The 72089-nt window shown below is 44.8% G+C and overlaps 2 protein-coding genes across 4 annotated transcripts in view; one reads left to right on the plus strand and one right to left on the minus strand.

Annotated features, from left to right (window-relative positions):
- Nucleotides 1-12976: 12976 nt before the first annotated feature.
- On the plus strand, nucleotides 12977-49853 carry LOC105282535. Of its 3 annotated transcripts, XM_011344562.2 has the most exons (6): nucleotides 12977-15068; nucleotides 15145-15701; nucleotides 17699-17786; nucleotides 25641-25905; nucleotides 37976-38421; nucleotides 45737-49853. In XM_011344562.2, the coding sequence occupies exons 4-6, from the start codon at nucleotides 25758-25760 to the stop codon at nucleotides 45917-45919; spliced, it is 777 nt and encodes a 258-aa protein (XP_011342864.1). In that variant the 5' UTR covers nucleotides 12977-15068; nucleotides 15145-15701; nucleotides 17699-17786; nucleotides 25641-25757; the 3' UTR covers nucleotides 45920-49853. The 3 variants fall into 3 exon arrangements, with proteins under 3 accessions (XP_011342864.1, XP_011342865.1, XP_011342863.1); XM_011344563.3 differs by lacking the exons at nucleotides 12977-15068; nucleotides 15145-15701; nucleotides 17699-17786 and adding an exon at nucleotides 22794-24949; XM_011344561.3 differs by lacking the exons at nucleotides 12977-15068; nucleotides 15145-15701; nucleotides 17699-17786 and having other exon boundaries at nucleotides 22799-25905.
- A 16486-nt stretch (nucleotides 49854-66339) lies between these two features.
- The window catches only part of LOC105282537, a 6864-nt gene continuing 1114 nt past the window's right edge, over nucleotides 66340-72089 (minus strand). Inside the window, exons 1-5 of the mRNA XM_011344565.2 lie at nucleotides 72062-72089; nucleotides 71745-71901; nucleotides 71390-71661; nucleotides 71022-71254; nucleotides 66340-70934 (exon numbers count right to left, since the gene is read on the minus strand). The exon at nucleotides 72062-72089 is cut by the window's right edge and continues 1114 nt beyond it. Coding sequence (XP_011342867.1) covers nucleotides 70612-70934; nucleotides 71022-71254; nucleotides 71390-71661; nucleotides 71745-71901; nucleotides 72062-72089 — 1013 coding nt within the window. The 3' untranslated portion in view covers nucleotides 66340-70611. The remainder of the gene's footprint in view (nucleotides 70935-71021; nucleotides 71255-71389; nucleotides 71662-71744; nucleotides 71902-72061) is intronic.

The raw sequence follows: 72089 nt of genomic DNA on the forward strand, positions 1-72089 counted from the left end.
AATATACTAACGGATACTAACGGTTAGTGCACACGCTATAACGAACGTGATAAACGACACAAAGTTTCTCTGACTTTTATCTTCGAGAGTAAAAGCAATGCAAAACGTCCATGATACACAGGATAGTAAATGTAAATATGCGGTTCTACCGTAGCAACGACGAGCTTAAAAAACGTACCGTCGAGGTAATGCATTCCGATGAATATTCAACATGCGGGATCAATTAATGTGAGAGGTCTGCTAATTTATATCGTATCAGATAGCTTTCTTTTTTATCAGTGCAATTTTCGCTTCTGTTCGTTCGTGTATTCGATTAATCGTTTCCTCACATCCCTCCTCGTCTGGCAACTGTACAATGAAATAAATTATTGAATATATATTAGGTTATTTAGTCAGCATTTTTATTATTACGTTTCTTACAAATTGCTCGACCAATCGACAAGCATGCTCTCTTCTCGATATCCAGATATTCTTAACTCACGTACGGAGATCCCGCACCCTTCCATCCACTTTAGGTTCCCTCCTTCGCAGCACGTCGATCGCAGGTTGTAAAACAGTACATCTGGAACGAGAGTCGAAGTAACGGATCGCTGTCCGTAGGCATTAGGTTTAAGTGTCCGAGTGGCGCCGCGTCCGCTCCTAGACGCGCTTGCCTTTCGTCGGAGAGATCGCCGTCCCGGATCACCACGGTACACCCGTGATCTTTGACTGTGTGATCCGCGCCACGTAGGGGACATTGTCACACGGAAAAGCCGTGGAGGCGGCTGCCGGATTAACGTCACTCCGACTTGGGTAGCCGATGCCAAGAAGTGGCGAAAGGTTACCCGTTGATAGATGAACGTGATCGGAGGTTTCTCAATTTATTTATGGCCACATAAATAATGATGGACGCGTACGCTCGTAAATAATAGTGACATAACCCGCCGTGAATTTCTTATCTCGAGGTACTTTGTGTTGATCCTATAAATTACGGAATCCAATTCTGTTACTATAAAATGAACAGTGTTCGAGACTCGCGTAATCGCGTAATCTAATAGAAAGTATCTCCTTGTCGATCCGCCTATTTTATCGGAGATTTATCGGAGATTTGGTATCATAAGAATTATGCGAATTTATTTTTCATATCGTATAACTTTTGACTTCAAACGAATTTAATATTAATACTTCGATCATAAAGATTACAATAATATTCATCTACTAATTTGTTCAAATCTGCTGATTCATTGGGACTTTTCACGTAGCTAAGAAAATAAACGTTCATTGAATATTTACATGCGTGGTTCTCCTTTTATCCCGAAAATATTTTTCGACGCTCGCGTCGTTATATCTAAATCAGGTAGTATTCGTTGCGTGAAAAAATAGTGAGGGTTTGCATACGCGCGCGTCATTAGACGCGGCGCATTACGTTTTGTTCTGCGTTTAATTTTGGCAGTTTTCGTCGCGCTCGCTAACAAGCATCGCCGGCGCCGAGCTGTGCGCCACAGCGGCGGCGTGTAATTAACAGCACTAATTTTAATTGCTATGCAACAAAGAGCGGATGAGCGTCGGATTCCCACGGGACTCCCATGAGCGCTCCGTTGATGAACGATAATTTCGGCAGAGTCCCTTTCGTCCTCTCTTCTCTCTCTCTCTCTCTCTTCCTCATCTCCTATCTCCCTTTCTACTCATTTTTACCACTCGACGGTTATTCGATTCGATTCCTCATGCTACATCCCTCTCCACGAAAGACGCGATTTAATTCTCGTGCATGCACGAATTGAGAAAAGGTGGGGCTCGTTCGGGGCGGAACCAGATTGCAATTCGGCTGTTGCAGTTTCTCGCATGAGGAGACACGGTGCAGACACGATGCACAACTCCCCCGTTGCGTGCCCGCTTAATGGCATTTGCGTATCTCATTGGCGGATAAAGTACGTTTAAGTTTCACTGCATCACGACTGCATTGTAAGTACCGATAAGCGGGAACGTCAGCTTGTCGAAGGGAGTTGTGGCTCGGAATTATTTAACGATCAACACGCTAGGACCGGCTCCGCGAAATAAAAAATTCCGGAAAATGTTCGATAGGATCACCGACAACGATGAAACGGGGTAAATGCGGTGGCCTTCGGGAACGCACGGTCTGGATAATCACATCGGACACTGATCGGTGGCCAGACAGGTGAGCCAGCGATGAAAATCCCATCAGGACGGTAGTCATGAATAAAAAATTTGTATCGGGCTATCAGGGCATCTGGTTGACCAGACAGCCCGCATTAAGGCTGATATCCAGAAACACTCTGCGAGATTGTTATGCTACCCCGGTCCACCCTCCGCGCCGCTCTAACGCCCACAAATTCGATGGTCCGGGTAAACTACCCCTTATTGCCACGCTGATCGACTCTGACGAGAGGGGTAATCGAGCCCGTTTTTTATCCGTCATTTTTCCTTCCGTCAAAGCAAACATAGTAAAAGCGATCGATTCCGCGTCATGCAATCCGTTTATACGGTTTTACCTTTATACAGTTCGTTTTCGAGCGCATATTCTTTCAGGTAACAATGTATCCTTCATGCGAGTTTTATATAAAATATTACGTAACGTTTTTCAGGATGTATAATGAATTTAATTCCGAGTTTGATTATATCTTCCTTTGCGAGGCGCAACGCGCATCACGTGCACGTTTAACGGATACAAATGACGTGCCAAACGAATATAATCGTATTAGGTCGTCGTGCGAGCAGTTTCCTCCCGCTGTTCCTGCGGATCTGACTCTATCTAGCTTCGTTTTTATCCGTCGGATTTTAATCTCGTAATGTCAAAGCCGTGCTTTGGATATCGGGGATCATTAGTCAAACTGTCATACCGATATTAATAGTCCGCAAGTATCGAAGTATCCACTCCATGGAAATGCATTTCATTTATTTCCTGCCCCGCTAGAGTGACATTGTTGAATGACTTCGGCCTCTTTTCCCGATTTTTCTCCCGGCGTTGTCGGGTATCCGTCTTACGCCATGCTTTCGCCTCTAAAGAGTGCTTGAGAATGGTGAATTTGCACCTTTCCGCGATACGGGATTGCTTTATAGACCATTACGGCGATGAAAATGTGGAGATCGAATCAGAATCGTGTGCTGAGTTGTCACTATGTAAGGCAGGCAATGTTATATAACACGAAATATGTAATCTTTATTATTATAATTTTATGAAGAATATTATATAAAAACTAAAAGACCATAATATCACTCAAGTGTCGCGGTTTATATCTGTATTTTCCTCCCGTATCACTGTCGTTTTAACGTTACGTGAATGTTAAAAGTAATGTACGGTCGTCGCACAAAATTGGTTATTTATTACCGTTCCAGATATATCATTTGGGACGTAAAAGAGACCGTGAACGCGATTCATTACTAGAAAATGCACCGGTAATCGCCATGACTCATAACTCGCGCCGGTTGACGTGCGCCAAGCAATCCAAGGAACATATATCGCAGCGGTCCCCGTAAAAATGTCCACGCTGCTATTCTGTCATCGTGACCACGGGCACTTTCTAATGCCGCTTGATAAGATCTTATCTCATTATTTCACCTATTGCCGCCCGCTACCAGGATCCGCGATCGTACAAAGGAGCGCCGTCGAGACAAGGTAGCCACAGCTGCAAAGTCGAAGTTCGAAGTCGCGCTACTGGAATTCACGGCGAGGCAGTTCGATAAAATCCGACAGGTTTACACGCGTCCTTGAGCCTGATTAAATTCCGAGGTGATTCGCCTCGGCATCGTACGGTTTCGACTGAGAAGGTATTCAAAATCACTCGAGCGCAGGTTTCAACCGGAGAAATAATCTCGGAATAAATCTCGACTAACCGTAGCAACAAGGTGGAACGAAACTCTCGCAACACTGGTAATGCAGCGAGATGCTGTCGCGCGACAGGAGACGCGTTTTGCATCTAGCGGAAAGCTCTGCCCCGCAATGCAGCTGGCGCATCGTCAACTGCGCGGTTTGCGGATCGCGCGAGCATCGCGCCGACTTCCCGTATCGCGGTATCGCCAGGGACACAGCGGCCGTTGTACACGGAATAATTAGCAACATCGTGCAAGGTGTACAGGGGATCTAACAAGGTTAGCTAGTCTGGCTGGCGTGGGGGCCTTACGCGCGAGAAGGCTCCTACGGATCGCGTCGTTGGGGCTCCTCCGAAGGGGCCCAACGGTCGGATGACTCATCAAGGCCCGGGACATAACGATGCTCATGGCGACGATGATGATGGTGGTGGCGGCAGCCGGAGGAGACCCCTACCCACCAAGCTACCCCTCAACAGTAATATAACGTAACGTGCGCCCGTACACGTGTACGCGAGCGCGTTCTTAGTCATCGAGTCATCCGGAACTACACGCGGATCTTCGTTTTTTCCTTGCTCCCCCTCGTCGCCTTACGGCCCTCCACCACCTGATACATGCACGTGTAAAATAGGCGACTAGAGGCACTGATGTCTAGGTCAACGTACCGCGTGAATTTACTGCCGATCGCGTGAGTCATCGTTGCGAGCCGGCGTCAACGACGGACGTTGCACGACGTCCCTGACGCGAAACGGACGCAGTGTGTGGGCATCTAGGAATACCGCCGCGTTTGGCGGGCCGGTCTTCGTGGAATGCGCGGTATTTTGGGTCGACGAACTTCGACATTTGTCGCGCCGGCGTTGCATACGAATACATTAACCCGGCTCCGGCTCCGGGAGACTAATTTTTATGGACTTGGGGATCGAGAAGTATCGCCGTCGTCACCGGACCGGATGCACTGTATCTCGCAACGAGAGTTTCACGATAGATATCGATCGACGGACGAGGCGATAATATGTTGATTAAGGATGAACTGAATAATTAATTTTGCTCGACAGAAAGAACGCGTATGCTTACTCTTCTAAATTAAAATGTTATTTCCGCATCTTAATATTTCAGAAAAATATTTCAGAAAAGAATCACCGCGCGAATCTCGATCCATTAAAATCTCGATGAGAACGCGCGAGCCAAAGAAATACCAGGAAAATTTATTCGAGCGGTCTCGTCATTAAGCCGTGCACGAAAAACACCGTAACTTCCGGGGAGCTCCTCGGCGGTGCGAGGATCGCCGTCGGTTTTCCAGATTGCAATAACAGAACGCTTTTGTTTTGCACTTCGCCGACAATGCGTTCTGCCAGCCGAGCCGGCCACTTGCGGCGTAGCTGCCGGGCAATGATACATGTGCAAGTGGAACACCGCTGCTAATTGGTTAATCGTGTCCATCAGTGCGCCGGAGAGAAAGATAGGGAGGCCGCGGAAAGCCGAAGGCGGTGGCCGGGATCGCGCTCGAATGTCGAGGATCATTTTTTGCCCTCTCTTAGCCAGACTGCACCGGAGTAAGCAGTAAACCAAACCGAAAGTACCATTCCGCGAAGCCGGATCACGAGCGAGACCGTCCGCGCGTGAGCGGACAACACGAATTGATAATGTCATCTACGACGGCGGAAAATTGATTCTAGAATCGACCGCCCACCTGTCTGTCCGCTCATTCCTTCTGCTTTATTATTTATCTCTCAGCATTATTTCATAAAGTTGAATTTTTCCATGATCTCGTATCGTAAGGATAAGGATAGACGTTACAAATCAAGAATCAGACGTTACAAATTTCTTCTCACATAAATAGTACGTACACTATAAGAGATTAGATTAGAAATACATATGTCTGTCGCAACGTTCGATTCTTCTGTTTCTTCGCCTCGGCAGCACATTTACCGTCTCGCCTGAAAACCAGTAGTCTCTGATTCATTTGGCGAAAGCATGCTCGAGCTTCGGCGTAAGAGGAGAGGGACAAATTGCACAACAAGACATTGCCCTCTCAGTGGAGGACGGTTCCTAAACGTGACGCATAACGTGACGCGGATGAAAGCAGAAGCAGGTGACACAATTCTGCGAATGAATCGTGCGCTATTTCTGGCTAAAATCGTAGCTACGTGCGTCCATAAGAATGCAATCTCGCGGTGCGATAAGATAATCGCGAATAGCTACATCGCGCGATCGGATTAACGTTATCTATGAACATACCGTGAGGGAACTCTCGTGCTATTGATCTATATTTCGGGAAATTTACAAAACACAAATAGACTTATCTCCGTTTTTTCTCTTTCTCTCCTCCTTTTTGTTTGTTGCAAGGAATAGATTTCGAAATGGAATTGAAGAACTGGTCCAGTATTTACCGAAATAACGCAACGTCGTAAAATAATATTGACTATCATGCGAAAGCTTGATGAATCACGTACTATTTTTAGATACGGAATCTGATAAGCGAGATTTACGTTGCATAGGTGACGGCACATTGTGACCTGCACTGATACATTTCCAACTCGTGATATCTCGCATATGATTTAATAAGGGAACTCGAATAACATCAACATCCGACCAAGCATTACTACGACGCGATTCTCTACCACCCTTATCTTTGTCCAACAGGGTCCTAAGATCTGTCTTGCACTTGTTTGCTCGTGATAACGCTCCTTCGTCAGTGTCCCGCAGCTAGAAAATTTACCTCGCGGTGATTGCATTTTTTTTTCTAGTCGAACGGACCACTGAAACAGCGAGATAACGAGTGCACATAGCCCCACGGGCGAACGATGCACGTACGCGCACGTACGCGTTCGTATTTGCGGATCCCGCGGGGGTGGAAAAAATCCGGGTACCTCTCTCTAATTATTCATCATCGTGTCCGAGAGGAAAGAAAAAACGAAAATTGGCGAGTCCGCTCGTTTCCTCTCGACTAATACTTTCATCCAAAGAGGATTCCGCCGGTCGGCTGCCGTGGCCCCGGTTTGGATTAACGAGGACCCTATGCGCTCTCTTCTTTATTTCCTTTCGGCCAGAAATATGTTTTTCCAACTCGGCGGAGTAAAGCGTGCGGCAAAAGAGCCTGAATTCAAACGTGTCGCAGGAAGCTCGAATTCGTTGAGTCGGAACGAGTTTCAATCTCCGTATTTAAACACGAAGAGATAGTCGAGATACGTTCGATATTTAAAGATTTTTTACGATGCTTTTTGTATAAATTTGACCATTGATAAATATTATTATGCAGCTAACACCATAGTACTTTTTGGGGGTACCGAGCGTAAAGTTACGCCCGTGTTCGTGACCAGAAGTACGGTAGGATAAATCAGTCATGTTAAAAGAGTTTGGGAGAATAAATTCGCAAAGTGTCATTGACTTCGCTGTGCGAGCATAAAGATATAATGAGGCGAAGTGAAAAGGAAGGAAGCGATGATTGATGTGGTATCACTGCCCCATAATTTCGGTCTAAGGGCTCCCTTCTCACGAATAATAACAACTTCCGAGAATTTTGCATCACAATTGCCAAATATAAATGATGAATATGGTAATTGGCGAATCTTCTTGGTTAACGTTACGATACTTCAGATTGAATAAACGGTGAATAAACTGTATTTCCTAACCACAATTTTTTAAAAACATTTCATTTCAATAATACAATTTAATACAATTTAAATGATATCTTCGCAATGTTAATGACGATGTTTTTTATTATGACAATATATAAATTATATAATGTTATACATTTGCTGCACAGATATTTAATTTTATATTCTGCAAAACCAATTTACGAAACCAAGATGTTTGGGAAGAAACGCCTCTAAGAAAAGAGAACTATCTAAATAGCTAAACGACAGGTATACACAGATCATTGGATGCAGTTACTGGAATCGAATCAAAGAAAACCAAGATTTTTGGGAAGTAACGCCTCTAAGAAAAGAGAACTATCCAAATAGTTAAACGACAGGTATACACAGATCATTGGATGCAGTTACTGGAATCGAATCAAAGGAAACCAAGAGTTTTGGAAAGTAACGCCTCTAAGAAAAGAGAACTATCCAAATAGTTAAACGACAGGTATACACAGATTATTGGATGCAGTTACTGGAATCGAATCAAAGGAAACCAAGAGTTTTGGAAAGTAACGCCTCTAAGAAAAGAGAACTATCCAAATAGTTAAACGACAGGTATACACAGATCATTGGATGCAGTTACTGGAATCGAATCAAAGGAGCACTAGGGAACAAGAGAGATGAGGTTGATGGGAAGGGATGGAAGTAAGAGGAAAAGGAAAGCGAGGATCGTAGCTTTACTAACCCATAATTTCCGAAAGAACTGCCTCCGGGCCCACGGCCGGTGGGGAACCGGTAGACGATTCTGTGGATGCGCGTTTATGCCTCGCCTGCCCTCCGCGCCCCCGCGCATCTCGAGGTCAAGGAACGTCTCTTATTTGGGCCCCACTATTGAGCTCGGCCGCGAAAAGGCGACCGTGCATAGCTTTCCCCATATTCCTCGGTTGCATCGCGAACTTAGAATAATTCATCATTACTTTTTGGCTTCCCGTAATAATCCCGCGTAACGCCCACCGATTACGCGCGCGTTGACCATCGCCGCCGGCGATTTCCCATACGGCAACACCATAGGGCTCTTCTCGCTCTCGTCCAACCCACCCCCGTCTCGCTCCCTCGCATCGCGTTCCGCTCTTTCCTCCCTGCCGTTCACTATCCACCGTTTCTCTTTCTTCCACCAGGCCAGACATTGCTCTCGCATTTATTAAAATGCACCGTGTAGAAGGCGCACCGGAGCATCCCTATTCGTGGCTCCCATAACAAAATTACTGTGATTAGCCTCTCCCACCCACGCTAACCACCGCTCTAGCTTGTGCCCTAATTCTATCCTCACGACGATCCGCAGAAAACGCACGCGTTTCGCTGTTCTTCTCTTTGCCCGTCTTTTGCACCGCGATCCAAGGTTGTTGCTGCCCGTGCCAGCCACCCTTCGTAATTATTTTTTCCGTGAACCGTGTCGTTTGGCAGCCCGAGACGATTTAACGGCATAATTTCTAGTTCCTCGTACTGATTTATTCTGACGTTGTTGAGAATCTATCATTTTATGGGGATTTTAATCTGCCTGCATCGTAACCTTAAACGACTCTCTCTTCTGTCTTTATGTCGAATTCTCTAGGACTCTTTTGGGCCGAGCCAGCAAGGGTTTTACGGTCGATAAAAAAAAACCAGTTGCCCACTACAACGTGCTTCTACAAAAGCGTATCGTTTCCATTCCATCAGATCCGCCTATCGATATTATTCCGATATACTGAATGTCTATTGTTTACTATACTCTATAATTACGTGACTCGAATAACCCGTTTAACGCTAATGTAACTTTCTTCCAGTGAACGTTTTTTCATTCTTATTATTTGTATAGGTGTATTCTATAGGCTTGAACATGTGCGATTAGATAAATAACTGGGATTGCATAAAGAACAATTAATCTTTTGCGTACAATTTAATCTTATTGTGTAAAACATCCAGTATTTTTTATACTCAATTTTATGAAAATAAAAATACGATCTAAAATTCATGTTTTTATTATAAATCGAATACATGAATCATCGTAACCGATGCTACAAACATTGTCAAAGTGATCTTCGCGTTTAGCGCATATTTATTCGAATTGCACTTTACATTATTGAGAAGTCGTTATCCATCATTCTAAACCGATGGCACCTAAAGGACACCTGTTTGAAAGCATCCTTTCGGTCCCAGCAGAGAACCGAAAGTACAATAGATTTGGCATTACTGCCGATATCAGCTTTCCCGAAAGTGCTTTTCCATGCGGGAACATCACCTGCCGATTTATTTGATCAATTCTTTCGTTTTGCCAGCGAACTCGGTGCATCGAAGCAGAATTTTTCCGATGCGCAGTAGAGATCCATCGATATATATCCGGGGTTTCGCCGTACGGGCGAATCCTCGAAACTCTCAGAAAACCTTACCCAATTCCAAGAACTCGACGTGGAGGAGTGTGAGGGAAGACTTCTTTTTTTGTCCTCTCCTCACAAGGAGATCCCATAAAGATAGGGCTCCGTCGACGAGCGGGACCAGTTTCGGGGGCCTCACGCCATTTATTACGTGACGCACTGCGGATCTTTTCAAAAAAACAGCCTAACGAAAATAGACGGTGGAAAGAAACCAGGGAATGAGAAAAAGAAGGAGGAGAGAGAAAAAGAGAAAGAGAGAGGAAAACAAGTAAACAGACTGGACAGACAGAGAATCACAGTAGAATCCGCCATTCGAAGAGATTCTCGAAAGGATTCATCTTTTGTGTTTTGGGAACTGTATGTATTCGCACAGTGCACCACAATCTGCGACTGCTGCTGGCTTTTCTGCTTCTAAGAACTCCCATTTTTGCACTGTTCAGTACTGGGTCACGTTTACCACGCGAAGTGTGGGTCGAGGGGACAAAAAGGTTTGACAGAGCAAATCCACTTCGGATCATCCGTCAGCAAGACCCGAAACTGCGTAGTATCGGTCAAAGATTATTATGAAACCTGCTACATTCACAAAAGGACGACCTAAGAAATCCCTCTGCCATGCGATAAAGAGTCGGGTCGAAGGACATGCGTTTTCTGTTTTTCCGAATTTTTAAAAGGATTCGAATGAAATAGAATTCTCGGTAAACAACTTAAATTCATTGTTTACTGGAAATAATTTTTAGGTTTTTAGGTATTTTTTTAATTTTTATACAATACAATTTCATATACATTTATATATATATTGTTTTGTTTTTTTCACGAAATTGTAAGAGAACTTAAACATAAAATTTATACAGTTAGATAATAAGGATGAGTAAATTACAAATTTGTTACAATACCGCTGAAACTGGTTTTGAAAGGGTGCGGCAATGATAAGCGGCAACTTTGGATGTAACTGTTCTCTCAAATTTCCTCGATATCGCGTGGCTATGTTTTTATGAGATCCCTGGAGAAAATCTGAGGTACCATGGAAACTGGTGTGTGTAGAGACAGGTAGCGGAGGTGATAGACGTAAAAACGAAGGGGGAAGAGGAAACCCAAGCTGGCTGGACCTGTTGGGACTTGTCCTGACTTGCAGGTGCATTGCCAGCTTAGGTTTAGGGCAGTAGAAGAAAATAATATACGACAGGAAGCAGGAATAGGGCAAGGAAAAGGACAAAGACAGAGATGGGCGCGTCTTTTACGCAGTTGAAAATCACTTTTGCGTCGTCGAGATGGCCTCCTGTCGAGCTCGTCAACCCAAGCATAGGCATTTTGCATCGCAAGTGGCTGCTTGTCATCGACGACCCATGTCGCGCATTCGCATTTTGTAGACGTATTTTTTCCGATTTCGCAAAAAATAAGAGTGTGAGAGGCAAGATTCCATCGTGAATTATGCATGAGAGCGATCTAATCGGACGACTCTGACCATTTTTAAATACCGGTGTGTATTTGAAAATATTTGTTGCGGCGTTGGAACGGGTACGCGTGTATACATAAAAAGCACAATTTCGAAATCAGGCTCGAGGCCCGGTAGAAAATAAAAAGCGAGAACTCGAAACGTGCGCTCACGACGGAGACGGCAACGGCGGTGGTAATAAGAATATTAAGGCTGGCCTTAAAGAGGTGAAAAAAAACTCTTACCGTCCGTCTGGCGTCTGTCTGTCTGGCGACTGTCTGACTGCTCGCTCGTCCGCTCGTCTTACGATCTAATCTATTATTGTTATCAACTTACACTCAACATTTTCCGATGTAATTAGTGGAACTGTAGGTGGGACAGCAGAGACTTTGACAAGTTGTCATTTCTCCCTCGCATCGGGGATTTACTTCAGTTAAAATTGTCTTTCTACGATCGTAACAAAAGTGACACGTGCGTTTTCGAGTATGTATATAATAAAGGAAATAAAGTGTGTATATAATATCCGAATAATTAATGTTGTAAAATTGGACTTTTCTAGACAGAACTAAATGAACGTTCAAGTGGAGAATGTAGAAGAGCGCCTCTCAAAAGATAAATTTTCATAAATGCTACATGATGTCGCCATAATACGTCCCGCGCGAGAGTGTGCTATTGTAATCCGTAAAGCGCGCTTCCGCAGATTTACGAGAGTGTCCGAGTTTGTAGGCTTTGTATTCTCGCAGTCAGATAGCATCGCGCGCGTTTAATAAATCGTATGCACTTCCATGTCGACCATAATGTGTGACGAATGAGTAAGTTTCGTGGTTCCGTTTAAGCGCGACGTCAGGCACTGTCACTTTTCGGCCCTCTTTATTTCCCATGTTCTGGGAAGAGATCGGCCGGATCTCTCGCGGCACGTGAAATATATCGAGGAGCATTTATAACCCGCTCGAAGCCGGCCGTTGTTGGCGCGTTATCGGGCAAAAATATCGGCCGGCCCCGTGCGTAACCTCGCGCATCCTGCATGAAAAATCGCCTTTCCGTTTCCTGGCGCGTTTCCTCTCGAAATGTGCCGTCGCTCGGTCGCCTCACGTCCCATCGCTTCGTGCGAAATTAACGAGATCGCGCGCCGCACGAAAATGCAAGTCGGCAGATCCGTGCCGCGATTAGAAGCGCCTCATTACCGAATTATGCGGCGGCCGACTTCCTGCCTACGAGCATCTCTTAATTACGCCGCGCACAGGCTAAAACGTCCGCCGGATCGCAGGTATCCGAAAAAAGAGAAATAATTCAGGTCAGAGACCTTGCGTTTCAGCGAACGCGTGGAACACGTGTTAAACGATCAGAGATGCCAGATTCCGGCCGCTGCAAAGTGTCGGAAATTTGAAGAAATAACGCGCTGGTAGCATGCGATAGCATGAGTTGGAAAGATGGGAATGGTCTGGCGACACACACAATCGTATCGTGTCTACGTGCGCACACCGATACGACAGATAGATTGTGTGCATCTCAAGATCCACTTCATCCCCTACCATTCTACCAGCGGCCGGAATATGGCATCTTTGAATAAAAAATCTGATTGCATTAGTTAGAAATCTGGTAGGTTCAACCAGTCTGTTGGAAAATGGACGAATCAGAATTCTTTTAGGAATTATCCGATTATAGTACAGTCTATCAAACGTTCTAGTTATAAAATATCCAGTCCTAATATCGTGATAACTAGAAATTCTGCTTGGTTTAACCAAAATGCATTCTGTCATATACGTCTTGTTGGTATAATCAAAACATTTTTCTCAGTGTGAGTAGACCATAGTATAACTAGTATGGGCACTCTCTGTCGGCCCTTCGATCTTTCCGTTCTTGATCACGTGGTATTTCTGCCATATTTTTGGACTAGATCCAGCTTGATTCGTCACAGCGTATCACCACTGTCACTAATTTCACACTACTACACATATAACAATTGTCTCATTGGTAGTTCCCAGAAAATGCTGATGATTCTTTTAATTCCCAAAAAGAAGCGATTAACGCAAAGCCAAACAAATGACAGTGTCCATATTAGTTATGGTTAGATTGAAGTTGATGCTGAAAGCGACAAAGGGACGAAGCGGAACTTGACGGGACAAAGCCTGCGAATTGCAGGTAGCAATCCGGAGAATCGAGGTGCCAAAATGCGTAATTTCCCTTTTGGCAGTAAGTGGACAACATATTCGTACAGGGGAAATTTCTTTGAAAGTCTTTATTTTTAGAAAATAAACTTTAATTAACAATTCATTAACAGCGAATGCAATACATGCTATATCTCTCAATAGTCTTATAACAAAAAGAATAAGGACTTTTTTAAAGAAATCTCCTCTGTACGAATACTTTTTCTACTCACTGTAAATATTCATGACGCATGACGTTCCGGTATCACAGGAGCAAAATATCGCAATATTTCTCGAGCACATCGCATAAGCATGACGTCACACCGGTCCGCTTTATAAGCGTGCACGCATAATGCATTGCGCAATATCGCATCTCAAAACCGCAGCTGTGATTTGCATCGGCGTCTGGCTGATACGTCGCAAAAATTTGATCCGCTGCATCGCATGATTCAACGCGAAAGCGAGCGATTCCCAAGGAGTAATTAGAGTCTCTCCGACTTGATAGTTGACCTTGACAGCTTAACATCCCGGGAGACAAAGGATCCATGCAAACGGAATCCGCAAGCTCGCCACGTCTCCTTCCCGTCCTCGATCGCGTGACTAGCCGAAGCTAGCGCACTCATAATAAAATTACGATGCACACACGAGAGTGCACAGTAAGAGAGCGCGATGTCGTCTTCGTTAATTCGTTTCTCCGCGTGAGTCATCACGCAGGTCCGTTTCCTCCCGCCGCGAGACGGCCGGTGAACTTGATTCGTTGTAACTTCCTGCCGCCAACAGGGACGAAAAGGGCCCGTGCTTTGGGCCGTAAGGACTTGTCGGGCCGACCGGTTGCTAAGCCGAACCAGTTCTTTTGAAAAATCACGTGATTCATCTGCCGCGCATTCTGAGCAATCTACCTGATCTTTCGCGGAATCCGCCCCGATATGCCTTTCGCCTGCGATGAGTCAATGATCACACACAGCGTTTTTGTACACAAACAATCGCTGCAGCGCTTGCACACGTCGCTCTTTCTCTGCGGCGCATTTCCTCTCGGATGATCTAGGAATCGATAGGCGATCGATAGATCGCCCAATGGCACGATCTATCGATTCCACAGATTCACGGATGCATGTATCATGTTCATGGCGAAAGCGCTTTGCATCGCGCTTGTTGCGCCGCAATGTTGCTTCGAACGTGGAAGGATACTCTCACCTACCAGTGTTATCTTATCATCGATTCTACGCCGATACACGCGCGCGTAGCACGCACATTCCTATCCCGCCGATGGCGGACTCCGAAACTACTGCGTAACTCAAATCATTCTGGACTCCTGATTTGAGTCAATAAAATGTGGATTTTATTCGGGACATTGACGATAATGCTTTTCAGGACAAACACTTGAGACGGTGTTTACGATTCCTAACGCGAGACAAACGGGTTGGCGTGCTGTCGCGCGATTGGTAATTTTCGAAAAGCACCGTTTGCCTTATGACCGGTATAAATAGGCAAGCGATGAAAACAGAACAGACAGACACGGACATAACAACAGAGAGGTAGAGACGGAGAACCGAAGTGCGGAAACGTGTAGTGTAGCGAATAATCTGCGATTTCCCGACGCGTATATTTAGTCGAATTGTATTAGTTATATTAAATATATTAAAAGTGACCGCAGTGTTTCGTGCCGGATTCGCTTTATCTAGTGGACCATCTTGTGAGTTAGAAAGAGAATTTCTCTCCTACAAAAATAAACAATAAAATAAAATAATTTATTATTTACACTATTACAGATCACCAAGTTATAGTTGGATTGAAATTCTCTCATTTGATGCGATTACACCATCGTATCTCCCTCTCCTCGTGCCATTTCTTTCCCTCCCGCCTGGGAGGGCTTCTTCGCTAGAGAGATGGCAAAAAGCGTATTTTTTCCATACGAAAAATGGAAGGAGCACGATAAACATATTCTACATTATAGACGTTATCGGTCAGAGATGACATGACTCATTGTCTGTTCTCTACCAATGGCGGAAAGGAACAGGTAGCAGCATTCGCCTGGCCAATCCGGCTACTTGCAAGCACAAATGATGAGTCGCATTGGTGGAGGACAAGTAGAGGCGTGTGCCCCTCTTTTGTATTCTGCTCCCCCGTCTCTCCGTCGATAAGCCTTTTTAGGCAGAGCGCAAGAGGCCGAGAGTATCAATTTGACAATTAGCTTCATCGAGAACACGTCAGTCCTGATTTCGTCTGCCTTACCTCTTAGTATTCGAAGACGTAGACTGAAGACCCGAGGACCAAGTGACAAGACCAGAAGTCTATCTCGGTTGCATAACGCTTGCTGTTCGCATTGGTGAGTGGCTCTAATCTCATTGTCAGATCGAAAGTTAATCTCGAGTATATCAGAAAATCCGATAGATTCGCTAGGAACGAGATGTTGAGAAAGGTTATTTCGATTTAATCATTAACGTGTTGACGTATTAGATACGCAACTTAATTCGGTATTTCTTTTTAAGAAATTTAAAGAAATTAAGCGTTTATTTACTTTCTTCTTTTCGTGAGAAGATTCGTTATTAACTCGCGATAAACAGAGATAAGTATTAGAAAATGAAAGTATTAGAAATATTAAATATTTCGAACATTGATATGTTTATTATTAGTTTGGGTAATTATGTACTTTAACGGACCTAGCCCCAATGACCTTGACCTTGACATATGTTGTCAAGGTCACCCTCCTGAGTGACCTTGAAGAGGTTTTAGCCATCGCTCGTTGTTTATTAAAAAGTTATTAACAAAAGAAGTTTAATAATTTTGCACGAATTTTCAGCTGTCCACGCGAAGCAAGGACTTGAGTTTGACATATATTACAAAGGTCACCTTCCTGAATAACCCGCACTAGGTTTCACCCTTCGCTCGTTGTTTGTTAAAAAGTTATTAACAAAAATGTTTAATGAATAAAGCATAATTTTACGATACCATATACGTTTACGAAAGAGTATATTTGATGGAATTTTAGCTTTAAATCAGAAATAGGTTTAGGTTAGGTTATATTTTCCGAAAGTGGAGCCCCGGACACATACGCTCGTTTTCAGCCCGCTTCGCGGGAGGGGCTTTGCCCCTCCCCCCGCCGGAATCCGTGGCGTGTACGAGGTGATCAAAATCTGCACGGTGAAATCTGTTACACTGACCCCGGCGAGGGGGGGGGGGAGGGGCTTTGCCCTCCCGCGAAGCGGGCTGAAAACGAGCGTATGTGTCCGGGGCTCCAGTTTCGGAAAATATAACCTAACCAGGTTAGGTTAGGTTAGGTTAAGTTAAAGTAGAAAATACTTTGTATTTAACTGTTTGTGCTTTTGGTTAAAGTGAAGAATACTTTGTACTTATATTAAAAGAAACTATTCTATATATTAACAATCCACTGCTTTAAATGACTTTCCTTTCTTCGTTCATATACATATTCGTCGTTTATATCTTTCAATATTCAATATTCTTTCAAAATAACTACTATATTTTCGAAATTTCTTTTGTTAATAACTTTTTCATAAACAACGATCGACGACTAAAACCTAGTGCGGGTTATTCGGGAAGGTAACCTTTGTAATATATGTCAGTATCATGTTCTTGCTTCACGTGGACAGCTACAAATTCGTGCGAAATCATTAAACTTTCTTTGTTTATAACTTTTTAACAAACAACGAGCGACGGCTAAAACCTCTTCAAGGTCACTCAGGAGGGTGACCTTGACAACATATGTCAAGGTCAAGGTCATCGGGGCTGGGTCCGTTAAAGTACATAATTACCTTAGTTTGTAATAAAGACTCAATTTCTTCAAAAAAAAACACCGAATTATTTTGCATATTTATTAATATCTTTATGTACAAACCGGACAACAACAAAATCGGAGAGATCGAGAGTGAACAAGAGAGTGCACGAATGGAAACAAAGAAATGAAAGAACGGATAAAATTAAAACCGAAATTAAAACCGAATAATAATATAATCTATTGCATTTGTTTCGCAATAAATAGAATCCTTACAAGGAGAATCGATATAAAAGTTAACGTATACAAAAACCGCAACTTAATCCATTCTATGATAGCGCATCGCTTTCAATGTCATTTCGTAAAATTGCGTCATTCTATCGAGCTCCGTCTCGTAGCCGTGACCGAGACGAGTTATAAAAGATCATTGTAACAGTGCGGTTGTGTCTTGTCCAGACGACGAAGTAATTAACGCGAGTAATTGTAAATTGAGCTCAACTGCCATCAAAATTACGACTCTTGATATCTCGAAAGCACGGCTTTGTCAAACGTGTCCTATTTTTCTGTTTTCGGATCGTGGCTTCGAACTTTAGACGTTCCTCGCTGTCAAGGTGAAACTTCAACCAAACCATCACCACCTTATCGCGGTCACGAAAAACAGCGTCAAACGAAAAACAGCAGGTAAGCGACCTTACCACACATATGTTGAGACTCCGTCTAGGACATCTTCCAAAAAAACATTTTACGTCACAGACAACGTCAGGACTTTGCGTCTGTCAAATCGTCGCGCCTCCTTCCGAAAAGTGTCGTGAATAAATGACGCAATTTACGGTACGCGAAAGAAATCGAAGATATTAGGCGTTGCATCAACTGCGTGTTGCCGTCGGAATACATCGGAAATGTATATGTATGTCGAGGTGCGCATTGATAACGTAGAAGATCGCGGTTAATATTCGTGTTATCTTGAAATTAGTTGATGATGATACGGTCTCGATGTGGCTGAACTGCACTCGTCTCTATTGGATCTTGATGATAGCTGGCGGCAAATACTTATCCTCAAGTGCGTGTACGTACCTGCATATTATGCCCTCGCAGCCGGGAACGCATATCCGTGCACCTGCGAGTACTTAGTCAATTATTGTCAGTTCATTCATTTGCGAGCTCTTTCTTGTTTGCCGGATTACTCGCGCAAATATTTTAGCAGTTTGTATGCAATATTAAGCGTCCTCCGTCGTGTGTGCAGCAGCACAATATTTAACATTATGGACGTCAGTCAATAACAGATTTGCGTGCATCAAGACTTGCCGTCGTGCGTAAAATTGAAACGGCATCAGCAGCGAGAGAAAAAGTCAAATTGTCTCAAAACGTTTATTAAACTCGACGCCGTCGTATGCATAAAAACATCGCCGGATGATCGAACCGCGATAAAAACGAATTTTGCGCCGAGATTTTGTCCGCGAGCGTAACTACGTTCGATATTTATCGTGACGGTTCACGGCTCCGGTGCCTCTTAAAAAACCGCAAGAACGCGGCAGACAAGAAACCTTGCGGCTAAAGAGCGACGATTTCGTTACCACATCCGCAAACACCCTCGCGAAGTCTCCATTTCCGGCCTTAACGATGATCCATCATTTGCGTGCGACTATCGTTCGTTGATACGTATACTTGTAACAGAGAGAAGTTTCTTAGTCTACCTTTCTTTAAAAAAAATAACTTTTGATCCGACGGGTAATTTAAATAATTTCGCATCGTGTTCGTTTTACGCTGCTTTCCATGTTCCTTATATTTGCTACTGACATATTTACGATGTCGAGAGATTTGGTGAAAATTACCGTTCGCAGCTAAATCGATCGATATCAACAGTAAACTCGAGTTTACTGCGGTGCTTTCATTTCATTTCAAGGTGGAAACGCCAGTTTTGCTCGGTTCGGCGGTTTTAATAATGACACGATAATTACACGTGTCGGAGTGCCGAGCGAATGGAGTAATTTCGTACGTGTCTTCCGCAGTTTGATCGTTTCGCGAAACTAATACGCTTCCTTGACACTGGCACACTCGCTTATCGTGGAAATCGCCATGATACGTAACGCGTCAACGTGTCCGAGGCTTTCGTGACTGACATTACGGAACGTTCTCGGAATCAACTTTTCTCTCACTCCGGCGCGGAAAGTTAGTTGGTGTCTACGTAGGTGACGATTTAAAGTCACAGAATTGCAGATATTAGACCGTACACCGTGTGTACTCTATAATATACTTTGTATATATTTGCATTACTCGTATGAACGGGAGTTACGTAGGTATACACCGAGTGCGTGCATTCAAGATGTTTGCTTACGCCTTTTATCGCGGTCTCTCTTTCTCTCTCTCTCTCTGCTCTATCTATCTCCCTTTTTCTCTCTCTCTGTCTCCCGAGTGAGAGTTATCAGCGATAACGAGGAGTGTACTGTTTGTTGAGCATCGCTATGCAATATAAACGCATTTGGCTGAAGACTCCGAATTCCAAGTCCTTTGTGTGTCTTTACTTCTAGGAAATTCATTTGTCTTTTTTTTATTTAAAATTATTAATAGTTTCCTCCTTCGATTATCAAACTAAGTATTTAATAAGTTGTATAAATAGCGATGATGAATTATATTTAAGACGCAAACGGATACCACGGGCGATTAAAAGCAGAAGATACGTGCCCGCGATTTTCCGGCTCCGTTTTCAGTTTCCCATTATCATTTCGACCGTTATCTCATCAGCCACGTGTATAGTACGAGGCCGTAGAGTATTTACAAAATACGTGTTATACCGTGTATACTCACAACCGAGCATACGAGCACCTAATATTTGCGGAAAACGAGCGTGCGAAATCTGGTTCGATGAACTGCCGCCGGAAGGGTGAACGCACCAATGACCCGATAAAAACGATAAGAAATGCAATTCGTAACATCAACCTGATAAGTTGAGTCATCTTTCGAACGTGATTCTCTCATGTTGTGTGCTTTTCGTCACGTTATTTCCCACGTAGTTTTATGCCGAGGAAGATAAGATTGAGTACGCATAATTTATATATTATTTACGAGGCGAGTTTGTTTATTCGTACAAAAGAAACGTATAAAATAACGAAAAACATGCAGTTGTAATTTTTCTGCCGCGCGTGATGCAGCAGCAGAAACAAGACTCATCCTCTTGTGTCGGTCATCATTATGAGGGCCGTTTAATAACGCCGCTCTTGCCGTTAACCCCGTAAACGACGGCAACAACGTGTCCGTAAATATGCTAGGCGGGACATGAAACCCGTTCGAACATGTTCACGGTGGACGCGTGTCGCGCGACGAGCGATAACGCTCTTTCCCGCCGCGATAATTGCCCCGATAATGAAGGCGCTTCGTTAATCGCGAGGCCTTTTAAACTTTGGACCTTTCTTCCTCGGAGCGTTTTCATATTAACCGGACAGGTATGCACCGTGAATCGGCCGCGTGAGTCATTCCCCGGATAGCATCTTCCCTGGACTCGATTTGAGCAAATCAACCGTCGTTCGTACGTCCAACGAAAATACACAAACGAGCCTTCCGACTGTGGAATAAATTTCATCAGATTGCATTATCGGATACAGATTAATGTGAGGGATTAGCAGTCGTTAGAGCGCGATTAAAATTCGAATTGGAATTTGGCCGCTTGAATATCCGCGTGTCTCCCTGCCGGGACCTTTGAATATGTATTAAACCGGGCTTTCAACACTAGCTCGCGTGGAACGAGAACGTCTCGGCGTTAGAATTCCGCGGAAGCCGGATTTCCATTCCGTCAGACGAATGAAGATATAGTGCGCTTTGCTTAGTTGCGAGCGCGGCACGAGTCAGATGCGCGTTATAATTTATTATCGCGGTACGCTCGTACGCCAAAACGGGACTTGGAGCGAGAAGGCCTTCGCGCGCGCATGCACGCGCGATACGCGCATCCGTCTTTCATCGCGAATTATTTTTGCGCGATTAAATTCTATCGCGAAGGGCCGCGGATGTTGCTCGTCCTACAGCGTCATCCCGTTCGAGGGATCGGGCGTACGCGCGCGTACACTCGAGACAAAGTGGCACAGGTTCCCGGACCGATGACCAGCATCCGCCCACGCGACCGCGGTGGTCGTTCTAAAAATATACAGCCCGGTCCGCGCGTACGGTGCTACCGGTTTTAAATCTCGGCCCCTACCGGTCGTGGTAACCGGCGTTGCACGGCGCGATACTTTCCGTCGAAATAAAACGACGGGACGGGGTTGCGGAGGACCTGGCGGTTGGAAAGGGTTGCCCAGCGTTTCCAGCCCGCTAAACTCGAGGATTGTTGGCATCGATCATCGTGTAAGCGAGAACTGATCCGACAAGACGATAAATCCGAGTGCAATGGAACTTTTATCAATGAAAATTGATAAGAACGCACGCGTGCGAAAATTGAGCGAGATATCTTATATATCGAGAGTCTTTCTGTGTAACAACTTGATGAGAGATTACGCGACTGAATATCGCTGATCTCACTATGTAACATCGAAAAATATTTTTGCTTAGATACGTGAATGAAACTGATTATCGAAAATTTGATAAAAAGCGACTTGTCGCGACATGTATTGAAGAGAATAATCGTTAGAACGCTGCGAACGATCTTGAATCTTATTGTCTGATACAATAGACAGCATCTTTATTACCTTTTATATTAATTACGCATAATTATTTCAATGAAATATATATTTTGAATTATCGGTTTGCAACAAAATATTAATATTAATATTACTACTGCACATACACGGGTTTTAGCTATGACGTAATAACTCAATCTTATCTACTGAAATACTTGAAACTCTTTACACATGTTGTGTAACATTCCATAATTCCAATCCTATTCTTTCTATTCTCTCAAACAACACTCTTTTTAGTCCGAATAAAATAATTTCACATGCACATCAGCCACACGAGAGTATCAAAACATCCTCCAAAGTTCTCGCGATCAAGCTCAACTCCGTTAAGCGAATCAACTTCCCGTATAATGACGGTACAATCAACTCGTTTCCCCGCTCGAGTCGCCTGTTTCACTTTCACGTACATTAGGACAATTGGTTTCGGGGAAGCGGCGCCTCTCGCGTAACGAGCGGTTCCCGTAAGACGCGAGGATGCGCCAGGCGGATCGATCCCGTCCGGGGAAATTAGAACGAGCTGCAAGTTCTCCGCTCCGAGGGAGCCAAGAACCGAAAGTTTCCGCGCGCGATGGGACTCGCCTCGCCGCGGCGCGGTGCACTTGACTCCGCGCCATATCTCGATCGCACGATCGACCGATATAAGCGTCGATTCGCCGATATCGGCACGCCATTCCGACGACGAACGGGCCACGGGTACGCATCTCTCAGCACATCGACTCCGGTTTCCACGGTCTATAGTGGTAATGTCATCTCTCTGTAACGTCACCCCCGATGCGCGCCGAGATTCACCTGGCCTTTAACTCCCGCATCTGATATATCCAATGACAGCGTCTCTCCCTGCGCACCGCACTCCTGACATTAATCCGTCCTCGTTCTCTCTGTCGCTCGTACTCCTCTCGCTTTCCTCGTGCACACACCGTGCAGACGTCGATCGCAGACCATCGATTCGAGTGGCGCGCGCGTTCACGCTTTCGAGACTGTTGAAACACGTGCGCGCGCCTCCATTGTGACTGCGCGTTGCGTTATGCAATCCGGCGAATGGAAATTCGTGGAGGTGAAGTGCACTCGATTTTTTCGCCGGATTCAATCTTGTTTTGAGTAAAATGAAACGTGTTTCCGCGCGTTTTCAGTGCTGAAAGTAAGATTGATAAATATCGGGGGTGATATTTTTTATAGAGCGCACGGAGCGTGATATGACACTCGACACGACATTCTTGAACGGTCTCATTCGCGATACGACTGTATTTCTCGTCGCAAGGTGCATCATTTATAAATCCCGACGTTACGCCAATCCCAATATCACCCAGTAAATATAATATAATGCAACAGTATTTTTTTAATATTATTGGTAACACCATTTTCTATTTTTTTTTTTTTGAATCGCAAATGGTATTCCATTTTTCGAGTTTGTTCTGCATGTCCGCGCATACAATCCAATATGCTCATATTTATTTATGTGATCGCGTTGTAGCGGTTACTGGCCGGTGGATCAAATGCATCGTGAATCAGCGCGCGCAATAGAAGCATATTGTGTTCTTGCCTCTCTGTCCATCCATTCATTAAGCCGTACAAAAAAGGACTTAACAAAGCACGGTAACATCATGAATATATCGTCGTCACAAATTATCGGGAAATTAAGCATGAGTCTCACTCATGTCCGTTTCGCCTATCCGGTCCTAATTAATTATAAACACGCCCGAGCTCATTAACTCCACATGTAGTCATTCGGGCGATTAAAGTTAATCTTTGACATTGCAGACCGATACTCGTTATCATCCGAGCCTCTATTATTGTTGTCACAAACGAAGAGAGTTTGACGGTATCGATGATGTCGTCGCGATAATATTTATCATTAATATCGACTCACGCTCACGATATTTCGTCATTGCTCAAATCGAAATTACACATTTGTTGAAACATTATGCAATATTAATAGGAAAATTAAGTATAAAAATAAATAACACACACACACAATTCAGAGTGATTTATTCCTTATTTTAAAATAAAAAAATAAAGCACAGAAGCATTCTGCTTGAAAAATGTGCTCAAATTTTTTGCCTTCTCCAGAATTTTAATTTTAATCAAAGTAACGCAAGTATTCCCGGTTTGCGACCGCAGCCACCCCCGTACCCCGGAGTCCCTGCCTGGTCGCGTCAACTGCGCAGTTGCGCTCGAGTGTCGTTTTGTGTCATACGCGCCTTTACGGCTCCGAAGTGCACGCGAACGAGCACCGGTTTGCTCGTGTGCGTAGCCTCTCACTCTCTCCCTCGTCGAGATCCCATTGCTACGTGCTACACGCTCCGCTATGTCCAAGACCGTGTCGCGCGCGCGCCGCAGAGATGCACTTGCGTCTTCCAAGCGTGAACAGAATCGCTTTCGGTATCAACGAACGTGGAAAAATTGCGACAACAAATTGCGAGAGATTTTATTTAAAAAATCGTAAAATGTTGCGTATTTTAGATTTTATTTAAAAAATCGTGACGTCTAACTTCGATTAAAAAATAGTAATCAGCGTTTGATCTCTATCTCCATTTCGAGATCGATTCGAGAGTAATTTTATTAAAGCTCATCCCTTTCCGCAGCGTTAGAGGGCTCAGCTTTAGGACGCGAAGTACCATTGCTACGTTTTTGATATGTTTTTCGTACTCGATATCAGAGATCTCGTGTGTGTCTCTCTGGTGGCTGAAATACATACCGAGGGCTGTAACATTAGCGACCGAACGGAGCTCACTCGTGATGTCCGAGGAGCGTACACCGTACAGTGTATTGTCACGCGCTCCTCACGCATTCCCCACCCCAAGTATAAATCGACTACCCTCACCACCACCACTTGGTGTCTCACCACCACGTACTGCGCGCGCACGTGTCCCCACTGTTCGACCAATCGGCCGCGCGGGCGACGTGGAGTGAGGGAAGAGCCGGTTGTGGCCGCCGTGAGGCAGAACGTGCGGACCGAGTGGCTGCGAAAGCACAGAATCATTACCACGCCAGACCTCGAGGAGAACAGACGTGTTTCTCGTTACCTGCGCTCAGTCGAGATCTCCGTGTCGCTCTGCCTTCTCTCATTTCGCCCTCGTGCTCGCCGTATTCGCGTGCGTCGACCCTTTTTATGCACCGCGTGTGATACATCGCGCCAAAGAGGACAGTCAACGTGGCTATTCGTCGCTCGCCGTTGTCGCCCAGGTGAGCAACAGCCAGGACAACTCGGTCTCGTCGTGTCGCAAGCGCGGACGGGACGAGCTCCGCGGACTCATCGGACGTTACGAACCTCGCGTCTGTGTTGTACTCGTTGACGTGTGACGTAGACCAACTGGTGCGACCACAGACATCCCGCGGGGGGGACATTGCACGCGAGGCTCGTGCTCCGAAAAACCGTGCGCTGCACACGCGATCCTGTCGAAGACTCGTGCTCCGTGTCGCCGCGAGTGTCCGCCGACGAGCGGTGCGTTCGCGAGGGACACTTTGCGTCTCGCGACTCCGAAGAAACACGCGAGAGTCGCAACGTCGAAAGTGATTCACTCTCATCGTGGCGCGGACGGTTGTTCCTCGAGTGCCGACTGAGGATCAGCTGCGAGAGAGGGAAAGTGTGTGTGGCCCCGAATCCACAGGGGGTTGCTGCGTGCGCGCACCACGTGCGATCCGTGGCGATGAACGTTGAGAGCGTGCGCCGGTGAACTGAACGGTCACGTGCGGCGTCTAACAGAGACACACACGCGTTTACGCGTCGCGATTCAGCATAGAGATCGTTTCGTTTGTTGAGACTCTCGTCGGGATTTTCGGAGGTGCGCGAGGAGACAGAGAGACGTAGAGAGAAGGAGAGAAGTATAGATCGTGTGCTTAGTGAACTCAACCACGAACATTGATTCGTTTGCAGTGCATTGACTGCGGTGGACACGGACCTCTGCCCAGGGTGCACCTGCCTGTGCCAGTCTTCATTGAAGACTGATTGAAGAGACTCACCGAAGACAGAAGTAAACGCATCGTTGAAGAAATGGCTATCCCCTTTGTTCAGAACGATGATAATAACAACGAGAGGTCACAACTCGAGGAGCAACAGCTGAAGCTTATGTTTGATCTATACGTAAGCCTGCACAACGTCCTCCGCAGCAGGCATGCCCAGCACACAGCCTCGCGAAATCGTGAGTTGCATTGTTTATTAGAATATCTCTTTGCTCACATCGAGGATATTCTCTTAAATGTAATTTACATGCTGCGATGAGTGACCTGAATCGCGTTTTATAACGCGTTTTTACTGCATGTGCTGCGATCAGACGTCGCCGAAATGTGAAGCAAAAATAAAGAGTAAGAGTAGGAGAAAGATTGTAACTGACAGGACTTGTCACGTGAAATTGCGTCTCCGGTCGAGTAGATACGCTCAGCTCTAGATTAATAAAATTGTTCGATTTTTGATAGAAGCGATTCGAAACGAAAGTATTCCATACTGATTGTGTAATGAATAAAGAAGTTGAAATAAAGAAATTGGAAAAAAGAAATTGGCTCATAGTTTTGTATGTAGATTACACAGAAAAACCGAAAATAATTGAAAAAAATTGATTTTGATAATGATCTTGCATATTGATTTTGATGATTTGTTGCGAAAAGCGTATAATGTAATACAGGTATATATCGTGTGAGATCTGTCGCTATGACAGTCCGGTAATACGGTGAGAGTACGGTAGATTAAACATGACAAGTGTGAAAACGGATTTGTTACCTATCAATATATATTCTTGAGGATGATTACTACGAGGTTAAAGATCGCGACAAATCGCGTATCCCTTGATGATGTGTCGATTATACAACACAATCCTTTAAAATAAAGGATTTAAAATAAAGTGCAGCATAGCGTGTTATACGTGTCTCTTTATTTAAAACTGTACTGTAAATTATAGAAATAATGAACAAACATACAATAAAGAAGATTGCTGCCTCTTGTAAGAATTGCGATTATGATTATTGAATACATGTCAAAAGTGAAATAATCCCTTGACTCTTATTCACTGATCATTTTATTCATTTGTCACAATTTCATTTTTTCAATTTTTCAATGTGAGCCAACCCTTCGCTAAAGCGACTTATCAATCGTTACACTAGACAGATCATCAAAATTACTCGATCGCCGAAACTTATCAGATTACCAAAACTATCAACTCGCCAACTAACAAGATATACGCGGGGAGGCCGATCGATAACATCTCGGTCAGAATCCCGGGGTGCAACACGTGGTTGCGGTGGGAACAATTCGGAGTAGCGCAAGAAATACGCGAGGGACGTGCCGTGTGACATTTTAATTTCTGCGCGAGAGGTGATTAATTTCTTACGCGTCACGAATAATTCATGTAGGTTGTTGCGAACAATATTTCCTACTATTTGACAAAATACTTTGAGCTGCGCTTTCACGGTAAAATTTGTGCTAAAAGATCATTTAAAACTTCATAACTATATCATTTTCATTTTTTATAAGTGACACACAGAGAATTAGACAATTATATATTTGTACAATTTTACTAATAGTTATACGTAACGCTAGAGACGAGGATAAAGTTATTTTTCTGATGTATTTTGTTTCCGAGAAATTACTTGTTTGAGCAGGTTTTAGACTTTCCGTAAAAGTGTTGCACCATATTGACAAAAATCGCATCATTGATCGGGGTCATTGTCCCTTGAGTCACCGTCGAAATATTTCGTTCGGTTCATTCCAGGTAGCGAGATCTAGCAGACACTTGATTCTTGAAGTTTGCTGATGCCAGATACTTTGACGTCATTCTAAATGTTAATAAAAATCACAGAATTTGATTTCTTGCGATAATATGTATTTCAGGATTATTTTGATGAAAATTGGCGATATTATTCTTGCAATATTATTTTTGTTAATTTCATATTTAGGACGCGCGTATTGTGAGATATATAACTAGTAAAATTTTCATGCACGTGAATATGTTAACGTAAATATATTTTTTAATCTTGACGTTGTCCAATGATATCGATAATTTTGAATGAAAAACATTTCTGTCGAATAGTCGTTAGAAATAAATACGTCGCCAATACACATCGCTATAAATCGCTGCATAACATTCATCGCGGCTACAATTTTACAAAAATCGCCTACGAATCTATTCGATCGCATCGGGATGCAATCGAGTATCTCTCGCCCGGAACATCTCGCAAGATCACGATGGCTCATATTCGGTGCACAGTAAAATTCAACTTTACGACAGTTTAGCGAGAAGTGGGGGAGAAAGAGACACGGACTATACGCGGGTAGAACAGATGTAGTGTGGGTGTAGAGCACCGAATGAAAGAGAAAGAGAGAAAGAAAGAGGGACAGAGAGATAGAGAGAAAGAGAGTGAGTATGGTAGACGATGTCCGGCCATGACCCTGCCCCGCTGGTTGTGCCTTCTTTACAGAGAAAAGAGAGGAGGCCAGAGGAGCGAGGAAGATCACTGATGTGTGCGAGGGGACACGAGAGCGAGCAAGAGAGAAAGAGAGAAAGGGGGAAGAGAGAAAGAGAGAAGTTGCTGGTCAACCGCAGCACACGCAGTAAAACGCGCTATAAAACGCGATGCAGCGTGGTCCCGGTTGCGACGAAGTCCGAATCTCGAATGTCGATCGTGCCGACGCACCTCGCAGAGAGATTGCGGCTATCAACCGCAAGTGCGTGACATCATTGATTGCTTTCTCTCTTTCTCTTTTTCTCTCCCCGCGCCAGCATACGCCTCATCGCTCTGTAAATCAAGTAGAAAATCCGCAAGAGCTGGTACTCGATCCCCCGATGAAGCCCAGGTAACGTGCGGAGCGATCTCCTGCCGATAAAAGTGTTATTACAGCATACACCTCTCGTTGCGATACGCGTGCGGAGAATCGCTGTCGCGTATTGATCGACCGACCGATCGATATGCTGGAATAACGAATCTGCAACGTGCGTTTTTTAAGTTAGCCAGCGCTGCGATGTTGAAATTTTATCTCGAGCGGATGTTAGGCGAGAGCAAGAAGATTTGCTTCCTGCATTATCGCGTTGCGGTTTGATAATTGCGATTGAAAAGTCTTTGTCGTGCCCGTCGCGATACTATAATTTCAATATTGAAAAACGTACGTACGAAAGACGGAGAGAGAAAGATAAAAAGAGAAACGGAGATAGGTCGCGTGTGGTAATGCTTACCGCACACTGTTCTTGTAACACTTCGCGGGTATTCGAGCCGTGTCGTTAATGAATATCGTCGCTACAACGAATAATTTATGGAGATTTAATCTTTCGACCGTGACGGATAATGTAATCCGCGGACAAATCCCCTGCTCCATTGTTTAATATATTTTATTGCATTTCGCTTGCCGCGGATAAAGCCGTGGGTCGGCCAGAACGCAATTATGTGACATGCACAATAATCGAATGTTCAATCGTAATATATCGTTTTAATGCGACCGCACATTGCTCTTATTTTGCCATTCGCGTAATTTTCATTTACTGTGTGCACTGTTACGGCGAAATTGCGTAATTACAAATTTCGACGCTCAATTTACGAGACATTTATCTAGCTCGGGAATTAATCCCTCAACAAGTTTACGTAATTTATTAGAAAATTTCTCGAAACAAAATCTCACGTGTGCTTTATCTCTTTAGAGGTTCCAAGAAATAATAAAATTCACCAAGTAAAGGAATTACTACAGGTAAATAGTATGGGAATGCAGTAAAATTAATATTTTCGATTATTCACGAAATATTAAGTATTCAATGAACAATTTCGATAAGCGATCTCCCGCATCGGTAGGATTACGCAGTCGACGCACTGACCCGCGAGGGTACCCCATCTATCCTGCGCACGTTTAAATCACACGTTACGATGCCCAGCCCATTATTTCACGAACGGAAATAGTGGCGGACTGCGCGCGCGTGCACGAGGGTCAATAACCATAGTTGCCGCGCTTTCGCGAGAGAAGATGCAGAATTGCCGCCGCGAGCACTCGCGTGGTCGCATCAAATCGGGGGTTGTTATTTATAGGAACAGCTGTGGGCAGTCCCGCGCGCGGGGTCTCTCTTCGTAACATTTGCAGAAAACTTCCCCCTCGTCATCGAGCGCGCGAGTGCGAGCGCCAAACGCCAAGCACCAAGAGAGTGTGGCAATCGCGATTACGCGCGCGTCCCGAATGTATTTTAAGGCCGCGATCATCTCTCGCACCCTTTTTCAAAGATGCAATCAATTCACACGACGCTTACTCTAATGGGGCGTTTATCCGCAATTTATCACGCTCGAATGGCAATAATTTATTGACTGAAAGCACCGAAGGAACATGATACACTTGTGTTCGCGCAGTACTTGATTTGCAAGGCAATTTCCGAAACGAAACGCTCGAGATTGAAGTGACAATTCGAACGAGGCGATTTATCTCGCTTCCTCCGCGCGCTTCCTGTCCCACAAGTCGCTTGACTACGACGAATCAAATGATCGCGATCACTCTAATCGGAGGAGTTCGATTTCTCGGTAGAGAAAGATCAGGTGACGCTCGTAACGCGATATGCACTTGACACTGAACTTCGTATTACATTACCTTCTCTCTCGTAAATCGTCGTGTCGCAGCACAGCTGCTCGCACTTTTCGCGTAGTAGATACGCGTCGGAGAATCACAGAAGGAGTTCTAAGTTTGGAGCAATCACGTCATGCTGATGCAACTCGTTCAACATTTTTCGCAATCCCTTCGCTGACAAATTACAAAAGCGCCAGAATATATTTTCCTTGCCATTTTTTTATCATTTCTAGAAAAGTACAAGTGTCAATCTAGAACACTGTTTAAAACACTCGAATCAAATGTTATTTCTCGAGGCTTATTCGAGTTAGAAAAAAATTGTGGGGAAATTCGGATTTAATTAGAAATTATTAAATAGATGAGATAGATCGTAGAAAATGCTTCATCAGCGATAAACTGACACCGTACTAGACACTATGACTTGCTTGACTTACCAAAGATATTCCGTTCAGCAGCGCTCAGGTGGGCGATCGATGCCGTCGGGATGAAAACAGTGACTGGAGTCTATAGACCTCATGAAATATTGAAAGGAATTGGTCATTGCAGATTGCCGGGTTTCCGCCACCACCCGCCATTCATCGGCGAGAGCGACTGCTATTGACAGAATTGTTTAAAAATTCACCGCATCCCTCGCGCGACGGAGACTCCGATCTCTTCCTGCCTCTCTTTCCCTCATCGATGATCCGTTATCGTCGCGTGTAAACCGCGCTTTATCTCGTCGCAAGGCAGACACTCGAGAGCGCGACGTCGCTTCTTTTTATCTATTCGCCCGTCGCGCTTATCGAATTTTTCTCCCTCTCTCTCTCTCTCTCTGTCTCTCTTTCTGCTTCTCCGATCCTCCGCGTTTTCCTCTCGGAGACGCCTCGTTAAACGTCGATAAATCAGTATACGCGCGAAAGCAACGTCGGAGAGTTGATAATAAACGCGTGTTCTGCCGGTTTCCGGGCGACGCAGAAATGAACGTTTAATTAATTGTCGATGCCGTCGTTGGTCGTTACGCGAGCGCTGATGATTAAGATAAAAGACCGATCGCTGGAACACAGAGCCACAGTTCTGATAACCGTTCCACGTTCCAAGTAACCGGAATCGTAACAAGAAATTATCAGATAAACTGCAACTCTAGTTGTCAAGCCAATATATTTCTGCGTTTCTATAATACAAAGTACAGGTTTTCCTCTGACAAATTCCTATAGCATCGACATACGCAAGAATAATGTGGAAATTCATTTACATTCTTAAATCGCTCATCGTGATCATACTCGTGCTAATGAGGTCATTGCTCGTACCCCGGCAAATGAATATTTATCTTTGGCGGACGCATCTTTCCGGTTTGCTAATTAGAGCGCTGATTGAAGCAGTCAACAGCCTCTTCGCCAATTTCGGCAGTCTCCTTAACTACCTGCGGCCATTAATATTCATCGGGGAGAATACCCGCGTTGCCCTTGCTCGTGTGCTCTCTAGCGCGCAGTGTAAAACATTTTTACGGTCTCTTGAAGCCGCGTTTCTCCGGTAGACCGGGTCTGGTGGATAGGGGGCACGCGTATCCACCGGCTCATGAAATTCGGCAGATTTTATCTGCGCGGGCCCTCTCCTCGCGCCTCGCGATCGCGCCGACTCGCATTATGCATTTATCGCGGCCGGTCATCGAAATTTCATCGAGCGTGAAAGTCAAGTGCGCCGAGTTCGTGTGATCCCCCATGCACACCGCGTAACTAATCGTTCCTTTTTTTCATACGCGTTATTAAGTCTTTCCTTTACAAATTTCTCGCTTTCGTCCCTGCCCCGCTATCTCCGTCACATCGCCTCGTTCGCTTATTAAGGGAACGTGACACGAGTCAGTATCGCGCACTGTCTTCATTAAAGTGCCGCGTGCCATTTTTAAAATAGACCCTCCCGTTGTGTCGCTGACGCTATCTCCCGCATATTTTGATGAAGTGCAGCTAACTGAAGGGTCGGTGCGCAAAGACGCTCGAATACCACACCGATTAGTGTGCCCCGCTCGCTCTCGCGCGATCCTCGCGCTCTCGGCACTTCGTAAAGAGCGGAGAGTCGAAAATAAGCGTCCGCTTACACGGCACAGGGGAACGATAAATACTCGTGGGCGTTTGAACTCACCACTATAGAACTCAACGCTGTGCACTGCGATTATAGTCGCGATAAAATAATCGCAATATTACGCGTATTCTAATTTTAAGAAATTCCATATATTATTGCTTAACAGACATAGGAAGGAAACCTTTTAATCACGAGCAAAAGAAATCGGAATATCATGTCACGAGACAATAAAAAACAAGGAAACGAATACGAGACTCGTGCATATTATCTTCTATTGCTTTGTCTTTAAGAGCACGCACGTGAGCGATGGGCTCGAATCACGTTCCGCGGATTTATCAGGGACGGTAAAGAAAACGAATGGAAGGAGATGTCGACGGGGAAGGAACACGGAGAATCGTGACGGAAACCTCGCGATAAAGGAACGAAACAATTGTGAGAAAAGAGTGCAACGAGCACACGGTGCAGAGAGGACGCGTTATTTAATTTTCGCGACTCACGAAATCGCATACGTGTCCCGGATCTCCTGGACATCCTCGATCGCTGGTCGCTTCCGCGAATCGATCTTCGGCGAAGCAATTTCCGTTCGACCGCTACGAGAAACTCGTTCGATTACTACCGAGAGGACTCTCGCGGAATAATGACGAAGGCCGGGGGCGACCGTTGCGTTGATAATCGTTGCACACCGCGGTTCCACGCCGAAATTGCAGCCTCCGTAAGGAGCCGAGGACCGGTCGAAACGGTAATACGGTGACCGCTGAAAAATCGCAAGCCGAGACGGAAACGAGGCGCGCGCGATTAAAATCGCGAGCACCCCAGGCGCACTAAATCCGCGACGACCTTTACGATTCTTGCCGAGCGGACTCGAGGCGGCGTTGATGATTAATTGCACGGCGATTCGCATTGCGGAACTAATAGTGTGCTCGACCGAGGTGGTTTGAATCGCTCCGGGAGCGAGTTGAGCCCGTGCGTTTCTGCGTTTGCATTCTCTTCGGGTGTAAAAGCGTTGCATAATCGTCGATAACCGGTACCGACCGAATAATTCGATCGCGTAGTAGGAGCAACGGTTGCACCAATTGAGGAATTCAGTTATTCAACCACGCACATGCTCGTTCTCTTGCGAAAAAATCTCTTAAACAAAAGCAGTGCCTAGTCACAACTGATTCGAATCGATCATTCTGACGTTATCGCAACAACGGCTTTATTACCGAATATTGCACAGCCGTCACTCGTGATCGACAGAATAATTTAATCCCGAGTGCGGTCGTTGGGCAAGAGACGGGTACTTGCAGAAAGTGCACGCCTAATATCGCTCTCATCGTAATCGCGCACGGTGTCTGATGCAACATTATATCCGTGTGTATATCTTTTAGCGCATTGATTGCGCAATAGTGCATGCGGGATAACGCGCGCCTGGCAATATCGTCTCCATGCTGAAATCACCGATAGATAATGACGCTCCCTATTAATCAGCGATAAACGCAACGGCGTGCGTATGCGCCGTGAGCCCGACCTTTTTGTTCGCTTTGCGATTCGATGCATTGATTCTCGATACATCGTCACGTGTAACCTTTCGAGCGATGCACGGGCTTTGGAGAATCCCTCGAAACCGCCGAACGTGCATTATATTGGACTATGCACGAGTTCGACGAGCTGTATACCCGCGCATCCGCAAATCTGAAAAGCCATGGAATCCGGAGCTTTTAGTCGTTAACGTTCACTGTGCAGTCATGTGCCGATCTATCGGTCTCTCTATCTAGCGATCTCTATCTGAAAACAATGCAGATTTATACGGCCGTGATTTTACGGAATTACAATAACTAATTAGCTCCGACATTTATATTTATCTTTAGAAGTCGCATCACGATGTTTGCAGTTTTCTTGTTTAAAATTGAATTCAAAGGAATCCATTAAATATACGAAAGTAATTTACTCGAGTTTCGGCATTGTTGTTATCGGTACGATTCGATAAATTCGAAAAATTATGCGATTGATGCAGAATTAAATTTTAATCACGCAAAAATCAGTTCCCGATTCATTCATACGCCGAACACGTGCGGACAAGAGAGCTCAATGGAATTCCTCGAAGGATAAAAGTGTCGCGTTCGGCCGATTAGTTGAGCATTGGAACACGTTTGCGTCAATGCTGCCGTGTGCTTCCCGACACGGGTAAATCACGGTCGATCCGCGATAAGTCCGCGGAACGACGTAGTTACACAGTGTCGTGGCTCTTTCGTATCTCTGTCTCCCGCTGTCTCATTGTTCCGGAAAAGAGTGTTGCTAAAGCGCGCGTGGCGCGATAAAAAGACGCGTACGCGTCGCGTACGCATACGACGCCGTCTCGCAAAATCCGCGCGCGAGCGCGCGGAGGAGCCGCGTTGTCGGCCTGCGTTTACGCATCGCGTGCTTGCATGCACAGTGCTGCAGCTTCGACGCGGCCTTGAGAGGGGTTCTTTGTGCGGTTCGGCGTTCACTTCGCGGCTCGCGCGCGGTGTATGTGCACGTACACAATCGAAACTGGCTCGCACGCCGTTACATACGTACACTGTAACAAGTTGCGTTGCACTTATGTACAAAAGGCGCTCCATGACTCACGTGCTCGCATGTGCTACCGGCGGTCCCCGTCTCTCCCCTCGTCCCTCTCTTTCTCCTTTCGTTTCTCCTTCGTTGATCTCGCCTCCTATATTTGCTCCATTTTATTCCATTTGTTCTTTCTCTCTCTCTCTCTTGCTCTCTTTCTTCTCTCCTCTCCTCTCTTTCTCGTTCTTATTCGTACATACACATATAGCGTTTCTTTCTGCTATTTCTTTCCTTCTCTCTCTCTCTTTGTGTATTCTTCTCTTTGTCGGTCAACGTCTCTGTCCCACCTCCCCGTTGAAGCGTACACACAGCTCGATCCAGATATATATACGCCAAAGTGCACACACGAGACCACGAAGAGTGCATGCGGGTGTCGGCCACGTGCGCGCTGCACTTTTTGCTCGCGGGGCAACCTTCGCCTTTTATACGTCGCGCGGCCACGTCGGAGAACTTTATGCCCTTTTCAGCGATTTGCTACGACGAGCTTTTCGGTGCACGCCGTTGAACAAAGGTGATACGAAAACCGCGACCGCGAGATCGCCGTGTGTTTTTCGTAAAGCGGAAACGCTTCGTCGAGCTTTCCTTTGATAACAGCTAGAAATGTGTAGCGAGTCGAGTCGCGCTCTCAAAGCCTTTGTGACATTTTAAAGAAATCTTTAAGACGGAAATACGTGTCAATAACTTTATACAAGTCATTTCATTATTTTTTTTGGTGCACGGATGTTTTGGAGTTATCAATTTTGCTTTAGGGTCGTTAACTTACAGTTGATGATGTAATAATGTAATTGATTATAATTTACTTGTGAAGAGATAGCTGATCTTTCATGAGAGATATAATAAATCTGTAATAGTAAATCATTCTCTTCCATCTCACAAGATACCACGTGAGTTTGCAATTTCCAACAGATTTATGGCTTCTAATATGTTCGCGTATTATCTCATAAAATAAGTTGGAAGCAGATTCCGAAGAAACACGCATCTCGCTACGGGCAACTATCTCTAATTCCTCGACAAGGCCGCGTTAAGTCGTACTAGACATAAATTCGTCAGCGTCGCAGGTACGGAATAATAAATATCGGGTTCGATTATTATAAATCTTCGCAAAGGTTCCAGTGCGCGCGGACGTTCTCACGCGGGCTCCGTCGATTGGCATTTGGCTGGAAAAGCAGATAGAAAGCAACGGGGCGTCGATGCCGCGCATCTCTTATGCGCTTATATTTTGCAAGCGGTGAAAAGCGCGCAAGCGACCGGCCGCGCATCTCTCCTCCCCCGGAGCTGCCGCCTGCCACGGCAATCTCGAACGCGCTATCGAACGTTTCGCGACGGCGAGCGGCTAATCGAACGTAGGCGATGACGATGCGTGCTGATGCTCGCGCGCGTTGCACAAGTGAAAGAGCCCCGAGTCACTGTGGACGTTTACTCGAAATGTCAAGGATGCAACCACGTGCGAGCACGGCTGCTCGCGGGAGAAGAGAGAAAGAGAGACGCGGAGGCAAGACAATGACGGCCCGCGAGGCACGGTAGAATTGTAGTTTTGTCACGCATGGCTCCGGCGGCTGCAACGCGCATCCATCGCGCGATATGAAAAGTGGCCGTGTCTAAATGTTTCTGGAGCCCCGCGGCATGGTAGTCGCCTTTCCGCGGAAGATGCTTTCACTCACACGCGATGCACTTTCAAGGTTGCAACCGCGAGAGCACCGAGAGTGCGATCGCGATCTCGTTTGATAACGCCAAGTGAGCTTCCCGGACTCGCTTATCAAGCTAACGCTTCCCGTTATCCGTAGCGGAAAAAGTGACATCACCTGTGCTTGCGTGCGTCTGACATCAGTCGTACACGATGTCGATTGCGGGATGAGGAGATGTTTATTTTTAACTGCGGCTATCGCAATTAAACAATGTCAGATATCATTTGTAAAGCCGAGAAAGTGCGACGTGGTGTCGTCCAATGGAACCGTCAGCGCGCGATCGCGCGATAATAGAGAGGGAAAACACATCTCGATGGCGTACATACGCGCGACGACGTAAGCGCAACGGAAAGCGTGTCACTCGGTAGCGGAGACAGCGCGTCGAGGCTTTATCGATGAGGACTGTTCTACGAAATCGTAGCCGCGGGAGATAAAAACGCGCGTACACATCCAGACACGAGACAGGCAGTCTGCCGTGGTGCACGATAACGCACGTTCTCCAAGCGTAGATACCGATGTTTGTCGAGCTCGGAATAGTTGATTTGCTTGACGCGTCTCGATGTGATTGTCGGCGGTTGCCGTATCATGACCCTCGAAGAAGCATGCAAATTCGTAAACTGATTCTTAAATTGCATCTAATCCTAAATTGCAAGCACATGGCAACATGATATTGATTATGATTCAATTGTGCTTAAAGTACCTTCACATTTTTATATTTGAAATTAATTATAAAAATACACTTCTCGCAAACAAAGCGTATTTCTTCCGACATCTAGATGAAACGAAGGTACAGGTGCGTGCGTGAGAGTATGTCGCCCGTAATGCCACATCGCAAATGTCGAAACTGCTCGGAGAGAAGGTTGCCGTATCGCCCGTTATAAATTTTAAAGCGATCATTACCCAACAATGTCGTTCTTGCCCATACTCGGTCCGCGTTACCTTGTGCTGCGCGATCGGTGGCATTAAACCTTATACGCCGGCTAACCGTCTCAGCGTGCTCCGGTCACCGGTGGGTTGCCATTGTGACGTAATCCGCGTGTAATCAATTGTCGTTATGAGCCGTGGCGATACGAGCACAGACGTTATTACGTCCGTTGGCACACGGGTGTGTTTCCTCGTGCAAGCCGTAAAACCGCGGTCATTACTGTTATTAATGCAACTATCACGTGACGCTGCCGCTCGTTAAGTTCTCTCTTCGCCAGAGAGAATTCTGATTGCGACATGCGCGAGTCGATTATCGAACGATCGTGTCGCACTTCCAGATTTTTGTCATCAGTTACATTGGCGAGCCTCTTTGATTAACACACGATTTTGAGAAGTTCTCACAGAGCAAATCTTAATAAACGATCTCGTTTTGTTCTTGTTCCATAGATCGGGTACCGCGACAACCGGCCGGCACTAACAACCCCCAGCAACCCGTGGTGATCGTGCTGCACCCCGGCAATGCCGAGGACATGTCGACCCTGCCGCTGCCGGATCTGGTGCAGTCGGCCATGGATCAGCTGCCGCCGCCGCCGTCGCCCCATGTGACCGTTTCCGTCCCCAGCAGCCCGATGAGAGACGCGACCTTCCAGTTCCCCGAGTGCACCAACAGCAGCAGCGGGCCGTTGCCAAGCCCGAGGCCACGGCCTCGAAGACGCTTCGCATCAGAGAGCTCCATCATGGAGAGCTCCGTTATGGGTCCATCAGGCCCGATCGAGGTGAGCATCTGTAACGGCAGCTGTTGCCACCTTGGCCAGAACGAGAGGCAATCGTGGGCGAACGTGGGTACCAATCTCAGGAGCATCGCCGGTGATTTCCACGCGTGCAGGACCAAGGTCAGTGTTACACACAAGCTCGTTGTACCGCACCAAGATCCGCAATTCTGATCCGATCAAGTACGAGAGAATGCGGATCTCCGTGCGGGAAAAGAGCATTCCATATTATTCATTTTGTTTTCGCGACTTGAGCGAATTAATCGATATTCATACCGATCGGAATATCGAAATATAATTGGAAATCTAGCACGTATATATTTTTTGTATCGGATTTTATGCTTTTATAATAGGAAAGTTATAACATTATAAGTTTACCGTACCTCGGGTTATCGATAATTCCGAACACGCCAGTATTATTATCGTTTTCCTTCTTTTTTTTTTGCTCACATCGACGATACCACTATCGCTGATGGTATAGTACAGAAGCGTTTACGGTGAGAGGAGTACAGGTGTAAAACGCCTCGCATAAAAATTGTACGGTACGCGTTTCGCACGCACGGGAGCTATCGTGTAACTTTTCACTCCACGCGTCGCAATTTCATCTTCCCCCATGAAGGTTTTTATTCGTCATAAAGCCACCCTTGCGTCGCGGGTATTATAAAAGGTAACGAATACGCGGCGAAAAGTCTGCCGACGGGTGTTTAGTTTGAAATTTCGCTCGCTCCGTATCCCCTGAATTCCTATTACTTAATTTACAGATTACGTCGCGACTCTCGTAACACGCATGCGTTCCTTTTCGTTCCGCGCACGTTACAGAGACATTTTATGAGAGACATATTCACACAAATTTTTCCAAAACGCATAACAAGTTTTAAAATATTTTCACTCCATTATATTTGCAATTACTCGCTCGCAAATTACGTGTCTGGTCAGAATGCATCATAACTCATTACTTTGATACATTCACCGAGTTGGTACATCTGTTTCATTGGACTGTATCTGCTCACCTCGACGACGTCGCGCGAGAATCGATTTCAGCCGGGAACGGACCTCGGTATCCAGATCCTTCCTCCGATATCCAGGATATAATAGCGTCACGAATGATTCAGTGCGTTCCATTCCGCCGCGAAAATTCCAGGCGCCCGACTGCAGTGGCCTCGCGGATAAGGTGTGTTTCTTCCTTAAGAAAGATAGAAACCACCGTCGTCGTCGTGCGGGCGCACGGCCATAAACGCGAATTTAGTTATATCAGAGTACCGGCGATGTCCCGCGGGTGCAATAAATATCAGCTCACCATCGTCGAGACGTCTAGTATTGCCCCCCGCGTGCACGCGGCCCCGTGCCACCGGTACTTCATCAAAACTCCACCCGCCCTCCTCCGAACGGCGGCGGTCGTTCGATCAAATATGTATCGCCAACTTGGTACGGTTCTTCTCTGGGATTTTACGACTGCCCCTCTCTCGTTTGCGATCGGAAGAAAGGAAGCCGACGATTGTACTCGGCGTGGAATGAGTAGATGAAGAGATGAGTCGGAGATATCTTGAACGTGCAACCGCGCGGTATCATCATCCACGAGATTAACGCTGCATAGATGAAACTACGTTCGCGACGTTATCTCGAGAGATTCATTTTCGCACGTTGGTTGGCTCGAGGCAGGCCCGGAAGATTCATTTATCTGGAATAACTTTCTCTCTCTTTTCCGTTGTAGACTATCTCTTAAAGATATGTCAAGAAACTTATTAGGTACAATTCTCATCTCTGTTGGATCTGAATTTCAAACATTCTTTGATACGTTCTAATTGATTACGAGTGCGACTTCCCGTCGTTTACTATCCCGTTATTGGTATCCATTATTGGTCGAGATAAACATATTGCGCGACGCCAATATTACGGTGACGGTTTATCCGGTTCACCGTCCCTCCAACGTCCCTCCAACGCGCGAAAGAAACGGGGACAATAATTGCGGGAGGTTTCTGATTACTGCCTCGGTCGTTACGAGATATCCGGTTCCTCGCCATTGAAAAGACAGTAGAGGGTCGTTCGATCAAATATGTATCGACGAGCGAGACAATTCTCTCCCCGGTTTTACGACGACTCTTGTTTGCCATTGCGGATTGAAAGAGAGTGAATGGTAGGAGGACGAGACACTAATAAGAAAAGGAAGAGAAGGAAGAAGCAGTAGACGAGGGATAGGACGAACAAGGTGGAAAGGGCGTTCCTCTTTTATTCCGTCTCGCTTTTATTCGCTTTAAAGGTCCGCCGGCGTGATACCCAATCTCGGAACGTCTAATTATTGCTGGTTAAGTGCCGGTAATTGAAGGGAGCGAATGGATCCGTGAAATTGAAGAAATCTCCCCCACCCGTAAGAGATCGGGTACCGATCGGTACTTGGGCTCGGTAACTCGAGAAGCGCCTTGTTGATAATACGAATCGCCGAGGATTCCTCTACGGGGTCTCCTTGTTCGCGCGCGTCCGAAGAAATTGAAATATCAGACTAATATCACCGCTGACAACGCTCGCTCGGGGATCAGTGGCAGCCGCGTGAAATGATGTCTCATTACCGCTCCGCAGAAATTGATATTGGAATCACTTAATTCCGTCGCTCGAGACGAGACTTCGCTCTCGTGCATCATCCGATGTCGGCCGACTTGAAACATCCTGTTTCCGATGAGGCAAATTTAACGTAATGTCTTCACCTGGGCACTTTCTCGCAGAACAGCGCTGCTCGCGTCGTTAGAGCGTCGTATCCGCAAATATATCAATTAAATGCGAGCTCGGAGTTCACTTTCGAACCGTGATTTTCAACGATTTTTTCAACGCATCCAGGAGCTTCCCATGTTTCCGAGGTTTCCGGAAACATGTCGCGTAAATCACGAGCTTTCCCCCCCGTCTTCCACTCCCTCGTACCTGCTGGTCACGGGAAACCACCGACGGCACGGTGCTTTACATATGCATGGAGAGTAAGCGAGCATGTAGCGACTAAGTGGCCACATCCCCTTACGTGAAAGTTAAGTGGGCATGGCTAGCACGAGCCGCGTGGCCACAGGCCGAGAAAATTATCTTCAATTATCTCGTGCAATCGCGGCCCTCCCTCCTCCGCCTATCCGTTCTCTCTATCTCGCGCGTTTCATCTATCCCGCTCTTTCGATTAGCCTGCCGATTGATCGTCACTTACGCGGTAATCACGCAGCCATACGCGTTTTCGTTGACCCGCGTGGAGAGGGCATTATACCTGGTAACTTGCGTTTTTTATGTAATATGGGATTATGGATGAACGAGCGAGCTCGTCTCGTGAAACGTGGGATATAGTACTCCAACGTGTCAGAAACAGCGAAATAGCCGACTTCTCGCGCGTTGCTTGGGAAATTGAAGTCAGCCAATTTCCCGCAGGGGAATACCGATATTCCCGCTCCGAAACTCGTTACTCGCAAATAGGTCAAATCTTGACGTATCGAAAATTTGATCGGAAGCCTTCCGGACGATTTTCCGATTGGATTTATGTCCGCGCTGGACGAACCGCGTTTTTCGCGCAATCGACAATAATAATGAACTTCGCCATCTATAATACAATGAAACGATGTAACGGCGGCGAAGCGAAGCGCGCTCGCTCGCGCCTGACATTTATCCGGTTGTTTAAACGATCTGACCGACGCGCAAATTGATACATTAGTGTACCCTCCTCGCGGTAAGATAACGGATCTCTCGCGATGGCGCAAGCCGTGGCCGGCCGCCACGCTGCGAGGGATCCGACGCAAGAAAGTCGATATTTCTCCGGTCGTAGCCGCGCGCACCGCACGCAAACCGCTTAACTCCTCGTTCACGTCTTATTTTCACCTTCGCCGCACTCGCGACGCACTCTCCCGCTTATCCTCTTGCGGAACGTGGCCGCCGCGCTGCCTACTACGCGCAACCTGCGCGCGAATTTATAACGCTTTGTCACGCGGCGCTCGGGGAAACTCCCGTTCGCCGCGTTCCCGCTTTATTGGAAATCAGAAAATTATTACCATGCCATACGTGCCCGTCAGGTTTCGCCCGCCGGCCGCGCTTATCCGATAATTTATATAATGCTCCATGCACACATATATCTAATGCATGCTATAATAATAATAATAATCCGCTTGATAAGCGACCACCTCTCGAAAAATAGTGAAAGTCGCGAGTAATTTCTGCAATACGACGGTAACGAGCCCTCAGCGGCTGGTCACTGTATCATGTCGAAATCATCATAATAATCATCGGTGATTGATGTTTGATTATTACTGGCCGTAAGTAATATCAATGATAACTTTTAACGTGATAATTGTAATAATAATACAACTTATATAACAGATTATTTATGTAAAAGAAATGTTGCAAAGCGAGATCGCACATGGCATACATTACAGTGTGCATTCAATGCTGCAGCGCATCTGCATCTCGTTGTTCTCGCAACGGCTCTCTCGCATCGGTAGGCGCAGGTCGCTTGATCGGCAGTGGCCGCGGAAAGCGCATTGCGCGTACCGAACGAGCACCGACCGCAACTTCTGTTTTCCATCGGCTTTTTCTTACTCGGCCTCTCCGCGCGGCAAAACCTTACGGCCGGGCGATTGGCCGTTTCCACGGCAAACCGCGCAATTACGTTGCACAATAATCTATCTTGCCAGTAGTCGCGCGCGCGCCAGTAGTAAAGGCCTCTCTATCGCGGCGCACCACGTTTCCGACGAAGACGGAGAAACGGAGCGTTCATTTAATCGCTCGCACATCGCGCGCTCTCCTTCTCTCTTTCTCTCTCGTGAAAACCGCGCGCATGAACGCGCGCGTAATTGCTGGAATTTTTTACCCGGCCGATCGACAATTCGCGATAAATCGCCACGAGCGTGCCGCACGATTTTTAAGCACCGCCTGGCTCGATAGCCTGGCGCCGATTATCTCAACGCACGCAAATTGATTTATTTTGGAGACCGCGCGGCGCACAATCGAGAGGTAGGCGTAGTTCTGATTTCGTTCGCTTTGAATGTCCGCTATTATTTTTCTCGGTTTTACTTGGCGCAGTAAGTATGCCAATAGTGGCCTCGCGAACGTGAGCGCGGAAATGCGATATATTGATTTTCCTTTCGCAATGCGCATTGAAGAATTGCTTGCGGTTGCACGAGCAATCACGGGGAAATTTACGTTTTACGATTCATCCGTCATAAAGCGGAGTGCGCGTTGCGTCGTTCCTACAGTGTGCTTTCTAATCCGCGTATTAATGCGCTTTTGTATACATTCAATTGTAACGTTTTACTGCCATTGATGGTTGCCCTTGTTCTCGCTCTTTTTAAATCCAGAGAGCTGACTCACTTATTTCATGGGCGGTATCACGTGGACTTTTATTTTTGCGCACGCGAACCGAATACTACCGAATACGTTCTTCAATATCTTCGTATATTTCTGATTAGTATTACTACTTCTTAGTATTCTTATGTTATTGCTCATATCGTACACCGATGACGCATCGATCGTATCACTTGAGCTATCATTTTCTTTCGAGCCGCGAGGCAATAAAACGGCATCGTGGTTTTTCACGCGCGGAGACTAACGGTACGTCGTAGAGAGAGAAAGTCCATCTCGTGGTCTCGGTTACGGTCGCAGGTGGCCGATCGCACCTCCTCGCGCGCGTTAAACATTAACGAGCGTAGATTACGCCCCTGTGGACTGCTCCCTTCGATCTCCGTGGTGATCAGCCCTACGGAATCGACGCGCGATTCCACGGCAAGGAAGGGACACTATTAATTGACGAGCAGAACTCCCACGAGCAGCACTCTCGCGCCCTCCCACATAATTCTCCCTTAATGTGACATTCTCGTCTACTTCTCTTACTTTCCGCCCTTTCCACACGCGAGATAATCTTTCCTCTCGCGCCTATACGCGTCGACGACGAATCGAATGTTTCTCCCGTGCGTGATTGCGTGCGTGCGTGCGAGAGAGCGTCTATTCCCTCCCTCTCTTTCTATCTATTTCTTTTCGTGGGGTCGCCACGAACCGACGATGCTGTCCAGATATTATGGTCATCCCATAAAAGCCCGCCACCACGCCGATTGGGCTTTCCCCGGGCATTTATTATTGCACGTCCGGTCACGGCGAGTGGATTAAGACGAGACGAGAATCGGAAGTCCGCGGGTCGGAATCGAGATAACGTCGGTGGCGGGCAGACGAAACGGAGAAACAAAGGGAACCCTCCGGGGTTAATCGTCCCGCGGCAGGAGATCGTTTCTTCACGCGAGATATTACGAGCGCGTATCATCAAGATCTGTGATAATTCTCTCGAACTTCGGCTAGGTCGATGTAATGGATTTTTTATATACTCCTTACGTCTCCACACTTACCGAATCAAATTGCTTTTATATAGAATAACATTTTTCAAACTTGCCATAAGAAATAGAATCTTTATCGCTATCACTCAGGAGAATTCTTGTAACCGTACAAATTCTTACGACAAATCAGGCGTCTCGCGCGAAAGAATCGCGTGTCTTTCATTAACGCAAGCTTTTCCCGAACCGACTAATACGCAAAATCATTAAGATGCCAGACTCGGAGGATAGCGCAAGAGTTAATTGGGTAATAAGTATCGTTCATAAGTATGTCTCTTAACGGAATTCCTTTTTGTGCGCGGACGATTTGTACGATTCTTGGAGTCTCGCTGGCGCGATGGTACCAACACCGGTAGCCGTGGGCATCAGTCGGCGCAGCGGAATGGAAGTTAATTGGGTAATTAGTGTCGTTAATAAGCAGACTGTAATTGAATGTTTTTTTCTTGGGTCGCGAGTGGTTCGCGCGGTTCAACGAAGGAAGCCGAGAATCTCGGGGTAGACATTGTAGACTTTAGCGACGCGATTCCTTTCCCCTCTGTCAGGCGTCGTTGCCTCTCCGTGTAAATTTCCCCGGGTTAAGGGGACTCGATAAAACGACCGCGCCGCTTTTTCTTCCTCTTTTTTTTCTCTCCGCCGAAGCTTTAGCCGCAAGAGAGTGCCGGATCGTCAGTAATTCCGTCCAATTAGGACACTCCCAATTAGGAGGAACCTTAACCCCGCGCGTCGAGACCTGGCGTTCCCTTCCGTATCGTTCCTTGATTCTCCCCCGAACTTACGACTTACGACACAGGTCGCCTTCCTCAAATCTTCGCCAAAGTATCGGAGAAATCGTTCCGTTCGCCTGTTCGTCAGATATCTCCAATTGTCCATTCTCACGAAGACATTTAGCGGTATCGCGAGCTCTTATTCTTCGAACGACCTACTATTACGAGTCTACACGAGTATTGATATGATACTTGAGGCATTGTTTATGTCTGTACTCTTTACATTTTAAGAGGTTCATAATGAGAGGTCGACATTATTCTTGAGACAAGCGGATACTTTAAATGTCTCAGCAATATTCAAAATTGATACTCTACGTTCGACGTTTTTACTTGCTATTGCAGGACGCCGAAGGCGAGAAGTCGAGACTGCCAGTGATCGGCCCGGGTCTGCCCAATGCTCGCAACAGGAACTCATCGTTCACCGATAATCTGCTGTCGCTGCTGATCCCGACGCCGTTGCGCGAGACTCTCTGGGCAACGATGGCTCTGTACCTCGGCTGGAGACTCGTCTCTCGTCTGCGATAGACGCACTGGTCTCGTCCAGCCGTCGTCTCGGATGATCTTGTGGATTCGATCGGCAATTGTATCAGTTGGGCCGCCAGTGACTCCTTTTCGAGTGTCTACGATCTCAAAGTGCTGGGATCCTCGACCGGGCGCATCATCGAAAGGATAAGGTAGTCCACGGCATGTACGCCGGATTTCTCTTTGCGATCGGACGGTGGATTTGCTCGACGATAGAGCACGTCGACTAGACGAATTGTCTCTCTCTTGTTTGAACATCCGCCTCGATTTGATTGTATTTTATACGTCTCGTTTATATACATGCTGTCTCGTATTTTGCGCCTGCTGCGCGACTACGCGACGAGAATGCGCTTGGTCGATTTCGATCGGTTCCCAAGGGACCAGCCGACTGCGTGCAAGATATTGATGTATTGATCATAATGATGAAAGTAACGTAATGAATCTGCGCGACGTACTTTTGATTTTTTACTTTTTAGATATTGATATATTGATCTCGACGATGAAAGTAGCGACGAGTCGCGCGTGCTTCTGATTTCTTGATCATTGTTGATTATGCTAATCGATAATTGATGATTATGATAATTAATTTGATAATTTATGATTAATGATTACGATTATTGATTTAATGCTTGATAATGGAAAATTTAATTATGATGATTAATTGATATGAAAATTGATGAATGATCATGATCGACGATTGATTCGATGAATCGGAAGTTGCTCTCTATTAAATGTAATTCCCTTTGTCTCTCCTCGGGACGGACGGATTTACGTAGAATTTAGTAAGATCTTTGATTAGGAATCTGATTGTGTAAGATTCCGATCTCTCGATTATTTCCTATTGATTAAATCGACGTCGTCACTCGAAGGGATCGTCCGTCCTATCTGCTTACTTTGTCGCAGCGTGCGTGCTGTCTATAAATTCTGACTGTGATTGCTATGGATGATGAAGCGAGGGATAGCGACTGCGAGCTGACGGCGTCGATGCCCATGCGTCGATGAAGTGCATTCTCGCGCGATGTAGGAGTTATCTCGAACGTAAGCGTCGTTCGTGGCGACGGTTCGCCCTGCGTGAGTTTGTAGGCGGAGGACGAAGGACGGCGGAAGGGGGAGGGGTAAAATTTCAGGGGAGATAACCGGGGCGAGAGTAACCGAATTGCGTATTACGCGACACGATCGGACCCGTGACACGAAGAGGGAGGTATAAGGGTGACGGGGAGCTAAGGACGAGATCCAAAGAGGATTAAACCCAATAATCAAATGATGATCTCATTATGGATAAATAAAGAGAATTAAATAAAGTAGTGTGATTAACGGGAACGAGAGAGGGCGGACCACACGCCTCTCATTCTCTGTCTTCTCTTTTTGCGCGTCCGTCCCTCTCTTGATCTCGCCGGTAGACGAACTAACTCGTCTATGTGTAGGTTGCTTGTAGACAACACGATCTCGCGACCGAGATCGGTTGGCAGGGCGTCATTTTTGTCCATGATTTTTTCTAACGACGCTGCGACGACGTTTCGCGAGGTCCGACGAATGCCTCGTCGGGGAGAGACGATGAAGAAATCGGAATTTCTGACATACATTTCATAATATCATATACTAATATAATAACTAATCGTACGCACAATGGACCTTGCCTCATTTGAATTATGATCGATTTACGGTGATTATAGTCGATCGGCCTCGCTGGACGTCCGCGGCACCGTACAGCGGAATGTACGCGTACATAGAGAGACATCGGAGAGGGATGACGAGACGTGTATTCCAAAAATGTTCTAAGGGTAGAAATGGGGGGTACGGGCGAGAACACATAAAGTGGAGACAGGGGAACAAACTCGTGTATGTATAGAGGATTTATCTAAAGTAATACACAAACTCAGTAATAAGTCGACGTTAATAATTAAAGTAGATAATCGATAGGCCGAGGATCGCAGCATCTTGATTGGCTAGCTGCGACTCCCGTGGACAGTTTTCAAATGATCTCCGGTAGCTTAGCTATTAGCAGGCGTCCTCGTCCATGCGGGACGCCTTTTGCGGCACATCGGAGGGAGTATCTCTCTCTTTCCCCTGTGCCCCTTTTCTTAACTTTGACTATCCTTCTCTCTCCCCTTTCCCGTTTCTCTCTCTTTCTGTCTGTTTTTTGTCTGTCGGTTGTCTATCGATTCTCTCGATCCAACTCGCTGTTCTCCATTTTCTGCACGGTTTCCTCCGTTTCATTTCCCCGTCTTGCAAATCGACGATACGATTCTACATTGCTCTGCTGCAAGGTGGCGTAACATTCTGACGTAAATATAAATGTAACGTAATGTAAATTTCCGATCTCGAATTTAGCGTATATTGGTGGTATCGTTTGTGTTTGTTCGGCAAAACGCGTGGAGTCTCAGTTTTCACGAGCGAGCGGATCGAGCATCCGCGTTTCACAATTTTCTTAGGACTTTAGCTAGAGACGGCGGAAGGGCTAGCTTGTAGCGAAATAAAATGGAGGAAACGTGTATTCTTGAGCTTTCTCTCTCTTCGGTTCCGGACTATCGAGACCAAAACTATCGAGGCTGCTATGTACAGTCGTCCCTGCGGGCCGCGCTTTCTCTTCTCCCCGAGTTCCCGAGTCTATCGCGTTTTCCTTTGTCTCCCTATTGATAGGATTGTGACGTTTACTCCGTCGAAGTATTCCAGTGTGTAGGTCCATAGTATTTATTTATATGCGATACAGTTTTTCTACCGTCTACCGTGTAGTAAGACCGCGTTTTCAGATAGATATATACGCGCAGGCGAGATATATTACCGCCACTTTGAGATAAGCAAATCCTTGCCAGACGCTTCCGCGGGAGCGGCTTCGTGGAAAGTCAATAATGTCGGTGTCTGTAAATGCATAATCTCTAAAGAAGAAGATAGTTAATGTCATTTTGAGACGGAGATATTTAAGGGAATTCGGAATGCGCTGCAACGCTAGCGTTATGGACGGCGAAGAGAGTTATTTCGACACGCCTAAGTTTTAATCTCGATCCTATTCGCGCGAATTTTAGAGTCTCCATGTTTTCATCGTGTAGTGCTTTATTCTATCATGTTCTCGCGAGCCATTTCTCATTGTCAGGAACTCAGATCTATCTCCGCGGAACGCGAGCCATCCGTTGGGTCCAAAGAAAAAGAGAGAGAGAAGAAAAGAGCAACTTTTTAGTAAGATTGGAATGCCACTTCAAATTTATTTTATGCAAATTTAATGAATCTCAAAATTAACATTTTAAATTGTCTCACATATTTCTTACACGTAGAACTGAATTTTCAATTTTATAATAGCGGAACATTTTTGTCATGTTTATTTTAATTTTGGCTTCTATAATCGGCGTGTCAGAATTGTCAAAATTTGATCAAACTGTCAAAATTTGAATAATATTGATGCCGATGAGTGGAACTCGCGTCAACTGTCACGAGCATTGACAATCGCCGCGAGAAATTCATCTGGATCCAACGATGACTCGCTTTCTCAGTCTCGTCGATAGAATCTCCAATCTTCGATCGAGTTTCCTCTGTGCAGCTTGCTCCCTTCACGGAGAGAGCACGCAAAGGTACAAGATTATCGTGCATATATATTGATACGATGTAGATAGTGTTTGTCGTTGTATCGCGAAGAAGAGCCACGAGCTTAGACGGAGTTCTTTGTCGTGGAAGTTGTTGCATTCCGACCAAAGGGAGAAGTCCCATTTACCTGCAGTGCGGTGAAATTTGGGCGCGATGCGGCCTAAGAAAAAAAGTTTACGGCCGTTTAATCCTTTTTACTCCGTAGATAGGGAAAGGCAGAGCGAATTCGCGTGTCACCGCTGTTTGGCCCGGAGTGGGACGAATATTATATACGTCGAAGGAAAATTGAAAGTGAGAAAACACAGCGCATGTACATAGATGCTTTTCTCGGGGCCGTAAATACAATAATGGATTTCTACTATTTCTTTTTCGATACACTTGTCTCTTTTTCCTTTTCCTTTTCCTTTTTTTATTTTATTTTGTTTTGTTCGTTTTTTGGATTAATTGTAGATGCATTTAGATGTAGTCAGATACTGAAGATATAATAATGATACATATATATACATATACATATACATATATATATGTGTATATATATATATAGACAAACATAAAATATATGTATAACTGAAGACGTATATATATATTAAATAAATATATATATATATATATATATAAAGCATATTATATATTTTAAATGGTATATTTGGGGATATTATTGTTTCGAGAGATGATAATCCGTTGTGCGACGACATATATTTCAAAGGGGCGCAAGCCCGGAGAAAGTATGGCGGAGAGATGGTGTTAAGGGTAGTGGACAGTTCTTCAAGATTGATGGAGATCGGATGACGTAGCTCGAAGAGGTGGAAAGCTGTAACTGTGACTATGTGGATCGTAGGGGGTAGGCTGTTGATACGCTCACATGGTAGCTACAATCGGATAATTCACGCACATTTTAATAACGTAGTGAAACACGAGAAAAGCGGTCTTCTCGCGATTCTTGCGTTAGCAAAAAAGAAAAAGAAAAAGTATATACATGTATTGCACATTAATGACGAATGTAACAATGAAAAATAATGAATCAGCAGCGACCCGAGGCAGCCCGCCCACCTGAGATCCCCGCGCGTCAAAGCGTCACTGTGATCTCGTAATTATTAATAAAAAATCTGATTATTATAATAATCACATAAATATTATAATATTCCCCTTTCCCCCATCTGAGAAAACCTAGAGACATGTACTCTCGCAACTACGATTGCGTCTCTGTCGATTGCATTTTTCTTATCCCACCTTGTTTTTTCTATATTTTTCTTTATTTTTTTTAATTCTCATAATACGCGTTCGCGTGCGCGCGTTAGTTTGTAATTGTAATATTAATTATATATTAACGAATCTTTCATATGATCTCCCGGAGGTATCGATTTTTAGGCGAGTTCAGCGGCCGATGCCGTTCGTTTCCGCCCGTCCGCGCGCAAGAAGTCTCTTTTTTTTCTGTCTTTCCCTCTTTCTCTCTCTGTCTTTTTCTCTTCTCTCGTTCTCGACTTCTTCTGTTCGATACGGCTCGTCAAAACGAACGGCATCGGTGCTCGATTGGCCGTACCTCAATTAGATAAAGATAGGGTTAAGCGATTAAAGAGAGATAAACATTATATTTGACGCGAGAGAAGACGAGGGATAACGGCGTTGTTGTAGCGATCTTACCCGGATAGCTAGGTTTGTAACAACGAAAACTGTTTATCACCGCGTTCGCACTCAGTAATCACCTACGACATAGTACGATTATCATTATTATTATTACTATAAAAATTATTTTTATTATCATACTCTCGTTGCAAAACGTGCGGAGGCTCGTGGTTTTAAACTCCCCGCTGTAAAGAGATAATCGACTAGTCTTATCGGACCAACCATCGAGATTCGTGTATTTTTGTTTAACGACGCATATTTTCTAAGATCGAGATTTCTCCCAATATCTATATTTTTTTTACATAATCAATCCCTCTTTCTCCCGGAGATACTTCTCGCCTTTTCTGTAATCGCGATCCCGAGAAATCGAATTCGAACGTTTCGGGGGTGAGATTTTTCGGATTCACACGCTAGTGACGGTCCCTTAACAGGATTTCCTACAGGAAACCAAAAGAATCGCCCTCGATCGAGATAACGATGTCGCGTCCGACACACATGTCTCCACTTCATCACTTTTATCAGTAATAAATTATTATAATATGCCATAACGCAGGAAATATTTGATCTTTCCAGCAATATTTAAACCGGGGCGATACTTGATCGCGATCGATCCTCAATTGTCATCTTTCCTTTGGATCGACGTACGAGCAAGCGCGTTGGTCCGGGTTAAAATATCACGTTAATTTGAATGTATCAAAACTGGAGCTCGTTATACATACAAATCACACGCAATATACACGTACACAGAAACAAACATACATACACAATCACATACATTACACACGTCCACATACAATACTCATCCTCAATACTATCGTAATCGTCTAAGATCTTATATGAGAGAGAAATTTTATTTGCTCAGACTGTAATAAGTTTGCCATAAAATGACTGTTGTACGTTCTTCGGATGTGTACTCGTGTCTAGAAGTTAAGGGAATTATTCGCGATTATTCTGTCGCTCCAGCCAGTCAGGTGCCAACCGTCGTTCACGGTTTCGTTCTCCTCAATGGAGCACGCAATGACCCTCGATTTCGATCGATAGGTCGATCGTTTGTCACCGTGCCACTTGAAAACCCCGCTTTTCTAAGGATCTCTCGAGATGACTCGCTTGACAATCGGGATGTATCTCAATCTTTCATGTCGTAACATGATTCTCTATTAATGTCATCTTACTTATTTCTCATATATCGTCATTAATTACGCGGAAAAATTATATGCTTTCATTTTTATTAAATCCTTCAATCGCTAAGGTCTGACAAATTTCTTTCTTGAAAGATTTTATGATATTTATTCGATGCAAATCTTCCGATGTAATTTGTCACTCTGTGTAAGTTAGTTTCATCAAAGCGAGAGACGAGCGAGTCATACTCGGCGGATCACTTTTGCCTAATCCTTTTGCTATGTAATCTGCTCCACTTAAAATAGCAAGAAGCTCGTAAATGCCTATACAAAATACGTTACCTATAGCCAAATGTCCCGTGGACCATATAGACCGCCGCGATCTATCGTTATTTGCGAGAGGAAAAACGACGAAAAGAAAAAGAAAGAGAGAGAGAGAGTGCGAGCGAAGAAGTTTAGATCAACCGAGCATGCATGAGATCGTATGAAAGTGAAAAAACAAAAAGAGCGAAAGTGAGAGAGAGAAAGAGAGAAAAAGAGAATAACTCGATAACAGAAAGAATAAATTTTAACCGCTAGAATTTTCCCCTAAAACGGGCGTTAAACGGGGATCTCTCAAGTCGTATGTAAAGCTCGCAGCTGCCTTGTGATAGAGTCTGGACTGCAAACAATTCCGACACGTGACAGAGAAACTGTAAGTCAGTATAATGTTAAACGTTGTCAAGGGAATCGATCTATGTGTACGATACGATAACACAGAGACAAAAAGCACATAACAAAGACAATACATCTCGTCGATCAATTTTCGTCCAGCTGACCAATCCAAAGAAGCGACCAAATAAATGAGGAGGGAAATGATGCGAGCGCTTGCACAACACTTGAGGTGCTTTCCTTTTTCTTTCTGTTTTTTTTTTTTTTTTTTTCACCCGCTATTGATACTATACGATATCGATACATGCGTGTCCGTATATTGTTTTTCTTTTTTTAAATATATATATGCTTCGACTATCCCGATGCGAGTGATTGGACGGAAGATGTACGGCGGTCACGTGATATATATTACAAATATATGGTATTATCTGTAATAATCTCATCCCTGTTTCCTCCTTAGTGCAGATGTAAGCGAAAGAGAGCAGAGTACACTGTTGATTTGTTTTGTTTTAATTTTATCTCCATCCATCTTCTCCATTAATTTCGATCGTTTCGGTTCTCCCGTAACGATCCACTTCTCTCCTACGTCACTCTTCACGTTTTCTTCGACTCGACTTTTTATTTCTTTTCTTTTTTTTCTCTTTCTTCTTGCCTCCAATTAAATTTCGGCGAGCTCCATCACTCGTCGAGCAGCTTGCAAGTACTCTCGAGGCGAGCAGAAGAGCCAGAAGTCCCGAGCTTCTCCTCTCTCCTCGTTTCTTCCTGTCTTTCTGACGGAAGCAACGACGAAGCGGCAATGTCATACGATCGGCACAGAACGCAGAGATACATTTTGCAACGAATTTCTGGTTTTTCTTTTCTTTCTTTCCTCTTTCTCCGTCTGTCGCCCTTGTCTTCTCTCTTCTTCTCCAGGCGCTCTCCTCTCCTCTTTCGCGTTCTCTATCGATGTTTTTAGTTTTAAATGGACATATGGTCGCGCGATCGTCAGGGAACGTGCCTCGGCTCCTCTCGTGAAACCAAGTTCGAGAGTTACTTCGACTACGTCTTGAACTATGATTTAAACGAACGAACAATGAAACTGATATACGCTAGGAGCCGGCGCGTGCCCTGCGCGCGGATCTAATCACACGATGCTGTGCTATTATAAGTCATTACCTGTATCGTATGTTATCGATTACTTCTGGTTTTATGTTTATGAGTATTTTTCGTGTTATTAATTTTATTGAGTACGATTTGAAGTACTATGTGCGAACGTGTATTATTATTATTATTATTATGATATATTATCTATTAATACATTATTATATTAATTATTATTGCCGAATTTATTATTATTATTATATTAATATTATAATATCATTATTATTATATAGTATAATTATTATTATTATCATTGTAATCTCTCTTAGCGTTTTGTAATCATCACCACCCCCCATAGTCGATTACTTTTACGAATCGCTCTCGCGTCCGCTGCCCGACCGCCGATCGGCGAGGCGCCTCGAAGCCGCCGCGACGAGAGCACGACTCCACTACTTTTGTTCTTCTCCCTTTCACACGCTCGTCTCTCTCGTGATACGCGGCGCCTTCGCGGCGCGACGCCGGCCACTGGGAGTTCGCAAAGGGACGGGGCATCTCTCCGCTACCCGCATGTCTTTCATTGTACAGATTTTTTCACTTTTATATAGTTATCGATATATCGTAACGTTACGCAATTGCGTCGATTGCGGCGGTGGCCACTATGCGTCGCCGTACCATTATTGTACTTTTTTGATTTTTCTATTGAATAAATGTGAACACGCCAAAAGCATCAATATGTGTGTCTTGATGTTGCGCTCCTTTCCCTCGTCCTGATCCTTGTCACACGAAATGTCATTTATTTTACTGTAACATGTTGCGAAATTGATGAAAGTTGTTTAACTCATACTTGTACGTGTACAAATAGTCTAAATAAATTCGATGATGCAATTAAAATTTAATTCAATTTGTATAACCATTGCACACGAGTAGCTCATAAATAAAGTGTCAGATGCGCCTTGGCTGCTCAATTCGCATTCGCGCGGTTTGGCCACGGTATTTAGAAGCGTTCTAATGGGTTTCCTGAGACGTGCCATCTGCGAGGCTCATTACTAAGGGATGCGACCGCAAACCAATCGAGCATTGCGGCCCAATCTATTCAATGTTCTGAATCTAATGCGAACCGCAAGACGTTGCGTTCTGTATGCTAGATTAGAGCGTGGCAATTGCTTCGTGATCAGCGTAAACAACGACGTACGAAAATTGAAATATTAAAGATCAGACTTTCTCTAATATCTCGAAACCGCTCTCTCTCTCTTTAATATCTCGCGCTTACTTCTCTCACTCGTTCCTCTAATAGTTGCATAAGAGTTTTTAAATTTGAAGGAAGTTCATATGCAAATTAATGTGCGTTCTTATCAGCGTAACACATTGCGCAAATTTCATCATTAGGGAGTTCTCGGCGTATCGCGTTTGCAGGTTGCACTGCATCGGCGGATTGCGGTATCGGCGGTCTTGAATAAACGAGCGCAATGTGCCACACCAGGCCGTTCCCCGCGATATCCCCCTTCGGTTATTTCAATCCTCATTTTTACCACGATATTCGCTCGCGGGCGTCCCTCTCTCCGTGGATTAACTCGATCCGAAACAACAGCTCGAACAGGAGCGCGCGCGCCCGTGTCCGCGCGTGTAACTGAAAAAAAGATGACGTCGATGTGCAACGCGGTGCACACGGAAAACATTTGCAACGCTTCGCTATGTTTTTAATAACGTCGGCTATATATCGGCTACGCAGGTGCGGAGAGTCGAATAAAACAGAAATGCACAATTGAAACGGCGGGAGCTGTGGAGACTAACGGTCAATGCGGAACAATAGGTTTAACTGAATACGCGAACTATATCAATTATTCCTCTTTCTCTTTTTCTCTCGCGTGGTGAACAAAACTGCGCCGCGCGCATCAGCGCGTGCGATTAAATTACAAACTTTTTTCATCATCGCGTACGCGCCGCTCGAGTTCTATTTAATCTTAATGCCGTCCATCCCCATTTACCCTCAACAAGTCTGGAAATCGCGCGTGAAATGCTTCCGATCGGCGTACCCCGGTGAATCGGCGCCGCGCCGGTACGCTGCGTCGCTGCACGCGCGCGATAACTCTCGACAACCCCGGAGGACAGAGGAGGCTACGAGAAAAGAACGTGCAACGCGGGGGTTGTCGGCGGACGGGAGTTAAACCAAGTGCACATGTCGCCAAAGCGTGCGTGTCACCGGGTGGAGAAGCGCCTCGGTATATCTGGTGGCGTGCATCCATATGCAGATCCCCATTGATATGACAACATTTACATACTGCATATTCGCTCTGGGCCATATACTCGCTCGCCAATTCCCCATTGTTGGCTTTCGGCCACCAGTGCGTTTGATTGACATTATTGGTCGCGCCGCTGACACCAGATTACATTTCTATTTGCATACATTCGCGAACCAGTTTGCGTGCCCACCCGCCTGTCCGTTCCCTCTGGTTCTCTCCTCTCAACCCCGCCGCGTATCGGTATTTTTCGTCCTTCCCCCCGCACCCCGACGATTGGTCAACGATTTTCGTCCTGCCGCCGAGCCCTTCGCGCGAGCGCGCGCGCTTATATACGCGTGTCATATTTTTACTCGCACGGGTGCGACGTCGATAGACGCTGGCGAATTGACAGTGGTTGAAGTTGCGATTTTTCGCTCGATGGCGGCGCAATTCGTTACACGCTTAGGAGCTGTTACGTGGATAAATATTTATAGGGGATCGCGTGCGCAGCAATGGAATACGAGTAATACGCTTCGGCAGACAATTATTTCCAGTCAACCTACCTCGTGTGAAACGCATGAGAAAAATTAATGTTTTCGGCTGTGATTTCTGCGTGTATGTAAAATACACGTCGATAATGGCTCACCTCAAGAAAAATGCACTGCATTGTTAAATAAGCATCTTCACGTGATTATTATGCACACGAGCAATTTGTGCGCAGCCTTGTATGAAACTCGCTAATAAAAAATATATCCCGCCCTGTTCTTTATACATAATCATCGTGTAGCGTGAAATGAGCACACGTGTCGATATTTTCCAGCGATCGCACCACATCGCACCACCGAATGGAGATTTTTACGTAACGGGCTCGGTACCGAGAGGAAGATCGCGGCTTCCGTCCGATTAGGCGCCGCTGCGAAAGAAACAATGGGCAGTGCCGGCCACAAAAGGGCGCGTGTCAGGCGTTAGTGGTGGCGGTTAGCCCTTTATTGGTAACCCTTCGGCCCGTGAAATATGAACGTCGTTGCCTTTGTCCGCGGATAAGCGGCGCGCGGATATTAAACGCGAATACGCTCGCGCGCGCTGATCGCGGATGGACCGATGACGAGCTTTCCGCGCGGAGATCCGGCGATGCGTACGCGCCCTTACTGCTCTTACAGAAAGGGAGAAGTGGCACGCACGATGGCACGGGCTTTCTGAATGGATCGGTGAGCTTATGAGATTAATTGTTCTTGATCATTTATTAAGTACTAACTGCGTGGGAACGTTGGGAACATGCTTAGCAGAAATAATGTTATTCGGTCAAAATATAAAAACAACGTTGAAGTAATTAAAACGCTATGCGTGTGCAGTGTGCGTGCATATAATCTACATAAAAATTTACATCTTGTTAAATAGGCGCAATAATACTATTAAAACTATTTATTATGAATCACCGCAGCAGGTAATCTACCAAAGTAATAGATCGAATAGATAAAATACAAAGTCGTAGATCACCACGTTAACTCAACGGCGAGAATACGGGCCAATGTTAACGACTATACTTTCCAACGTTGCAGTAGTAAACAGTCGCTGTTGCAGCATGCGATCGCACAAAAAGCCGTAGAATGATTTAATGCGCGACTTATTGCATCGCGGGCGTTGCACGGATTTCTTTAACTCGCGCGCACACGCGCGCGCGGTCAAACCACTCTCTTTCTCTCTCTCTCTTTCCTCTCGCTCGTGCTACGCGTGACTTATTTTCTGCGTACGTCAGGTGTTTCGCCTTTAAGTATATTAGTGTTTTCTGTCACGCAGGAAACTGGGTCGCGCCAATAGCGCGAGATCTGGGTGATTCAAGGTGGTGAACGTGACGATCGCGCTGTTCGACATTAAAATGCGATGACTAACTTCGTAGATAAGGATAATCGTACGACAAAGTTTGATCTTACGCACGGCGTATAGTTATTGCGTATCTAGCGTACATTCACTGAATAAAAGCGAGGCAGGAAGGGTAAGTGAACGTATTGTTTCCGTATAGAATTTATCATTTCGCATTTTTATGGTGTTCACTCCCGGTGACATGAAACACTTGCAAAACATGATCCGACTCATATTACTGCTTGAATAATAATAAATCGGCAAGAGATGCACGAGCATTGTGACAGTGATGTGACTGCAGGATATAATTCATGGATATGATAAAATCATGAGTCACACGATTTTTTAAATTAGTATGCGGCGTGCATATCTCCAAGCTTGCAAACAATGCCCGAGTGAAAAGCGTCCGCGTAGTGGTGGCGCTTATCGGGAAACGTTTTGATAAAGCTGCAATCTTTATGCGACGTAAGTGGAATACGATTTCATGGGCTAACTCATGTCTAAAACAGTATGATGAATCATCGGTTTTTGATTGCGTATACCGATATTGATCTCTTGTATCAAGCCAAGAGTCGCTTTCATAATGCGTTGACCATTTATGGTAATAGAATTTCTAGATAACAGAACAGAATGATAAACATTGAAACATTCAAGTAGCAATTAATAAAATTAATAATAATTGATATTTGATGAATACAATCCACCATTGTGCAACAAATAACAAACGAAAGCTTCTATTGAGTAAAACAAATATTTTATCAAAAGAATATGGCTCTTCATAAAATATACAACATAAACCTTCACTAATTTTATTCTAACGACAACGCCAATGGCAACAGCAACAATGTTCGATGGATTACGGTGCTTCACTACGTCCCGGTGGAGCGTGTCGCCGGACAATGTTCTCGGGCGAGGATCCAGCTTAAGACGTGTCGAACACAGTGGCGAACTATGCAATGCGGCGGTTGCATCAGACCTCTCCGCATCGGGCCACCATGAATCAGCCTTTGGACAAGCTCGCTGGAGTGGTGGCGAGCCGACACGCCCGCAGGAGGCGTTCAATCACGCGGAAAAGCCGGCCGAATAAACGGTGGCCGGTATATCCCGGTCACTGTACTCACTGTTCTCTGCGCCAGGTGAGTGTTTCGCGAACGCGACAGTAGCCGCACGCTCGTGCGTGCGTACGCGCGTACGACGCGGCCGTGAGACGCGTACACGCGTGCTCCATCGGCGCGCACACCACGGAAGGAGAAGCCTAGTATCGTATCGCTAGACTGCCTGTCGCCCGTGGCTTTATCGGCTTTTTCTGCGGCCCGGCATGACTATCAACCGCGGCGGCCAACCGACTGGCCGGCTGGCCGATAATATGATTCATTTCTCATGATAAATCAGGTGCCGCCAAAGAACAGGTTGTTTCGGAGAGGCGCGAGAATTTCGAGGCTGAGGGAAGATCGCCTGGACAGGCGGATCTGTGGTGGAACTGCACTGGCGCCGATGAAAATAGGAAACTGTTTCGTGAAAATAAGAGCAACGAGGTTTCAAGTCAGAGAAGAAGAACGCGCGAGTTATGGACAGTTGGGATGAATCTGGTTTCCGTACTCTTGGAGTAAGCAGTTTCGCGCCGCGAGAGTAGCGCTCGTTGCCTTCTTCTAATCTCCTCGATCCCGACTCGGAATGGCTGGTTGCAGACGAGTCGTCTAGGAGCGCTCGAAAGCGGAATAACTGTGCAACGAGGTATACTTTGCGAAGGTAGTACTAATAGCCTGGAGAGATGTTCGGGGGATGTGCGCGCTTGTGGGCGGAAATGGTATCGTAAAGCGGCTATTATACCGCGGCTCGTCTTTTGTTCCGATAATAAAGACGGCGATGTTATTATTATTACGACTATTATTATAATATCGCGCGGCATGGAAAACACACTTGTTTCCCGGGTATCGTTATTTCAGGGTGCTTAACATGCAAGACAACCGAGGGAAGCTTGAAAACAGATTCCCTGGAGAATGCGAAAATACGAGAAGGTGGTACAAGCTAAGAAATGCAATAACAATAAACAAATAAAAATCTAGAATTGACAAGAGATAAACCATGTACTATATGAAACAAATTGGATTTATTAAACTATTTATATTTATATATTGCGATATATATTTATTATTGAATATATTTAAAATATTATTCACTTTTTATTCCCTTCCCTCTTCTAGATTTCAAAGCAGATATAATATATGATTTTATGACTAGAGTACCATCAATTCTTTCCTTCTTTACGTAACAGCCATACGTCAGTAGCCAATCTACCGAGAGATACGACCGAAACTTAAACTATGGTACATGAATAACCGGCGCCCTCAACCTCATCATCCGTCCGTCGTTTGGCAAAGAGGTTGCCAAGAATTTTTACGGACGATGGAAAAATTGTTGGATTTAACAGCTGCGCCAGTCTCCGTTGGCGAACCGTGAAAAGGCTCGAGACTAGCCCCAGGAAGATTTAAGAAAAATATTGCCCGCAGTATGTGTTTATGTTTCCCTTGCATCGGTGGAAAAACCCCGATAAAACGTGATAAATTATTGATTGACATAATAAATGTTAATAATGTAATTTAACAAAAACACCTTTCAGTTTTAATAATCATAATTTAGTTCGCCACGATTCTGCATTCGTTGGAAAAGTAGTGTACAATTAACTTCTTCCTTTCTTTTTCACGTTTTACTTCTTCACGTTACTATTCTTCCAATTTGCTTTTTGCCTTATCTTCTTCTGTATATCCTGTGATTCCTACTTCATCCTTCAATCGTCGATGCATCAGCCAACGAAACTCGCACGGCAAAACCCGTTTCCAACTTGTTTACGTCGGTGCAACTGTACAAGATATTGCACCGGCCGTGTTTGGTAAGTAAAGAAATGTCGCTTTTTCTCCGGCCGCGTGAGCTAAGCAGAGACTCGCTCGCGAGCTTTCGTGATTCACGGCGATCGAAACACGGTGCGTTATCTCCGATTCTTTCGAAACGATGCTCGTGCCGCGAGAATCACGAGTTATGCGGTTCGTTCGTCCCGCGCGCGCGCCGATTCACGCCCCGCATAATTTCCATCGGCGCATCATTAGCATACCGGCAAGTCACCACTGGTGGAGCAACTTGCCTGTGTCGCGGTAGCGGTGAGTTATGGCAGAAAGGGTTGAATTATGTACGAAATTATTCGGGCGTCGAATTTATGCGACTGCCGCGGAATATAGAGTGATATTAATTGCCGTGACAAAAAGCTATGAAGGAGAAAGAGCTGGCTCGTTTGCCCTTTCGAAAGTAATTGCTTACAGAGATTGTATGTCACGTCCAATGATGTCCGAAAGGACGAGGAAAACAAGAGTAGAAAAAGAGAAGCATAGAAAATTTCTCATCGAGATTTTTTCGCTTTCGCTAAAGTGCAACGTGACTTTAGCGGAATGCACTGGTAAGTCGCAGTTTAATAATGCTACGTGTGTTGCGGCAGTACGTGATTAAAGCAGTTGAACATAAATAATAGCTATAATGATCGCTACAATAAAAGGTAATAAATATTAAGAAATATCTTACTAGCACAAACAAATATAATTATTACCAGTAGCATTAACGTACAGAGATGGCTGGTGCGATAGCGCGCGCGTATCGCTAGTAAGATTTAATAAAACGAACGAAAGAAAAGGTTTCGAGTAAAAGAAAGAAAAGGGTCTTAATGAATTTCTAGGAAGCTAATAATTTCTCTTCCTAGATCGCGTATCACGCCCCAGGCCTTTTTATTTCGTTTTCAAGTTCGTAAATGCGTAGTCCATAGAATTAATTAACCACCTCCCGAGCGAAGCAAAAAACACTGCTCGCTTTCGTAATGAGGCTAGCAGACGTAATGTAATTTATTGTTTTCCTGCTCGATTCTGCTGAAATCGGCGCATTCATCATTATCTTGTCGCGTGTATCAATGTAATCTGTATCAGCGCTCCGTTACATTCGTGAATCGGTCTGTTCTAACAGGTTGCTAAACCGAAACGTTGAAACGAGAAACCAATTCAGCGTAAATCATGATAATCGACCGATCGCGAGAAAAATCGAAATGCTTCTAATGAAAACTACCAGCGAGTACTCGAGTCTCTGACTCGTAAGCTGACTCGTGAACTGACCGATGAGGCCGATGTATCTTATGCCTCGATCGCAATCCGAGGGTGATTACAGATCGCTTTGCCGTTGATACCGCTGTTTAAAATCCGATTCCTGGTCGCGCACGACGCAGCAGTAATTAAGCTCTCGGGAATAAGATCTACCCCTTATGCAAGGCGGATGTAATAATTAAAGCCGCTTGATTAGTGGCCTGTGGCTCGTTCCTTGATCGATATCACGATTGTTTACGCTTTGAGGAGCTGCGCTTATGACGATCAGGCTCGCATCGCGCTCGTGCGTGCAGCAGCAACACCGGTGACGGTGGTCCAGCTACTGAGTAATTATGACGCTCATTTTACGACGGCTTGCGAAATAGTCGCGGCCTAGTCTAATCGCTCGTGTTCGATAATTAACGCCATTCGATAATTAAGTGACTTCGTCAGCCGGTCGATCCGGTCGGCCGACCGGCAACGCGGAGGCGATCGAGCGAGATGAAACGGAACAGTCGCGTGCTACGTGAGCCGGCAGAGGGATAATCGGCTTATTTGCAGCGTCGAAGAGAGTCGCGCGCGTTTGTCATTCGAGCCACGTGCTGTTGCAGTGTCTCCCAAATCAATTTCGCCACCAAGACTACAGTCGCTGTCGAGAATGTATATTATCTTGGAGATTGTCTTAAAGTATTGTATTTTTTAGAACAGACGATGGATGGATACATATATTTAAGATGCGTACGATACATCTCGGAACCATTGAATTAAATTTAATTTTGTCTTGACGTCGTCTTATACTTCGTGAGACTTGTTCAGAGTGAGAAAGTTGGAAAGCAGTATGCTATTGATCAAAGTATGCCAAGCATGATATCAAGCTCTACTCTCTCAGATGATTAGTCACTCATTAATTTGTCGTAGTCGTATTACGCAGGAAAAATATCATTTCGATCAGCCGACGTTATCGAGAAGTCTGATGAAAGTCACAAATGAACCGAAACATAAAACAAAGATAAAAAAGGATGAGCTTCTCATATAAGAGTATAACGATCGCAGTTTGTTTGAATTGATTATTTTGCATTATTACTGCAACACGTGCACTAATTATCAACTAATTAGCCTTTTCATTTTTGCTCAGTCTATGAATATAATTGCTGAATATTACAGATGATTATTTAGTTATTTAGGGTTGTTTAATGTGTAAGTGTTTCGCATCAGTGCGGCGCCGATTAATTCACTCATTTAAATCAAACCGAGGATTGCGTGCCGTGGACAAATAAATTATCTGCAACAAAAATTCCGCCATCCATTACTTATAAGCAACTTAACCGGTTTCTTATCGCGTGGATACTACGCTTGCGTGTTACATTGTGACATTGGATCTAATGACGCTGTAAAATATCTACGGGGTATTTAATTAACATTTCTGATTATTTCAACGAACAGGGGAATAATATTAATAATTGTAATTATATCGCGTCACACAAATGGATGTACGTGTGAAATTTTAATTTGATTTATCGTAAGAAATTTCGCGTTATTGCGTGACGTTTTCGCGCTAGATGAAAGCTGTTCAGTGAATCGGAACGATCGTCGACCGCGAAGGAAGGAAGCTGTAAATCTGCCGTTATTACAATCCCGCATTATTTGGAGCGCAAAGGAACGATTGATTTCTTAAAAATATCTTTTGCGGTAATTTTTAGGTAATAAGGGTTTCTTATTCCCATCAGTAATTATCTCGCGCTAGGTGTTGCGTGAATTCAAACTGCATTTCAATCGCAGATTCGCGGATTTACGAGCGTGAATCGTTACGACCGAATTTCCGTCTGGTTGAGCAGCTTTTTCAGGAACTTCGTGAGCGGGAAATTAATGGAACTCAAGTGGCAAAACTCACGACGGGCAACTTATTTTGCTCGGTGCATCGGCACCGCAATTATACGTGCCACGGAAATAAAAACGGTGATGTAATCGAGCAATGTACACAGAAAATGACCGTAGGGGTGAAAGGCTAACAATCGTTAATTCAGTTCTAAAAGAACGAGTGGAACGATCGGTGAGAAGCCTGTAATTATAGGGTGCTACGAGCAGCAGGTTTCGTTTGGTGTATGCTTCTTTATTAGAGGAGAAACAGCATAATAACCGATGAGCTTTATTCAATACAAAAAGAAAGACAATATTACAAGGTGACGGAGACATTTCTCACGACGTCTGAAAAGCAAATAATATTTTGTACATTTTCAAAAACATAATATTATACGTTTTAGTAAAAATACAATATAAAAGCATTCGTCTGCGGTTACTCGTTTAGAGATTATTTAACGATATTTAATTAAAGCGGAGAGAATTAAAAGTGAGATTTTTCGCGGCTCGACAAGTCTCGCGCCCAACAAGCACTCTCTCCGATTTTTCTCCTGCGATCGACAAGCACGAGGACACGGGGGGGTTCCGTATAATTATAGCACTTTTTAAATGACGGCCCGGCCCCGCACGCGTCTCTCCATTATGATGCATGGGAGTCGAATTTCGACCCTATCGGCCAGCCGCAGCAACCCCAACGTATTGTCGGCTTAATAATACGCCGCCGCGTACAAAGTGCGGGCCTCCTTGTGCATATACGTCACTGACACCATATAATCACATCTCGGCGAGCGAGCGGTACCTCCCGGCCATGATTCATGCGCATTACGAATATCAAATACTCGGAAAGCGGGCAAATACCGCGGCCGCTCGTCGTGCACCGGAGACATTAGGGGTGGCGTTTCGCGACTCGCATACACAGGCCGACGCAATAATCACACGGGACGCCGTTCCCTGCCCCGCTGCTGCTTTTCTCCGTTGTGTTTGAAATTATATCATTGACGTAACGACAACTCTCCCTCTTTCGTTGATATGCGTGTAATGTATTACGTTGGCGCAAAAATAATTGCGGTTTTGCTATTTAAGTTGAATAAGCAAAACCGCAATTATTTTTGCAGCAATCTAATACTTTCGTTTCACTTCTTTATGGAATAATAATTTTTGCCGTGATAGCACCGTTATTTCAATACCTTTGACGAGTACAATATGTTTCTCGTACAGTAGCATTATAATATAAATAATATTTCGGTTGCATCGCAGGAAGCCGCGCTCGTTGCTCGTTGCAGCGTTATAAAGATGATATCATATCACTGTGCGTACTTCGAAGTACTTGAAATCATTTTTCTGTTTAATGCACTGATACAGGTAGTTTGATTGCAGAAATTTTTGAGATATCTACAGGTCTAAAGTCCGATGCGTAATTCATCGATGCGAAATTGCCTAGGCAACAACGGGGGTATATTTGTGATTCCAATGAAGCGTACCGTTACTCACTGTAGCGCTACCAGTGCGCTACCAGCGAGTACCGTGAAATAATTTTCTCCGCGTTCATACCGTTCCTCAAACAAAATTACGGACCGCACTTTCAGGCCGTACGCGCTACCCGCATACGTCTCTATCCCATGAACTTCTTCTGGCATAAACAACGGCACACCCATGGCTTTTTACTCGCGCGCGCACGCGAGAGACCGCCGTCCTCGGCTTAGCCGCTTGGAAGAGGCTGGAGCCGAGAAAATTCGCGGGGCTGCCTGTACAAAGCACGAGCGTGGTCGACGTACGTTCTCGAAGACAAATTAGCCCGGCGAAGCGGAACGAGCATCTAATCGAGCAGAGCCTAAAACGTCTCGAAGACGATGCTCTATGAAGATTGCCAGCCCCCGGGGCCACGAACCGCCACTTACGGAATATTATCCGCGTTAGCCGGAGTTGCTCGTCGTCTTTCACTCGTCGTTCTCCTCCGTTTTCCTTTCGTCTCCTTGCTTCTACCTCTATCTTCTCCAGCGCACCTAACTTCTTCCTAGAAGGTATCAGAGCCGCTGCTGTGTTCTTCGTTCGCCTCGCTCGCGCGGCACGTCGCGATAATTCGCTTCGCGAAAGAGTTACGACGATGCCATGACGATCACGCAGATTTCGCTTGAGTTGCTCGATTTTTGTGAATGCGGAATATCAAGGGCTGGGTGAGGTTGCGGTCACATTTAATCCCGCACTGGGCGCGGTTAACGTACTAGCGTTAGCAGACGCGATGCATCGCTTCAGAAAATAGCTGTATGCACATGATCGAAGGTGCGGCCGTAACATAATTTTATTTATAAAAGAGAATTTTTCAATTTTGGGATTTACGTAGTAGATTACTACATTTTCGAAACATGTAACACGCATATGATTTTTCGTGTCGTAATATCTACGTTACACGCGATGCTTTACTTTACGACGTCGATCGTATATCCGGAGCCGCTAGTATATCTAAGTTTCACCAGCAGTTTTAATTAAAAAACCAGCAAATCCCAGCAGCTGACAAGCGATCGATGTGACGAGCCAAGGGGCGTTCTTAGACCTCTGTTTGCACGTCGCTTATCCGCGACGATCTCGAGCGAAATCCGGAGCTTTGGTCCAGCCACATAATCCCGGTCGCATTAAAGCGTCGTCTCTGGTCGCTTTAAAAAAAGAATCAATCCTGCACCACGTCCTTTGGCTTTCCCGCGACACTCGGTTGGTTTTGCGTGCAAACTCGAGGCAGCAGGGGCGATGACATAAAAGAAGAAGGAAGGAACTGCATGAAGAAGCAGGAAGGGAATTGACGGGATAAAAGGTGATAAAGAGGAAGAGAGAAAACAAGTAGAAAGAGAGAAAGAGAAAGAAATGAGCGGCAGGCACCCTTCGGCGATGATACGAAAATACTGACACGCGTCTGACGATTGATCCGCGACACGTGTCTTCAATGCTGCAATCAGCGTGCTTGACTGACGTTGCGCGGTGCAACCCGTAGCTAGATTCATTATTTATGAACGATTTGAAAACCGATCTGCCGGGTAAAGTGGTCTTTTTAAAGACGGGGGAGGATCGCTGCACGCCAGAATCACAGAAATTGTCGGTGGTTTTGTGCACGCCAAGTAGAGGGTTAACGTTTCATAATCTTTCTAATGGACACGAATGTACAACAAGCTTGTAATAACACTGCAGCATGATTTTTTTAATTTGCAAGTTTTCTAAAAACAATATGATTTTTTAAATGTAAGCATTATGATACTCTCTACGTGTAATACGTCCAACGCGGATTGGCTGCTCGTTCCGGCCAGCAATTGGTACCGCGTATGTCCGCGCAAGGGAGGATAAGGGAAATCTGGTGGACGGTGATAGCGAAAGGTGGAGGGTATCTTTTCTTTTGTACTAGCAGATATCCACTTATCCGGCGGTTTGACCAGCGCGTCAGGATTTCACAGGCTTTTCGGGAACCCCAACGCGATCCCGCCGCAGAACCGCAGAGGGAAGGACTGCCGAAGGACATGAATTTTCATTCTCACCGAATTATTCTGTCCATCAAGCGGTCGGGAGGGCGGCGGGGAGTCAGTTTTCAATGAGATCTACGGCTACCGCGGTCCTTTTGTGCGGGCGAATTGGCGTCCCCGATTCCGGTGACAAAGATCCGATGCCTCGAATTGAAAAGTCCATCGAGAAGAAAAGGATAGCCCGTGGTATATTGCGACGGTAAGATATTGAGGCATTGTGAGCCGCTCGTGGGGAAAAATATACGGCTAAATAAGATCGCGGCGGTGTTTTATGGCGCGATGTGTGGGTGGGTGGGTGTGCTCGAGAATTTATGTCTTATTTTCGGGCCAACTTGGACATAGTAGCTACTGCAGTCTGATTAGGTCGCGCACCGTTAAAGCTCCTTAGTACGATAGCTCCTTAGCTTGATTTATCGTTTTTTGATTGTACTGCTTTGCGCGAATTTCTGGCTTAATAAACTATTAAACTATTAATATTTAATAAAACAATAAATGTTTTGCAAAGGCAAGTAACTTCGGAATACGTTGTGAAATTGTTCTTGTCTTAAGGTTTATTTGTGATTCCCTTTATAACATAATTATATTTTACGTTTTCCTGCTACACGAGATTACTTTTTTTAATCACTGACAAAACGACGACATTCTAGTTCATCTCGAGACCCCTCGCAAATTTCGCTTCTCGACTCGCCTGTTTCGGGATCACCAAGGATATCTTATTAATCCACCCTTCGTGCCGGAAAAACTCGGTCTCATCCCCGCGCGGCCTCACCTGGTCTTCGGTGGATTCGTCCACCTGCAACGCATTTTTCACGGGGATTAGCTGCCACAATCGCCGTCTCCCCGGTGGATCCTTTGTCGGGAGGACGACTGCGTTATGCGTCGTAGCTGCTCCTTTGCATCGGCACCGCCAATTCGGGAGGATTTGTTTCGGCACTTGGGGTGTGGTAAGCCGACATGAGACCAACGCCCCGACGATGGCGGCGCTGCTAATAACGAGGAATTATCGCCGCGATACAATGGGCCCGCGGGAAATCCTCTTTGATGTCTACTACGGAAAATAATACCGCACTAATAGAGCGAGATTATGGCATGGTAGGCATAGACGGCCGCGTCACCACGGATCGCATCCTTGTCGCATCTTCATGAAGGCTAAGCCTATTACGACTTGCCATCCACTTTGCCCCAGTGGCGTCACTCGACGATCCTATTCTTTTCGAGGGCAGAAAAGCTAAATTTAATTACAATATCACTTGGAAATTCTAATGTACTGCACAAAGCTCTTTTATTGCTTAAAGACTTAACATGTTCTCATGGATCTTAATTTAATTACCATGATAAGATTCTTTTTATAAATTAATTTCATTATAGATTTTATTGCGCGGAATTGTTAAAATACTTCAAAGAATCTAAGTGCAACGGAACATACCTAGGATTTTTAGGTTCCATTTGCTTATATAATTTTAATTAAATAGATTAGACTCTTTAATTAGTAATATACTTGGGACAATTAATTAGATGTTTTTGCATTGTTTCTCATGCGGCGGATTATAATTCAACAGTCCTCGTCGCACGTCGTACTGTTCCCCGCGTGTCGCGATGCGTGAAACGAATCTTTGTAAAGTTCCTACGTATCGCGGTGCGTATCACGCGACATTGGATGTATCAGAAGGCTAATTGTCTTCCGCTGTCAGTTGCACCCCACTTGGTCCTGTTCACGGCACACGCCCCCCTTGGGCTACGGCATTGCCACGGTCTCCGCCACACCATTTCCACATCGCCCCTTGCATCGAGTCAGCGAGTTCACGAGCGTGGTGCACGCCCCAAATTACACGCCAGAAAGGATAAAATAATTACACGTTGTCTGCCGCTTTTCCGACGTTGCACGTTCTATTTCTACAACGTCACCGAGAGAACGGTGGGCCACTATTTGGAGAAAGTCATGTACGTAAATTTTACAGCTGTGACTTTGTATGTTCGTTTCATGTCGAAAATGAAAAAACTACGTTACGAGCTACAGCTCGGTAACTCTTTTGTTTCAATAACGGATTTTTAGCGAAAGACGCATTCTTTAGACAAGAGTTGTTTCAAAAGAATTTTGTAGGAAAATAATTTTCGTTATAAAATATAGTAAAACATTATTAAACTAAAATAATAATTTGAGAGATTTCATGTATATCTAATTTATTAATATGAATTTTAAAATTATATGTACATTGGCGTATCATAATCTCTGGAAAGGATGTAAAGAAAAGGTGAGATGAGGCGAATAGAAAATCCCTTGCGTCAGCGAGGGTAGAATACATGCTTTGGCACGTAGAATGGTCGATGCTTGTCTATCGACATCAAACGTGCTGAATTTCCAGCTGAGTTTGCGATTTCTAATATTTTGCTGGCCACATGCATGTCGACAGCGTAATATAATGAACTAAAAGAACAAATATTTTTAAGATTCTATAAGAATAAAAACAATATATAAAAAAAAATTGTATGTCTAATACTCATTTCTATGGATTATGGACTATTTCTATGGACATCTTTGGTAGTAAACTATTAGAGCTATTAAAGAATTTTAGCTAATTTAAAGATAATAAAATGTAAAGAACGCAAATATAAAATTGAAAAATATACTTTCATTAGTTTATGAATATTAGCAACATATTTGTTAAATATTAAAAATTAACTTAAGTAATCTTTTTCAAATCATGTAACATTGGTAAATGTAGTCGTTTTAATAAATAAAATATAACAAATAATTTCCTATCTAAAGTCCTGAGTGAATATTAGTGTCAGTTATCTTGAACATTATTCCAGAATTCATCCATTAAAAAAAGGATTATTCATATGGAAACCGAAATTCATTATGGAATACTGCATCTGACAATTCAGAAGTAAAGCGGATGCTTTGGTCCTCTGATTCCTGAAAAATATTACATACATAAAAATACATATTTTAATATATAATGTATAGTGCCTTTAGATTAATAAATTAAATATTATTTTAATATCGCTTACAAGAATATCAATTTCGAAAAATATGTTATAAAATAATTTAATCGTATTATCTGACCGAAATATTCTAATCTCTTTTATTATTCAAACAAATATTGCCCGAGAAAAGAACGGTGGAGAATCTCGAGAAAATATATTCGCATCGGAGTCCCGTAAGTCCGAGAGGGTTTTAGGAATCCTGTTTTCCGATGGATGATCATTCGCTTTTTCGTGATCCGGGAACACCACTTGCCCCGAGCTCTCCAGTATATTTTCCTTCGGGAAAAAGCTTCTTCCGTAATCTTGGCGCGTAATCAAAACGGGGATGTCGAACTTTAGTTCGCCCGTTCCAGTGCGATCAGCTTCCGCTCCGGCGATACCCGGGGGCAGAGCTTTCCGTCTCCTTCCTCTGACAAATCTCGAATTACCTGCCGATTTAATTTGAGCGGTTTAATTTATATTATATTCTGAAATTCGAATATCATCCGCCATATATTTACGTAGTATATAAATACCTTGCAAGGCGTAAGGTTGAGGATAACTCCCGTGTCCGTTTCTGTTGAAGAACCGGAAGAATCCGCCATTGTGATTGTTCAGGTAGTGCACCAGTTTGTCGGGATTACGCGGACATCTCGGGAACGAGCGGTAACACATAGCCGGATTTCCTCTGCTGCTGTAACCCAGTGTGGCGGCTCGCGCGAAACTTAGTAAGGGAGATGTTTCTGCTATGTCAAATCTGGCTAGCCATCTGGAACGAGAAGCTAGTTGTAACATCATGACCTTGTTACATTTAATCAGCTTTCGCATTCAAAAAATACATTGGTATTATACTGTTGTTGTTGCGAATGAGCGTCTTTGTTACATATATTAAGAAAATACGCACTGAATAAAAGCGTTTCTTCCAAAATCCCCTAATATCCCGTATTGTTTGTTGTTCCCCGTCGACGTTTGCTTATATTCTCCTGGTGGGTTCCCACTCGCTATTTCGCACAATATTCTGGGCACACACTTCAGATCATCGTTGCGAGAGATCGATGATAGAGCGTTGAACAGATTCACTCTAAAATCGCCGAATTGACCGAAAAGCTCGTTTGGTGCATTTGGAAAATTTTGGTAATTATTGGCAAGAGAATCTAATGGGAGATTCTGATATATCTGTAAGACAGTTTTGTTAATAAAGAATAATAGTAGACTCCATTACGAAAGTATAACATATTTAGAATACAAAAGCTACTTACCGATGAGGCTCCGTTATTAAATAAATTTGCAATTATATCTTCATAAGGAAATTGATAGGAATTTTTTTCATGCGTTAACAGATCCGATTGACTTGGTTGTTTCAGTGATCGACCGTTAGTTTGCGCAAAGAGATTTGTCATCAATTCGTTCATACATCTATATGGTTAATTAATAAAATAATGATTAAATAAAAGTATTGTAATTTATTATTTGTAGTTTATTAATATTGTAAATTATGCAATATTATTGTCTCTTGAACATTTGTACCAACAATTTTAATAAATTATCCTGTTACGATTTATCATATGTTACTTACCCCATTAAATCTGTTACGTTGTAAGTCT

The sequence above is a fragment of the Ooceraea biroi genome, chromosome 4 (genome assembly GCF_003672135.1).
Source record: "Ooceraea biroi isolate clonal line C1 chromosome 4, Obir_v5.4, whole genome shotgun sequence".
Lineage (NCBI taxonomy): Eukaryota > Metazoa > Arthropoda > Insecta > Hymenoptera > Formicidae > Ooceraea > Ooceraea biroi.

Excerpts from the sequence above, each read along its gene's own strand:
- LOC105282535 (XM_011344562.2), top strand. The coding sequence starts at position 25,758 with ATGGCTATCCCCTTTGTTCAGAACGATGATAATAACAACGAGAGGTCA. Across the intron at positions 25,906-37,975 it reads GCACACAGCCTCGCGAAATC|ATCGGGTACCGCGACAACCG; the intron begins GTGAGTTGCATT and ends CTTGTTCCATAG. Across the intron at positions 38,422-45,736 it reads TCCACGCGTGCAGGACCAAG|GACGCCGAAGGCGAGAAGTC; the intron begins GTCAGTGTTACA and ends TTGCTATTGCAG.